The 60,948-nt window shown below is 41.2% G+C and overlaps 1 protein-coding gene across 2 annotated transcripts; it reads right to left on the reverse strand.

Moving 5' to 3' along the window:
- Positions 1-3,788: 3,788 nt before the first annotated feature.
- On the reverse strand, positions 3,789-60,432 carry plcb3 (phospholipase C, beta 3 (phosphatidylinositol-specific)). Of its 2 annotated transcripts, none has more exons than XM_080875343.1 (34): positions 59,669-60,432; positions 42,799-42,885; positions 25,892-25,960; positions 24,665-24,802; positions 24,266-24,345; positions 24,122-24,175; positions 23,835-23,907; positions 22,456-22,556; positions 22,191-22,357; positions 21,617-21,763; positions 21,368-21,525; positions 21,079-21,161; positions 20,724-20,808; positions 18,080-18,227; positions 17,828-17,926; positions 17,672-17,745; positions 17,490-17,586; positions 17,209-17,293; positions 16,527-16,651; positions 14,082-14,236; positions 13,835-13,996; positions 13,646-13,745; positions 13,400-13,504; positions 12,439-12,533; positions 12,197-12,332; positions 11,714-11,755; positions 11,457-11,566; positions 11,251-11,351; positions 10,927-11,083; positions 10,128-10,204; positions 9,452-9,541; positions 9,295-9,352; positions 9,054-9,140; positions 3,789-8,679 (listed from the first exon to the last, which is right to left on the reverse strand). In XM_080875343.1, the coding sequence occupies exons 1-34, from the start codon at positions 59,765-59,767 to the stop codon at positions 8,368-8,370; spliced, it is 3,756 nt and encodes a 1,251-aa protein (XP_080731469.1). In that variant the 5' UTR covers positions 59,768-60,432; the 3' UTR covers positions 3,789-8,367. The 2 variants fall into 2 exon arrangements, with proteins under 2 accessions (XP_080731469.1, XP_080731468.1); XM_080875342.1 differs by having other exon boundaries at positions 3,793-8,679; positions 12,430-12,533.
- Positions 60,433-60,948: the final 516 nt, after the last annotated feature.

The raw sequence follows: 60,948 nt of genomic DNA on the forward strand, positions 1-60,948 counted from the left end.
ACCCACTAGAGGGCGTCGGGTTCTCAGGCCACCCTCAGTATGTCCATTTCTGATTGCTTGGTGAGAGACTTTCACACCAGTGGCCTGCTGGAGGTCATTTTGTAGCTCTGGCAGTTTAGGAGGAGCAGATACACTTCCTGATGATGGGTTAAGGACCTTCCCAAGCAGGGATGGGCAACTCCAGGCCTCGAGGGCCAGTGTCCTGCAGGTTTTAGATGTTTCCTTGATCCAACACATGATTCAAATGGTTAAATGACCTCCTCAACATGTCCTGAAGTTCTCCAGAGGCCTGGTAACGAATTAATCATGTGATTCAGGTGTGTTGACCCAGGGTAATATCTAAAACCCGCAGGACACCGGCCCTCGAGGCCTGGAGTTGCCCACCCCTGTTCTACATCCATGTCCACCTGTGCAACCTCTGGAGTGACTACCAGCAACGACACTGACCCTAGCCAAATGCAAAACGAGAGAAAAACAGTCAGAAAAGATGAGGACAGAAAAATGTCAGTGGCCTCCACGTGCATCGTGCTGTTGCCCCTCTAGTGAGCCTGTCGTTGATTTCATTCACACCAAAGTAGCTGAAACTGATTAACAAATCCCTCTGCTACTTATCTGACCAGATCAATATCCAACAAGGATAACTGCTTTGGTGCTATACTCTGATTAAAAAGTGTTCCTTTCATTTTTTGACTGTGACACAGTCAAAGAGGGTTACACACACACGCACACACACAAATACAGTACAAGTCAGCAGAAAAAGTACAACAACAGAGTACAACACGTGCACAGCACCCAGTGCCTGTAACAGTCCTTTGTTGCCATGTGCTCTATCAGATATAAAACGACTACTTTTAAGAGGGGAGGCTGAAGGCTGCTCTCTCTTAATAATGCATCAGGGCAATAACATGTGTGCATTATACTGAGTGAACCAGGCAGGCTCAGAGAGAGTAATGACTGACATTTTTGTTACTTCAAGACCACAAGGTTAGTCGCATTAATCTTGAGCTATTTCTAAAGCAAGACAGGCCACCTCCCCCACATGGGATGTGTTTTTACTTTTCATTCAAGCACTCGGTGACTTTAGGATAGACTCTTGCGCCTGTCTGCTCTGATCATGTCTTTATGATGTTAATATTGTTATTGATGTCCTTGGGCAGATTGTTTCCTAAAGAGAGGTCAGAGGTGAGGCACAGCTGCGGAACGGCACCGATTATGATGAAGATTAAGGAAATGACGTTGTCCGTTTCAATCATTCTTTTCCTGTTTAGATTCACCTAATTAGATGATACCATTCTTGGGTATTTCCAATTTACAGTATCCTATACTTTGACTTTTCTACTATTCAGAGGCAAATACAGTAAATTCACCAAGTTTAGTGTTCTTTCACTTCGTGTAGTGTCTTATGGATTCACTCAAACCCAAGTACAGACTGAACAACAGCTGTTCCTCTGTTGTCTGTTCTTATCAGATCATTGCCATCGTTGCTTTGACATTTCCTACCCTAATAAACACTGCTGTAGACTAAGTACCAACTTGGGGAGGCAACAGCACTCCTCAGCAGCAGCAATCTCTCTCAGCAGGTCAATGCACCCTGCCAGAGTTCAAAACTGATCAGAAAAGACTTGAGAAAGTGGCTCGAATATCAGCGGCCCACCTTACAACCCACTGGATCCAAAAGACACCAAAGGATACCCACAGATTTACAAAGTGTACCTGCACTATAGCAGTTAGACTGGCAGAATATTTTAATCCACAATGAACAAAAACATATTAGTGTATTAGTAAAGTGAAAACTGTTGGACCCGTGATGGAGTGTCATCCTTTCCAGGTTACCTTGCCTTAGCCTTGCTAACATTAGAAGGTAAGTTCCAGCCACACTGTGATCCTGGTTGGATGGGTGGTTAAAAAGACTGTTGAATAGATGGATAGATTATATTAAAATCAAGCACAACAGTTTATTGTTTAGTACTACAGCACTTGAGGAAGTTTCTCTTGGCAATTCAGTATCTCTACTTGCTGTAAATAGTCTGAATTCAAGAGGATGTGAAGGCAATGCTCTGCCTCAGTCATATTCAATTAACTCAAAACCCATTACACAACTAAAGGTGTTAAATAATAGACACTTTTCATTACAAATGAATGGAAGGCACTGTATGTGCCTCAAAATCCTGGGGGAAAAAACTACATTAATGTCAAATTAACCAGCAGCAGAAAGGAAGATGTTGCAGACTTGTTGGTGATGGTGAACAATTACCATCCATCGCAAAAACCAACCAAATGAATCAGGAAAGGTTACAGCCCATCAATGGAGGTTAGACATTTATTATTCAATGCTCAGTCTTATATCAGTTATGAACGAACAATGTAGCATTACATCCAGATCATTGTATAGTATTCCCTTTATATCTCACAGTCATACACTACATACACAGTGTGAACAAGACTGGCTACACATCTTGTCTAATATATCACATGCTGTCTGTCACTAACTGATGTGTACAAACACAGCTGCAGTTTTTGATTAAACTGGTTCAAAAGTGAAAGATGGTCTCATTACTGGGTGAAACTGGAGGCAAGGAAATGGGGCACTGAGGCAAAAGGAATTGAAGAGGGAGGGAGGACAGAACAGCCAAAAGCTGTAGGGCTGGCCTGAGGGAGCAGAGTCACACCAAATGTCTGCGAAGAACAAAGTTGAGCAGTGTTTGTGCATGATGCTAAAGTGAACAGTGTCCAGCGTTATGCTAATGTGTTTGTGTCAGAACACAGTAGTGTCCAGGTCTGTTTGAATGGGATTTTTTAAGGTAAGTGGGACAAAAACAAAAGGTTACAGCTCAAAGCTGACATGAAAAAAACAACAACCCAGGGGCTCTATGCCTTTGGGAAGGAAACTAGCTAACGGCATTAGCACACAGACTGGCCTTCTCTTCCCTGACTGTGTGCCAAAGCAGCATAATGATGCACTCGACTAAAACAGTGTCACGGTAAAGAATTAAAGATCCTGATTGAGGAAATAGTTATAATTTAAAAGACTTCTTTAGAGTTTTATCAACTGTGTAAAAAATCTGACCACCGTATTAACTCTAATAGCCCGTTGACTAGCAAAGATGGGCTTCGCCAGGGCTGCCCTTTGTCTCCGGTTCTGTTCATAATTTTTATGGACAGGATTTCTAGGCGCAGCCAAGTGGCGGAGGGCTTTCGCTTTGGTGGCCTCAGAATCTCATCTCTGATTTTTGCAGGTGATGTGGTTCTGTTGGCTTCATCGGGTGAGGGCCTCCAGCTCGCACTGGAACGGTTCGCAGCCGAGTGTGAAGCAGCGGGAATGAGGATCAGCACCTCCAAATCTGAGGCCATGGTTCTCAGCCGGAAAAGGGTGGAGTGCCCACTCCGGGTCGGGGATGAGTTCCTGCCACAAGTGGAGGAGTTCAAGTATCTCGGGGTCTTGTTCGCGAGTGATGGGAGAAGGGAGCCGGAGATCGACAGACGGATTGGGGCTGCAGCTGCAGTAATGCGGACGCTGCACCGGTCCGTCGTGGTGAAGAGGGAGCTGAGTGTAAAAGCGAAGCTCTCAATTTACCGGTCGATCTACGTCCCTACCCTCACCTATGGCCACGAGCTGTGGGTAGTGACCGAAAGAACGAGATCGCGGATACAAGCGGCGGAAATGAGCTTCCTCCGAAGGGTGGCTGGCCTCTCCCTTAGAGATAGGGTGAGAAGTTCGGCCATCCGGGAGGGGCTCAGAGTAGAGCAGCTGCTGCTCCATATCGAAAGGAGCCAGCTGAGGTGGTTCGGGCATCTGACAAGGATGCCCCCCGGGCGCCTCCTGGGTGAGGTGTTCCAGGCATGTCCCACCGGGAGGAGGCCCCGGGGCAGACCCAGGACACGCTGGAGAGATTATATCTCTCGGCTGGCCTGGGAACGCCTTGGTATTCCCCCGGACAAGCTGGAGGAGGTGGCTGGGGAGAGGGAGGTCTGGGCCTCTTTGCTTAGGCTGCTGCCCCTGCGACCCGGCCCCGGATAAAGCGGATGAAGATGGATGGATGGACTAGCAAAGATGCTAATTCTTTAGCATTCAAATTTAGTATTAAACCAATATAATTTAAAGTCGGATCAAAATAAAATGTCAAATCTTGACGTCAGACTAATCAGCAGAGCAATACTTTGGGCTAAATGCAAATATTAGCATGCTAACAGCGGATTTCATCATAGAAATTCTATATGATCAGCAACATTTGTGAACCTGCTATAAACACAAGGTTCAACTGGGCCATATACTGGGTCATATATTCCCATTTAGGCATCTACTCAAACTTGAAGAACTGGAAAAATGTTAGCTGTTGGACCTAGACACCGTTAAGAAAATTATAAAATTAACACAGATTTTTATAATTTCTTGATTAACTATTGTACGGATCTGATTTTTTATTTATTTTTTTAAATAGACTATGCAAATACATTTCTTTTTCACTTGCTACCCTTTACATGCCAAACTATCAAAATATAATTATTTCACTGCCTTACTGGTGGTTGTTGCCAGGCCGGTGATGTTTTTTCAAATTCTTCATTCCATATTTAGGGGTGAATCAAATAAAATTTCACGAACGATACAAATTTTTCAAAGTTACATATGGGCGACATATGTTGACACCTAAACACACATGGACAATTTAACATTGCACTTGCAGGGGATGAAAAATGTGGAAATCACAAGAATTGGGATTTATAATAAAATGTTAATAATCTCAGTGTGTGACGATGCTCGTGCAAACACTGGCCCACTCATGAAGGAGGAGATACATACATCCTATAATCGTTATATTAAGAAGACTGGAGGACTCCTCTTTTCCCCCTAGCCTCAGAAGGTGATCCCACCCATATACTTAAAATAAATTAATATTAAGCTGACATCTGTAAACGGTTTTAAAATCTTTGTCTTAGCTCATCTATAAAGACACTGTACATCATCTGTAAAGCCATTGACAACATGAATTTCTACAGTAGAGTAAGAGTCCACATATCAAAAGCTTTGCACAAAAAGAAAAAACAAATTTGAAATACTGTAGCCTACTTATTCACTTGCATACACAGATACATTTCCTGCAAACAGCAGAGAAAAGAGTTGCATTATTAAATTGGAGTTCCACATGGAAATCTCAGATCTGCTTAGAAATGTCACTTCTGGCAAGCGGTGCATGACTTGTGTTTGATTTCTCACTAAAATTTTAAAATCTAAAAACTCATTTAGGATGCGATGACATTTTCCATCCAAAACCCAAAAGAACAGTACAAAATAAATCCAAGCTCAAAGTGCAAAGAGGAAAACCTTTCTTGTACACAAAATAAACAACGGCTGATACGTTACACAAAAAGTAAAATCCTTAGAAAGTAGTTGCATTGATGTCGGCGTCACAGGAACTAAAGGTTTTTATATACACGTAAAATAGAGTAAAAGTGCATTTAAACATAAAGAGATGAAAAATGGGATGTACGTTTCTCCTCAAAAACAGGAATGGAAAAACCTCGAGTACCCAATAGTCATGACTTTATGATGTTCAAGGACATTAGATAGTGTTAACTGGATATGGAATGTGTTTGACTTTTGTTTCTCAGTGCTTTTTTCCTCTCTTTGCTCCTCCCTCAGCCCCAATAAGCTGAGGCAGATGGGTAGCCTCAGTGGGCGTAGTCAAGCCAGAGGTCATTTTCTGTTAAAAGGGGTTTTTTCCTTGCCACTGTTGCCAAGTGCTTAACTCTTTGTTTTTTTTTCCCCTTTAAAATATTATAGAGTTTCGATCTTACTATGTAAAGTGCCCTGAGATGACTTGTGCTGTGATTTGGCACTATAAAAAGTAATGAATTAAATTGCTTGGACTAAGCTGACCTTTAAAACAGACGACCTGCGAGGAGTATGTTGATATTTTTGGCAAGTAAAATTATTTGAGACTGGTGAGTTTCACCTCTGAGACCAACGTTGGAAATAAAGGCTCAAATCTATAACACACTACACAAATAAGCATGCACATGTAGGTCTACTCTGTGGAGCATGGCACAGAAAATCATCAGAGCCTGTCGCGGCTATCCTACTGTTGACCTATATGAAAAACCAACCAAAGCAAAACTGTTATTAGTTTCAGAGATTTCCTTTTTGAGAACAAAGAACAGCGCCATTAAATCGTCAGATATATTAAAATGCCAAAAAAAATAACACACATACTGAGTCTGTGATGGGGGACTTGATATGAAGGGTTTCATTTTTCAGCAGCCTGAATAGACACAGTCTTTCATCAATAAAGACTTGAATCACAATAAAAGACAAAAGGTTGTATAAAATTCAGTTTCAAAAGATGACAGTTTACATGATGTGTGTGAAGGGGGCAATCAGACAGACAATACAGGCAGCCAGTGCTCATCGAAGGATGGACGCAGGAGAGGACAAGACAGGACTCCCAAAACGTCATCCAATAGTTATTTTCTTTGAGAAAACATTTAAATGAAACCCACGTTTCTCTTCTCAGCCGTTTTTGACCTCTCTCACCTCCATCTTTCACCAGCACTTGTGGTCAGTAGTAAAATTCACATAAAGCTAAATACCTACACGGTACCCAAAGAAAGTACCATCGTTTCCCCCTTCGATGAGGACGAGAAAAGAAAACAAAGACCGCTGCTGTTAAACTGACAAAAAAGTAAAGAGGAAAAAATCAAAAGCAAAAATCAAAATATATACAGCCAAACAGGGAGCTCTGCTAGAGACAGAAACTGATATTTAACTTAAATGTACCATTCAGTTTGTACATCACAATGCCACACACCATTTTTGGCTATCCAGTACAGTGAAGGAACCGTGTGGGAAGGGCATATTTAAGCTAACATAAAATGTACATGTACTTTATGTCCATTTAAAAAAAAAAAAAATGGAAACATGCAAGTGGTATTTTTGAGGCTTTAGTGAAGTTCAAGCAGCATTAAATAATTAATACCACGCTAATAGAAAGCCTTAATTTAAAAAAAAGAAGAAAAATGAGTGCATTTTTACATTAAGATGTCATAGTGCCGCTCTGTGTCATCATCAGACTGTCGTCTACAGTAATGACACTACTTTAGCTTTTGATGTCTTTCTCCAGTCAAACTAACTGCACCAACAGAAGTGCATACACACCAACTCTCCCCATTTAGTAGGAAGTATTACTGTCCCCACAAGCAGATGCCTCATCAACAGATTAAGTTCTGGCCACACACACATACACACTCGAATTCCCTTGAGTGTCGTAATCTCTGATATTTGGAAAAAATTATTTTGATTTGTCCCTATTGTGCGTTAAATACGCATCTATGTGGAGCAGATTGGATGGGATGAGGATTTTAGAGACTTTGGGTTTCTGAACTAATAAACTGTGTATATGTGTCGAGAGAGATGCCCACATGTTTTAGAAAGCGAGTGTTGCGTCACCAAAACCCCTCATAATTTGTAGCCAGATGGATGTGCGCTCATGCCCCCTCCCTCCTCTGCTCCTTCCTCATTGGCTGCAATTTCATGGAGGGTTAAAGGGCAGAGGCTTCATCCCCACCGATGACGCGGCAAATCCAGGTGTGCATGTGCAGGCGTGTGTGTTGGGGTACAGTCTAATAGGATTATCAGGCTGCATGCACAGACAGCTCAAATCACCAATTTAAAAAAAATAAAATGGATAAGGCTGTAGCACCACCTGCTGGTCAGCCACTGTCATTACAGCTAAAAGTTCAGCTGTAATGTAATTTTAAAATCACCCTTTTCCCGTTTTATCCGTCCTGATACTCACATGCTCACATCTGGGATGCATTTTTCTAACCTCATAACAACTGGGAAAAATAAAAATCTCCTTTGGTTGTTTCCTTTTCCCCGTCTTTCTCAAGGAGATAAAGCTGTGAAGAAATAAAGCTGATCAAATTTGTAATGAGAAGTACCCCTTTACCATTACTCTCAGCAGCTGGGAGCTACTTATGTGGTTTATAATTATGTTCCCCCCTCTGCACAGGTTAAAGCTTTCCAGAAACGTCCACAAAAGAGGTTAAAGCCATTATAAGCCTGGGAAAAAGATGACTGACCACACAAAACAATAGGAATGACGGGGGGGCGACATTAAAAGCAAGACAAGAAAAGAACAATGAAACAAAACAGCTCTGGTTACGATTCTTATGAATTATTCCAACATAATCCACAATGAGTTTTCTGACAAAAACGGCCAAAATAAAAAATAATATAGCTCTGTAGACAAGACCAAAAAAGGTCAGGATTAAAAAGAAAGAATAAAATTAGTAAATATTCTACATCATTACTATCCCACATTACAATCACTATAGACCCCTGTTGTATATTCCTTTGAACGAGTAAAAGTTTTAATTGAACGACATTTCTGCGTCTGACAAGACGGGCGTGGTGGACGACGAAGTGGAATCGGCCAGAGAGACGGTGCTATTGTCCCGGCTCCTGTGCAAAGTGCTCCGACTGGGCGTTGACGAGTTAGAGGGCGTGGAGCAGTTGGAGGGCGGGCCCGAGCCTGTACTGGGACTGCTATGATTGGACAAGGCGGAGAACAGCGCGTTCTTTTGGAGATTTTTGTTTTGCAGCTCGAGCTGTAGGTGCTGGCAGATCTCCTCGGGAAGGCGGTGATACTCCTCTTCCAGTTTCCGATCCAACTGAGACTTAAGCTGCAGACGACACGGAGGCAAAATGTTAACACATTTTCATTTCAGCTACAACAGGAAATGACTGGAATAAAGAAACTGACTGTATATAAAAGATAGCTGTAACCATCAGTAAACAGCCGATCTCCTATTTGCAACCAGTGGTGCTGCCCCCTACTGGTCACTAGAAACAATGCAGGTTTAAAGAACTTCCGCACTGGTTTCATTTTTGTGATCCTAAAGTGAGAGTTTAAAAATAAACCCCTGGGCTTATCTTTGTCATTTTTTTATTTCTATTTATAGAGATGCCAGCATTGTTGCTACATGTATTTCTAACTTTGGACAAGTTGGAGATTTTTTGCAGATCCAACTTTTTTAGTCTCGCTTCTTTTGCTCACCTGTGGAAGCTCCTCGTCTATGTGTTGTAGGACGTCCCGATGCCTCTGCAGCAGCTTGTCGTCTCTCCTGGTCTGCGCTTCCTCCAGCTGGGATACAGAAAGGAATAAAAAAAAAAAAAAAACAAAGACAGAGGAAGTGCTTTGAAGTTGATATCAATAATAGAAATATGAGCTATAAACAAGAAAAATGGACTGCTGGTGATAAAAGATGAAGTGTGTGTGCGCTAGGGCGAGTACTTACCCCACGGATTAGAGAGACAGAATCTTGAATGTGTTTCCTGTTGATCTCATTCAGTTCCCTAAAGAGAAAAATATAAGGATGAAAAGAAGAGTGAGGAATTCAATTCTTTAAGATAAGGCTGACTTTTTCTTTACTAATGCTTAAAAAAAATTATTACGATTCAGCTTTGTCTTTTTCACGGTTCTTGGCTTCACTGATGCTGTTTAGTCGTTTCCTGTCCAGGATCTTCTGGAGTTCTTTCTTCTCCCTGCAGACACAGTGACACACAGATAGTAGGTCCAAACAAGGACTATCAAATCAATCTTGCAGATAAAGCAAAAATGAAATATACCATAGTAGCTAAAAGGAGATTGTCATCCCCCAAACATCTGATACAAATTCCTTCTGACTCAGCTTTTTCCATTTGATCATTCATGTTAAATTATAATAACATAATAAAAACAAAACAAAAACTAGAAATACATCTAAAAAAGGAGTGTTCTCTTTTTTTGGTTTCAGTAAGACGTCTGGCTGCTGCATTTTACACTTTGTTGACTCAAACAAGTGTATTATAAAAAATTGGTGCAGAGGTTTTTACAATATTGGTGCTCAGATGTGGTGTTTTCAGTTCGGTAGACACATATGACCCATAAGTCACATTTAGCTGCTGTGGCATCCAGCATTTAATATCCATTTAATAGTCCTTTAATGTACTGATTTCAGGAACGTTGGTGGGATTTTAAAACATTTAAAAAGACATACATCTTCGTCCGTCTAGCAGTGAACATTCACACTATGCCTGCATGATTGACACACGCAACATCCCCCCCAGTGGTAGAAATGGACTGACTTACTTCTCGCATAGTTCCTTGACCTTTTTCACCTGAGCTGCTTGGCATTCACTGGCAATCTCCTTCAACTTCTGGTGGGCCTAGAAACACAGCCCAGAAAAGACGACCTGTTAGCAAATCACTGCACTTTTTACAACATTGCTTCAAATCACTGACATTTGTTTATGCACAGCTCTATTAAGGTAACACCACAGCATTTCAACCAGGTTGAGGTCTGGACTTTGATTGGAGCATTGTGACACAACTACTCAGGCACTCTGTTGTAGGTTGTCTGCTGTGCTTGAGCTCAATGACCTGTTTCGTGACCCAGTTTCAGCCAAGCTTTAGCTTTTGGACAGATGTCCTCACTTTTGTCTCTAGAATACTTTGGTGTACAAAGGAGTTCATGGTTAGCTCAGTGACTGCAAGGTACCCAGGTCCTATTGCTGCAAAGCAAACCCAAATCATCCCACCTCCACCACCATGCTGGGTGTGAGTCATAAACTTTAACATTTAACACGCTAACTGAGGTCTGCAGAGCCTGAGATGAAGTTTTGGCAGTTTCTCTGAGCATTCCACGGTTTGAAGATCGTGGCATTGTGTTAACACACACGAGAATGCTCCAGCACAGAAAACTGACAAAACATTCGCTTTTCTGGAGGTTTTCACAGTACCTGATGATAAATAATCAAGTGCGCTTGATTAGCAGCCTGGCATGTGCTTACCAATTACAATTACCCTTTTAAATCTTATGGAAGTACTAGTAGTTCACAGCACTGTACATGCAAGAGCTGTGCGTGTGCGTTTATGAGAGAGAGATTACCTCTTGCAGGTGTGTTTTTTGCTTCTCTCTTTCGATTGCAAAAAGCTCTTCACGTAGTTTTAGGAGTTGCTGCATGTGAATCTCTTTCAGCTGATTCTTCTGCTTCTCCAGATCATCCAAGGCAGCCAACTCGCTCTGCACCAGTTCCTGGGACTCACTGAGGTACAATTTCAGGTAAGCAATTTCAGTATCTCCTTAACACATTTCATTAGCATTCTTTTGAAAAACTATTTTCCATCACTGGTTCCTTTTTTCATATTTTAGGATTTTTCCCCCCAACATCAGGGGAAAAATTGCCCAGTTACCCCCCATGTCCATCCTTACCTTTTCTTGAAACTGCGTTTGAGTTGTTTCTCAATCTGGCTGCGTTTCCTTTGGGTGTCAGACTGAAGCTGGGTTTTCTGGTCCTTACTTAGATTAGACACCTACACAAACCACAAAAACCAATTTATTTTTGCAGCACAAAGGCAACAAGCAACAAACTGATACTTCAATTACTAGTTTCGATAATTAAATCCGTCTGTGCGTACCTTCTTCAGATGTTTCTTGCGCAGCTCTTTGAGTTCTTTTCTTTGTTTTTTAAGGAGCTTTTCATAATGTTTATTCTGCTGCAGCTCCTCTACAGACTGAACCTTGACATCTGACAAACACACAAACCAGCGTAAATATTGCTGTAAACTTGTCATTTCCATCTTGGCCAGCCTGACCACAAAATAATTTTTGCACACTTAGCTGTGTGTGAGATTTCTGTGAAATGAGTGAAATGAATAAGCTGGGATGACCTTACCTGTTAGGACAGTACCTATGAGGTCCTCCTTCTGAGATTGTACTACGCACAAAGAGAAATAAACACAAGAGGAGACACACACACAGGGCGCATGAAATGGATGATGGACAAATGACTCAGATGCAAATACACAGAACTTGATGCCCCTGCTAGAAAAAAAAAAGGACTGTAAAAGTCTTATTTTGAAAAGCCTGACGCTTTAACTTGTGAAAAACTGACATAGCGGACATGGATGAATTACACACACAGTGAAAGTAGGTCATTTCACAGCTTTATCAAAGACACATATGTGAATATATTTCGTTAGGTAATTTCAACATATAATAGAGTCTTGGACCAAGACTGCACAGTGCTAATACACAGCAATACAGTTTCAAGATATCACAATTTCTATTACGCTATAGATGCAACTATAACAAGCAAACACATGTGCAGGCCTGTAGAATCTATATACTTAATCATTTAGACAAGGTTTGTGACTACCTGGTGCAGGTAACTTGATGACATCAGGGGGATCTTCCTTTGGGGGGAGGTGGGGTGTTGGGGAAGGGGAGGGGATTCCAAATCCTGGACTGAGTTCTCTCTTGTTCTCTCCTTCTTTGGGCTGGTTGGTGAGAGGCTGGGTGAAAATGGCATGTAATGAATTAAAACCTACAATAAAAGTGTACAGGCGAAAGCAAAAGTAGAGTGTGGGGGAACTAATGTGATCAACATACCTGTCTCACCTCACTGTTGTCTTCTAAGAGACTAGCTAGCTGTGTCTCTCTCTTGTGCTTCTCACTGATATGCTTAATAGGGTTGGTGAGAGCTTCTGCATACTCTGAAGACACACACAGATATCCATGAAACAATATACAGGTTAGTGTAACTTATTGTGCTGTAAACATGGCTGACAAAATAATAATAATATGAGAATAGTTTTCATTTTTAGGGTAGATTCATTTTTTAAATCTGTTTGTGGGAGTCATGCTACCCTTTGCCCTCCATTTTGCCATGCTAAGCTAGGCTAGCTGGTTGCTAACTTTGATACCGCTCATGTCTGTAGAGTAAACAGTTTAATTTCAGGAAAACAGTAAATAAGTGAATTTCAAAACTAACCTTAAACTATTAAAATTGTTCCTTTAAAGCCACATGTTGCCATGTATATCATATCATAACAACTAGCCAACAAACAGAGAAGACAAACATGTTAGCTAAAAGTTAGCTAAAGGTAACAATTTCAATTTCTACTTCTGTTTTTTTAGCTAAAAAGGTATGAGACTTAGATAAGTAAGTATTTCCACAAAAAGTTATTGCTCAACAGATACAATACATATAAAGAAAATGAAAGTAATTAAAAAATAATAATTAAAAAATCCAGATCCAAACACTGAAGCATGGCTTGACCAAATAATAAAACACCTTCATATGCAAGTGGGCTAGAGACAAAACTATACACAAACATGTGCTGGCTAGTGTCATCTTCAGGGTGGTCAGGTGACCACACAGCTAAATCTGCTACTAATTATTGTTTAAAAGTTGCTTCTTTAAAAGTGTTATCTATAAGCTAGGTCGAGGATATATTTGGCAAACGTTGCTGAATGCAAGAAGAAAAGAGAAATGCCTCAAAGGTTTGTGGATGTAGTTTATTTTTAGCCTGTTTGTGTGACATATTAATCCAGAGTGATGCTTGCATGGTGTCATTACCCTGGTGTTCATTAGGGATGTAGTCCTGAGCTTCAGTATAAACCAGAAGTGACGGCAGCATAAGCGGCTGGTTTAGCTCATTCTTCAGGTTGATGTAATGGTAGCCTAGAAGGAGGAAGAAATAAATAACTGACGTTAGTACAGATGGTAAAAGACCATGTACGATGTTCCCACTGAGTGCAAATAAAGTATCAGTGATGGCCTCTGATAGTGACTGTTTGATGCCAAGAGTGTTTATTTCCTTACCCGGCCTAATAGCCGAAACAGGGAGAATCCGGTGTCCAATGAACTTGCCATTTTCCTCAAACACAGCTATTCTCAGAGAGGCCAGTGTAGGGAGGACCACCTGGAGAGTGTTGACACCACGAGAGAAGTTTAGAGAGCAAGAGATAAAGGTTTAAAAGATATGCGAACCCTGCTCTGTTCGTCTGTTACCTTGTTAAAGACAAACATTTCATCATCCCACACAGGGTCCAGCGAGTTCCCATTAGATGTTTTGGTTCTGTACTTCCTTTTTGTGTCAGCTGGAAGTCCAAAAATGTCCACTTCCACATACACACCAACCTTCTTATCTGTCAGGAACTGGCCTGAGATCACCTGGTAGATGTTGGGTTACAAATTTGTCATTTTTTCACTCACGGGAGCAACGAAATTGCAAATACTGAACTCAGATATGTCTTACTTTAATTTTGACCGTGTTAGCGACTATGCCGTCTACTATGTTTTCTGTGAAAGGGTCAAAGTGTTTGTCTGTCCTTCTCATGAACTCTGGCTTCAACAGGTAACCGCTCAGGCCATTATACTCAAACACACCCATGTTCAGCTGCATAGGAAGGTCTAAGAGTAAGGAAGAACAAAACAGAGCAGATATTGGTATCAACCAGCATCAGAATTCCAACCTTTAATTGACTAAAGACTTTGAAAGACAACCAAATTAAAACAACTTTACAAATACATAAACCACAGTAATGATAAATGCATATTATTCATAGCTATTAATAATTGTTAGAGCGTTTAGATGGTGCCACCAGGTGTTTGCAGGGTTTATTTAGCATCTTTTCACTCAAAGCTTAATTTTAGGCCGGTTGAATTTGTCACCATTAAGGCCAGTAAAAAATGGGTTGCCCATACTCAGGTGCCAGTTCAATCCAAGCAAACACTACGATGGAGTGGCTTCAGCCTGTGCTGGGGGACAATGTTTGTGTGGCATGAAGATTTGTTGTCCACTCTGAGTCCCATTGCATGTAAAGCATGTAAAAGGGTGGACCATTTACATGGATACACCGTAATAAAATGGGAATGGTTGGTGATATTAAAGTCCTGTTTGTGGCACATTAGTATATGTGAGGGGGCAAACTCCTCAAGATGGGTGGTGACCATGGTGGCCATTTAGAAGTCGGCCATCTTGGATAGAACTTTTGTTTTTTCAATAGGAAGAGGACCATGTGACACATCAAACTTATTGGTAATGTCACAAGAAAAACAATGGTGTGCTTGGTTTCAATGTAACTTTATTCTTTCATGAGTTATTTACAAGTTTCCCTTTGTTCATAGCCATTGACATGTAGAAGAGGTTAACACGTGAGGAGCGGATCGAAATTGTGTCGATATCTGGTGAATGCAGTAACCGGGTCATTGCAGCAGATTTCAATGCAAGACACCCTACGAGACCTCCCATGCTACAGTCAGCAAACTGCTTGCCAAGTTTCGTGAAACTGGTTCAGTGTTGGATTTGCCAAAATGTGGACGCAAGAAAACTGTCACTAATGAAGAAACATCAGTGGCTGTCCTAGCTTCATTCAGCAAGAGCCCACAGCGTAGCACTCGCCGCATGTCACTGGAGAGCGGCATTAGTCGAACATCCCTTCGGCAGATATTAGCTACTCACAAATGGCACCCTTACAAACTCCAGCTACTGCAGCATCTCAACAAGGATGACCCAGATCGGTGCACAGAATTTGCAGAATGGGCAAAACAAAAATTGAAACAGGACCCTCAGTTCACGCAGATTTTTTTCAGTGATGAGGCAAACTTTTATGTGAATGGTGAAGTTAACAAACAAAATCACCGCTATTGGTCTGACACTAACCCACATTGGATGGATCCCTCCAAGACTGTTGGACCAACAAAAGTGATGGTTTGGTGTGGTATATTGGGTACAACGATAGTGGGTCCATTCTTCATCAATGGAAACCTCAAGGCCACTGGATATTTGAAATTGCTACATGATGATGCGTTTCCCTCTTCATGCACTGAAGCTGGCACGTTCCCCGAGTTTTCCACAATGATGGTGCACCACCACATTATGGGTGCCAGGTCCGAGCATTCCTAGATGAACAGTTTCCTGGAAAGTGGATTGATCATTGTGGGCCAGTTGAATGGCCCCCAAGGTCTCCCGATCTGACCCCCTTAGATTTTTATCTTTGGGGTCATCTGAAGGCAATTGTCTATGGTGTGAAGATACGAGATGTGCAGCACCTGAAACTACGGATACTGGATGCCTGTGCTGGCATTTCTCCTGCAGTGTTGCTATCAGTGTGTGAAGAGTGGGAGAAGAGGGTTGCATTGACAATCCAACACAATGGGCAGCACATTGAACACATTTTATAAGTGGTCAGAAACTTGTAAATAACTCATGAAAGAATAAAGTTACGTTGAAACCAAGCACACCATTGTTTTTCTTGTGACATTACCAATAAGTTTGATGTGTCACATGGCCCTCTTCCTATTGAAAAAAAAAACAAAAGTTGTATCCAAGATGGCCGACTTCTAAATGGCCACCATGGTCATCAACCATCTTGAGGAGTTTGCCCCCTCACATATACTAATGCGCCACAAACAGGACTTTAATATCACCAACCATTCCCATTTTATTACGGTGTATCCATATAAATGGCCCACCCTGTATAAAAGTAGCTCCATGTAGAATGAGGGTAGTTTGAAGTTATAGGACATCATCACTATTTTTTGGGTTAGGGTTTGAATACTTGAGTCTTTTTGGTGTTCCAAGTTAGTCCCAATTTGTTCCATGATGTGAATGCAAAGGGTTTGCTGTCTTACAGTTTAGGCTTAACTTTTAAACACATCCAGTTTCTTTATGTCCAAGACTAAAAGTAGCACATCTTACCAAGTGTCTGGAAGTTTAGCGCCACCATCTGGCATCCGACGTTCCAGAAAAGCTGAGGCATGTAGTTGGAGCTGTCTACTCTTGTTCCTTTAGGATAGATTCGGCTCAGCTGGTTCTTATTGTACCTGGAGGAGTCCTGCTAAGGATTAACACTGTATACAGAGGTAGAGTGTTGCACATGTGCAGAAACTATTTATTTATTACACACTGTAAACTGCACCAGAAAAAAAGAGTCACTGGTGTTTGGTCTAAGGTCGAGATCAAAACCAGATGAGACATTTTCCTCCATCAATAATGTCAAAAACTGTTGAGAAGGACTGACAGCGCAGCTGATATTTAGAGAAACACAGTTGTTTGGTTGATTTTCTACAGTCAGATGAGAAAACTGATACTACTTTCAATGTCCGCTAAAACTGAGGCTACAGTCTGATGGGCGGTTAACTTGAAGCACGAACATTAGAAATGAGGGAGAAAAGCTAGCCCGCCTAACTACACAGACAGGAAAGTATGCCTACCAGCAGTTTTTGTGCGTTTAATCTTTATTCCTAAGATTTGAGAAAGTCAGTACACCCAGTAAATAATAATTCAGCAAGTAAATTCTCATGAAACCATAAATTGTACTTTTTAAACCTTGCCCAAATACTTCTTTTTACCACTTTTAAACTTAAGCTTGCAAGGATACTCAACAAACTCTATAGGGAAGCTCTTCAGGGCATCCATGCCTTTGGTTTCAACAAACGATGACATCTCAAAGAACCTCTTCCTCTCTGTTGAAAGAAATGAGAAGCAAAGGGGGAAAAAAACAAGTCAGAATAACCTGTGACAAGATGATGCTACCTGCGAGTGAGTCTGTTTGGCTAATGAGCTACACCATAAACACGGCTGCTCCTCTCACTCGCAGTTTTTGCCTGATAAAGTGAATGCATCCTTCCTTTTCCGTTAAGCACTCACACACACACTTACTAGCTGCCCATTCAAAGGTCTTAAATTTGACGGGTTCAATGTAGTTGACGAGATTTGACATCTCCTCCGTGGCGTTCGCCTCGCTGCTGGCGGTACCCTGCGGGAGGCAGATACCACTAATCCATAAAGCAGCCTAATACCAGCCAGTCAAACAATCCATCAGTCCTCTTGCTGGCACCTACCTCGTCGGAGTTTGGCTTTTTCAGCTCTGCCACCGACTCGTCCTCCTCCTCCTCCTCGCTCTCTCCTTCACCTCCTGGTAGGGTGTGATTAGAAAAAGTAACTTTACATAAGACAACTTCTACAATGTGCTGGGATCCTTTGTTTCTTCAACCCACCAATGGACTTCCGAGGCTCGGAGTCTTTCACCATCCTTTCAGCCAGCTTTTCCTCTCCATTGGACAGGAGTTGGCTTCCCTCTTCTGTCAGAGGGCAGTCTACACACGCAACAGCAAACTATCAGCTTAACAGGAATTCTTTTGATCGTCTACATCAACTTCGTTTTCAGTTACAATCATTTACCACATTACAAAGGCTAAGTTGATGTTATTATCCCAGCAGGGGAGAACGGGTGATTGCCTGCACTTTACCGTTGTGAGGCGAAGACTGCTCCCCTGGCTCTTTGCGCCTTATGCTGCCACTCTCAGAGGGTCGGTGATGGTGATGTTTCTTCTTGTTTTTGATAAGAATCTTCCCCATCAATTCCTGCGGCGAAGGCAGCAGCTGACCTTCGCTCAGCTAAAATCACAAGGATAACACCATGCTGTCAGAGGGAGGAGAATAATGTAGTCGCATTGACGAGCTTCTTGATATTTAAATATGAGAAGAGGTATTTTAGAGCTACACATATTTGACTAGAAAATACGATTTTTGTGCTCCTTCTTTTCTGCAAGTTTTGCCCTTTTTCTTTATCATATTATATCGTTTTGGTTTTTGCTTTTCTTTCAAGCTATTCTACTTTACTTCGAGCTGTTCTACGGTTAACGTTATAGGTGATGTAACACAGTAATTTTCTAGCTTTGGGGATAAATAAAGCATCTTTTCTTATCTTTACTTGACTGAATGAGCTGAGCAATAAGAAGAAGCACATGTGCCTTTATCTGAGATGAATAATGAGTCTGCGCTAAAAGAAGCAAAGCAAACAAGGTCACAGTTTTCAACAGTTTGGTAATGTTAAACTGGCCTCTATGACTCTTGAAACTAGAAATGCATAGGCTAAAATAAGTGTTGAAACTCCTCCAATTTTCTAAGTAAATATATCTCTAAAGGTGCTATTGACGTGAAATTCTCACCAGATGTCAGCAAGTGATGCAAGTGTTGAACGCGCTTACTGAAATGTATTTAATACTGAGCAAAAGCCTCCTGTATGGAGAAACTAGTCGCATGCTTTGCTAAGGTGTGATTTTGGCCCATTCATCCACACAAACACTCTTCAAATCCTGATTTTTTAAATTGGATCCGGGTCAGGTGATTGTAGCAGCTTTATTTTCTTTCTCTAAAACAAATTAAGTTTCTTTGGCTGTGTGTTTGGGATCATTGTCTTGCTGCAACATCAATCCTCATTTCATCATCATCATCATCCTAGCAGATGGCAGCAGATTCTTAATCAAGAATGTCTTGGTACATTTTCCATTCACCCATCCTTCCTTGTTAGCTTCCTTTTATCTGAAGCTTGCCAGTGCTGCTTGCTAGAACAGCCACACCACACCGTGATGTTCACATCTCCAAACTTCACTCTTGGTGTGGTGTTTTCGGGGTGAAATGCAGTCCCTTTGACCTTCAGACATGGTGTGACTTATTGCATCCAAATGGTTCAATTTTGGTCTCATCTGACAAGACTATAGACTCCCAGTATTTCACAGGCTTGTCTAAATGTTGTTCAGCAAACTTTAAACATGCTTCTTCAGCCTTGTATGATGAGCGTGCATACAGGGCATGGCGGTTGACTGCATGATTTATGGTTTTCTTTGAAACAATGGTGCCTGCTGACTGCAGGTCTTTCTGTAGATCTTGTGGGGACCACCTGGTCGTTGCTGGTTTATGGTGAAATGATGTCATTTCCACTTCTGGATTATGGCCTCAACAGTGTTTGCTTGAACCTTCAATAGTTTAGAAATTGTTCTGTAACCAGTGCCATTAGTATGTTTTGCAACAATAAGGTTGTGAGAGAGCTCATTGGCTTTACCCATGATGAGATGTTTCTACCTTGGTAATTACATTTTTTTATAGGCCATCGGTTGGGACTGAACCAGCTGATACTTCTTGTTCGTTTGTTTGTGCGTTGTGAAACCAAAAGCCAAGACGGGTCAGGTCACAAGCTGATCGGCATAAGGAGTGCAATCGTATTTGATGGTTTGTAAGTTGAGTAACACCGTGACAGACGAGTAAAAAGATATTAGTGTCTTAATAATTTGCCTTGAGGAACAGCAAATGTAATCATCAAAACTAAAAAAAAACAAAACTTCAAAGTTGTTATATAAATAAAAAGGGACAAATTGTATATTTTTAGAGAAACAGAGAGACTCAGAAAGAGAGAGAAAGAGTGATCATCTAAAACTAGACTGAAAAAACAAACACATGACCTAAACCCCCCACGCATTCACACCACTGAATGTGGAACTACATGAGGGTGCTGCTAATTATCATTTAAAAACTCATTGTAGCCGTGGAAAAACATCAAAAGCCAACTTCTAGCCTATAGCACCATCAAGTGCAGTATATACCAAGATGATGCTCTATCCTTTTTGCTGATTTGCTTTTATCTGAACCCCCTCGCTGAGCTGATTATAAAACAAGTACATGGCTAAAGATTCAAATCTAGGCTGATCATTGGCTACCTGGTATAAATGGAGGTCTTCAAGTCATGCACTAGAGCTATGTTCAGGCTCGTGGGATGTTACCTTTCATTATAAACCCCATTAAAAAGGCTGAGTACACATGAAACAGCTAGAAGCTTGTTATCTGTCTTTGCTAATACACTGTTCACTGAGTGCAGGGTTTAGAAACTTTGGGTTCTATCTGGGTGAACGGGGGGGAAAAAGCTTCAAGTTTTTCAGCCCAGCAGTGACCCGATCTGTTCAGACATCTGGAGTCATTTGGACTTTTACACTTTTAAGATAAGATAAAACTTTATTAATCCCTCGGGTGGGTTCCTCTGGGAAATTCGGTACTTTTACAAGTGTGGCAGCAGCAAATTGAGGGAAAAGTTCAGCATCCACATCAGAGATGACTTACTGGATATTTCTCCAATGGCTCGATGAGCAGCGCATCTCCAAAGATTGTCCTGCAGTACTCTGCCATCTTAGCCTGCTGCTTTGCTCTGAAAGGACAGAGGAAATGGTTGGTTGGTTGGTTTAGTGTCCTAAAAATCATTAACCCAATAAACCCTTCATTGGTTTAGGAATGTTTTGCACTCTGAACACTGCACATGTTACAGAGCGAGCATTTCCTTCAAAGGATTGGATTTGCATCTGGTCTGGTATTAAATAACCTGAACTCAAGCGTGCTGTGCTTATCCCTAATGCAAAGAGTCTGCAGAAGACCAAATCATCTGAATACTCCTGACAAAACACACAGATGTGCAACTTACGAATCCACGTGGTTTTCAAAGGACAGGATGACGGGGTATGGCGAGGTCTTGAAAGCACTCTCTGCTATGGCTTCAATCACTTCCTGCAGTCAAGACAAGAATGATAAAAACTCAAAACTGGACACAATCCCTCAGCACAGGTTTTGTTTGTTGAAAATTACTCCACATTAAATTTTTTACAAGAGTAAAAAATGACACAAAACTGCAACTGATCAAGCTGATGAAGAGGAAACCAAAAACGTCAAAGAGAGCAGAATTGTGCCTGTGACATTTCTGCAGCAGCTCCCACCTTAAAGGGGATCTCAGTGGTCATGGTGAACCCGTGGGTGATGTAGGGTTCTTCATCTTGTGGTCGGCCCTTCCAGCAGTCCAGCTCAATACAGCGACAACCGGTGAGCAGCACCTGCCTATACATCTCCACCGAAGAATTCCCGGTCAGCTGGCCCACTAAGATACGAGAAGAGCTATGGGTTCAGAACCAAAAGGCGCCCAGCAAATGAACCATCACGCTTGCATGCATGCCGTTTACATGTCACACCTGTGAGGTACGTGTTGTGTGACGAGTTGATAAAGTAGTGAGAGAGCGGTTGGTTCATGTCGTCGATGATGTCCAGCCTCTCTGGAGGTACGATGGTGTTTTCCTCTCCCCCCAGATACCGACTGAATGCCTGCAAACTGATTTGGTCTGCAAGAAAGAACGCGATGACAGCGTTTCAAAACAGCCGGAAACATCCCAACAGATCAAAGACTGCTGTTCTTAGGAGAGGCATCAACAGGCGCAGAGGGCAGCCAGATGTGATCGCTGCAGCAGGACAGCCAATCATCTCGCAGATCGCGGACTAACATAGTTATGGCTGTGCTGCTAATTTGTTCACAGGTTTATTAATATAATAACACAGATAAAGAACAGCCTTAGTACTTTACCAACGTTTTTTGGCCTGCTATCGCTTCATCAGGGTCATCAAGAACTATAGTGCATACAGCACTTTAAATAACATGCGTGTTTGAGGAGAAAGACATGAAATTGTAATAGGTCAGTTTTAAAAACAACCAATCATATCCACTGATTCAGCTCTGAATAAAAGCCTGATGCCACACAGAGAGTTACAGACCTCTCTCCAGCTGACTGGTGTTGGTCTCGTATTTCTCCATGATCTGTCGGACTTGGTCTCTTTTCAGTGGGGGGTAGAGCACCTCGTTTAGTCTGGAGTCTCTCTGCCTGCGGTTGATGAAGTCCATTAGCTGGTCCAAAGAGATGAACGGCTTCCTCTTGGAGCCACTGGAGCAGAGACAAAATAAGAGTCCGAGTGTATAACATGTACGCAAGAGTTTTACTAGAAATCCTAAGACTATAGCTAGAGCATCCTTAAAGCGCACCTTTCCTCAAAGATGCTCTGGATCTCAGGTCGAAGACATAAGTTGTCCAGAAGCTTCTGGAAGGCATCCCAGGTGATATCATCTGGCTTTATTCCCTCTGACTGAAGCAAAAAGAAAGATTTGATTTTATAAACAGGCTCTGCCTCAAGCACACACATTGATAAGTTAATAAACAACAGACAGCATTACATTACACTGCTATGTGCTGTTGTCTAGAGAGAATATTAACAGGCTTTTATAAGCTGCATTGCTCTGAGTACCCAGCAGGAGGCTCCAGAGTACAGCAATCTACAGAGAAATGCTGACAGCACATTTTGCACAATCTGGTATCTCTTCAAGAAAAAAAAAAGTCTTGTGACTTCAAACTGATTTTAGGAAAGATTGCACTGACTCATCAAAAAATTTTTTTAAAAATAAATAAATAAAAAACTAATTTTACCTCAAACCCACAGGGCTGAGGTACTGTACACAGCAGATACAAGCAAAGATTAGCAGAAAGTTGTTTTAGAAAGAGTCTTAGTAGAAAGCATGTTACCATGATTAACATTTTAACCGCAGGCACACTGTCGAGAAAACAAGATTCATGGCAATCTTTAGTTTGCTGTGTAAATTGGTTTATTTCCATTGTTGCTAAAATGAACTTCAAGAGGTTTTTATTGGGTGTGAAAGAAAGTACTGTAAGAGAAAGAGTTGCACTTTGTGTAATAATTAAAAAGTTTAGCAAAACACTACGAGCAAGTTGCAGTAATCAAAGCTAGTCAGTTAGCTAGCTATACTATGTTTAGCTAGCTATATGTAGTAGCTGAAGCAGCCAGTTTACCTGTTCATTTATTAGTTCACCTGTATTTTCAGTGCTTTCACCGCATTATTAAACCGTTTCATCAATTTGTATTTTAGTATGCAGTTATTTTATGTACAACAAAGGATTTACATTTGTATGTTAGCTTGCTAGGTGGTTTTTAACTCAGGGTAACATGTGGCTACAGATAAAAGCTAGAAATGTTAGAAGCTGTGTTTAAAAACTGTGAGGCCAATATTATTTGAATACAAACATGCCTCTAAGAGCAGCATGTTAACTGTTGTGTAAGAGTACAGGCAGCAGCTAGCCTCTCTCTGTAACAAAATCCACAAACAAGCATTTCACGTGTTATGTCTTGTCCTGCAACCCACTGAAATCTTACTATTTTCTGTTATTGCTACTCTTCCACAGGCCTGCCAACTTTTGTTGCCTTCCTTGCACTGCAAAGACACACCAAGAACACAACTATATGCAACGCCTCCGCAGTTCAGTTCATTTCAGCCATTCTCGATGCATACACCAGTTCACCAAACCCATATGTCGACTATCCATGTGATCAGTGATTTTATTGAGTGATTACCTTGTTATTAATGAGGCCACACTGCTCCAGAGCTGTCTCCACTCTCTTTTTATCAGAAAACATCTTGATGACACTAAAAGACAAAGTACAAAATCACATTCAGATCAAATGTTTACAGTGACGCGTGCAAGCAAAAAGAGTCAGAAACCTAAGAAGTGATTGTAAACATAAAAAAATCAGAGTCACTATAAAAGAGCTGAGAGAGAAAGTGGAAGAGAGACAAAGAAGAGGAAAAGAAAGAAGAAGTGAGGAGCAGTTTAAAAGTGGTTGGCGAGGGTGGTACTCACTTCTTCACTGGAATCTTCCCTTCCTGGTTCACTTGAAGCTTTAACTTCGTGTACCTGACAAAGACAAAGAACAGTCAAGTATGAGTATTTTTTAATCATCGAAAATTCGCAGTATTGTAGGACGGCACGCACACAAACTCTTACGCTTTGTAAAGAAAGGTGTTCCGCGATACATTCTGGGAAAGTATGTTTGTGGACAAAGCGAACAGCTCATCTGTCCAAATCTGGAAACACACAGACATGAAAGGGATAAAAGACGGTTGTTTGACTGTTCACCTCATGTTAAACCTTGGTGAAACAGTTACTATATACAGTGTAGCAGACACACACAGGAATTAATCTCTGTTTTTAGCTACTTAACATACGCACGCCTTTATGTCAAAGTAAAGTAAGCAATCAGCTCAAGGCTTGAGGGAATAAAGTCAGCTGTACAGGTAGGAGTGCAGTGGGGGACATGAGGATGGAAAAGAGGAAAAGAAAAGGAGGAAATACATTAAACTATAAATTATTTGGACAGTTAAGCTAGTTAAGAATTGTGGTTACCTTCGCTACATCCTCTTGCATGGCCTGGAAGTTGAGGAAAGAAACGTTGACCAGGTCATTGCCATAGACGACGGTTAACAGCTTCCCTTCTCCGTTCACCTCCTTAGTAAGGCCCAGCACTTCTTTCACCTTTGCGTCCTGGCACACAAAGATATTTATGCTTTTTCAGGATGTTTCATTACACGGACACGATCTAGCAAATTCAACAACGATCTGAACACTGAGCGGACAGATAAAACTCGTCCGTGTCTCCATCTCCTGAGGATATTAAATGTGATGCATGCGGTGTAGCGCCCTGATCTAATTAACCAAACGACTCTTTCCTCCTTTTTAGCCCACCCCTGTGTTCCCTCCACCAACTCTCTCTAACACTCAATGGCTTTCTGTCAATTATAGATCACTCTTGTGACATCATGTCTCTCTTTCATTTCAGTTAAATACATTAGCCAGGAGCACTCTTTATAGACTGTTTATAGGGAATATAGTGCTAAAGAAACACGCAAAATGCTCAAAGACGGCGTCCATACTACCAATGTTCACATATCAACATATGAAAATACAGAATCTGTAGGTAAGGGGCACAAATTCGAGCAGGATTTGGTTGGAAGCAGGTAAATACTTCACATGGAGACCAAATCAGGAAGTCTCACCCCAGATTGTAAATCTCAAAGGTGTCGTACAGTCGCTGACGGTTTCCTAGATTCACAGATGCTAACATGAGAGAGGAAGTGCAACCATGAATTATGAGAAGGCTCTTTAATAACAGAGATATCATCCACTGATTATAGCAGGTTTAGTCAATATTTCTAATGCACTTTTCATACTATAACCACGGTATGACATAAAAAATAAGACTTTATCTTACCATTTCAAGAACCATTTGTAATAAACACTTTAACGTGCAGAATGAACTCGCCACACATCTGTGTTTGAATTGTTTACCACTAATACGCGCCCATATTTCACACTCTGCCTTGGTCAGATCTAGGCTCTTACACAATGACTTCCTCACTAACAGTCGCTGGTTATATCACTTCCTGTCTGATAGTCCATCTGTCATCAGCCTCATTAGCACTCCGTCACCTTTGCACCATCAGCTGAGAGAGGAAACGCACATGAATCGTTTGGCGACAGTCACATTTGAGCATCACGTTTGTGGTCAGGGGACAAAGTAACAGCTTCTCCCCCCTCTTTTCTCCCACACAGGCATAAACAAATATTACCAACCTTTGGCTGTTTGGCATACTTTCCCGTTCTGGTGTCCCTGATGTAACTGATGTCCAAAATCTCGACATCCTACAGGAGAGGAATATCAAAAGATTTGTGTTATCACAAACACTCAGTGAAAGCGTGTGAGAGCAGGACAACTAATCTTTATCAGTCAGCCTATTAAACGGGTGGGGAAAGAGGAAATTGTGAGATGTAAGTTCATCTGTTTCTACACAGTGTCATGCACACATATATTGTTTCCCTGACTCTGAGGGCTTCTGATGTGATACATGATTATAAATCAAGAAATACTTGATGGACTCATAGAAATAAATAGAGGAAAAACAGATCTAATACACAGGATCCATGCAGCACAAATAAAAGCCCTTACACTCTCTGTGCAGAGAGCTGGACTGATTAAAATAAAGTGCATCCATTCATCAAAGAGAAATTTGGGTGAAATGATCACATGTGTTTCTGGTGGTTCTGAATCTATTTTTATTAGTTATTAGGAGGTTTTGGGGTTTTTTGGATTATCAAAATCTCGATTAGAAAACGTGCTTTAACCAATAACGGTGGCCGAGCCTCCTTACGCACCACCGCTCTCGTGTCACATACGGGTTTTAAACATATTATTTACTGCTGTTAGCAGTTTATGTAAGACGCAGCGAACAGAAATGCTGATAGAGCAAAAGTCTGCTGCTCTTGCATGGAGCAGTGTGGGAGAAAGAGAAAAAACTTGAATAAAAGCCTGTGCAAGAAATTAATTCCTCAGGCAAAAAGCTCATGCGCCGTCTACCTCGTTCCATTAAAACCTCTTTTATTTATCTTTCATCAGACTCCACCGCTTCTCTAGACACAAGACACAAGCAGTGACATATGAATTGTGCGGGTGACGGAAGACAGAAAATGGCAAGGGACTCTGCACACACACAGGGAGGACAGATCTTTGGAGAACATTTGCATGTTTGATGCTGCGGCACAAATATATACACACATGAACGCATGCACGCACATGCAAACGAGTGAAAAACGGAGACAGAAACGAGTGAAAAAGAGGTACTCTGTAATAGCGACTGGCAACAATTACACCCTTAGCCTCGAGGTGACGAGGGGAGACAAAAATGGAAGGGTCGGACAGGAGGAGGGGAGCGTGGTCGTAAATCCAGCCATAAACACACGTGAGGATGCATGCATCGCCTTGTGTAAATATTTGTTTAGTCCAACACTCGTTCCCCAAAGCTGTTTTTACTTCATCCATGTCACCAAGTCACTTCTTTTTATCCTCGCTTGCCCTTCTGGGTCTGAGCGGCTTTGCTTTAAAAACCTTATGACTCTGCTTTATGATTTCATCAGTGAAAAATATAAAGCATTTGTGTTTTTTTGCACGAGTCTGCACTCGTTTATGTTGTCAAACATGCCATTTTCATTCCTTTTCCGTGTTCTGCTCACACTGTATGCTCTGTCCAACATAACAGCAAAAACATTTCACAGTATTTAAACTCGTCCCTTCCTGATTCCTATGTCATTATTACACTCGGGTTGTGATTTTACCGCCCTGCAGACTGTCTCCTCCCCCGGGATTGGTTGCGAGTATTAAAGGTCAGAAGTGTTGGACCAATTGGATTAAACTCTGTCTCAAACCTTGTCCTCTGATTGGCCTGTGGAGAATAACTTGCTTCCTGGGGGAATAAACCACTTCTGGGTCTGTAGGACACACATTTATGTGCGCACGCACATGTCTTCTCTCCCACAGGCCATGGTTTCATTCTGCCTTTGCCATGGTGACTCCTTGGAGACCACAGAAATGAGTCTACAAGTTGGTCTGCGGACTGTGTGTGCGCGCGTCCTTAACAGTTAACATTTTTGCACTCTAACACACACGCACTCAACACCAGTGATAATGCACGCAGACATATCCTTGATGTGCAGGTTGCAACTTGTGAAACATCCTGACCTGTTGAGCAAGACAGGGTGTGTATGTGTGAGTGTGCAAGCGCATGTGTGTCTGTGTGTGGAAGAGCCTTGCAAGTCAGTGCACATTGGATACACAGAACGCGAGAAAACCTTCACGCAGGATGAGTACGAATGTGTCAGCATGTGATCGGCAGAATGTGCCAAATGAAATCTGTGTTTTGCCACTAGGTCGTGTTTCCAAGTGCATGACGTGGTGTGTGAGTCTGTGTGAAGGTCGATCTTCTCTGAAAGCACATTCCTGACATATTCCATCCTTCTGCCCATTTGGCGTGTGTGTGCATCCGTGTGCTTCAGTGTGTAATATTTAAGCTAGTAACGGCAGCTGTAGCGCTCCATTCATCTTTTCTGTGCAAAGACCAAACACAGCTCCCTCTATTTATCACTTCAGACTCAGCTGCGGGCTCATTACTGCTCTGAATGACTCGGGTTATGAGTTTTCCAGGAGCCATGTTGTGATAAAGTGCTATAAATTACTTTAATTTACTGTTTTTGCTGGACCCGAGAAATTTTCCTGCCGTGTGCACTTCTGCTTCAGTTAGCGATTTCCTACATTTCCCAGAATGCACACCCGCTCCTTTTACAGCGATTACTGTGAACTTGTTGCACTCTGCTGTGGATTACATAGGCAGGTGGCTGACAGTGTTCCCACCAAAGAAAAGCTGAGGCGCACCCTTCAGAACAATTCATGTTTTATGTATGTTTCCGCGCTGACGCCAAGGAAGTGATACTAAACTGTCGCTCTTTCAATAAGTGAATTATTTTAATAAACCACAAAAGCACTAATGTAACATACTGCTGCGTAATAGTGGGCTATTATCCGCATTTGTTGCGAGCCATTATGTAAACTAGTGTAAAGACTGCACTAAACATGCAGTACGTTAATGTGACACCGCTTCCTCCGCTGTGTGGGTTTGTTTTTGTGTTGTTTTTACAAGCTCAACAATGAACTGTGAAGTTCAAATTTCAGGCCAACATCAACAACACATCATAAACTTAAAGAAATGACATCTTAGAAATCTACAGGCACCTGCAAATAAGAATCAAACGATATGATCCAGATCTCAATGTTAAATATTAAACGGACCATTATTACGCCAGTTGTTGTTTAAATAATAAACTTTTAGATAATGCTCAGTGTGCCAGGGAAGCAAGAAGAAGGCTTACCCGGCATCTTGAATCTCACACTCCACCCTAGGGCTGGCTAGAGTCCCGCTCACAGCCACACAACTGATGTTTGAAATGATTCATTACATCACAGGAATACAGTCTGATTTTCGCATCTGGGCCCTCCTGAGCTGCGGAGCTGACATGCCAGAGGGTGAGATGGGAAGCTCTGCAGCTTAAATAGATCAACAAAACTGGGAGGCTGTGTTTGGTGTATGACATGATGACAGCGAGGCATGTCAAGAGTGTATAAAGTAGCGTCGCCGAAAGGATTAAATACAAAACTGTGCAAAGCGACCACCCTCCTGATGCAACGCTCCCCATTTAGCCGGACAGTTGGAGTACACAGACTTGTGACAGCTTCCCCCCTCCCCAGCACATTTCTTTCCCCTCATAATCCAAACCATCATGCCACTCCAGTTCAACAATAAAAGACTTATTATATGGCAACAAGAAAAACAATATACTACAAACAAAAAGTGGGCAAGAAAGAAGAAGCACACAAGCTGAACTCGGTCCATCCAGTGTCTCGGATCTCGCAGGTAGAGTCAGGCCTGTTTTTGGAAGAACAACTCTTCCCATTCTTACCTACAGTAAGAGGAGATGAGTAGTTGTCTGTTTTGTCCACGCAATACAATACAAGCAACGCCCAGGAGCCAATCTGACTGGCACAAACACGGGGAGCAACATAACCTGTCTTGTTTAATCAACAGAAAACATGTAAATCTAAAAGCTGATGTTTCTTTCTTAACTAAAAATTAACCAAAAACTCTTAGGCTTCTCACTTTTTTATGTGGATATCGGTATGCGAAATATAACTTTAAAAGGTGGACGTCGGTTGACTTTCCACACAGAGCTGGGTTAATCATCATTCATAGCTATGGGGGGTGGGGGCTGTAGCTCAGGCTGTGTCTTAATGTTTTATTGTTTGCGTGCAGAGGTGAGTTTGATCCAGCAATAACTAGTAGGTCAGTTTATATTTAGTCACTGAAGTGAGTACAGTAAAACGCTGCCGCGTTGCGATTAGGGCCTTGCTCACTTTCACTCCTTTCCTTCATTTCTTTGATTGACTTCCCGCTTCCCCTAGTCTCTCCTGCCTCGCCGCCGTCCCCCATTCATTTTCTCAAGATTAGAATAATATGAAAGGGCAACTAAACAATCAGGGGAGCGCCACTCCTTTCCTGTGACGCGCCCAAGTGTGTGTTTGAAAGATCACCGCTGCTAAATACGTCTCAAATGACCAATCACAGCTCCTATCAAATGGCACACAATGACGGCATAAAAGGAAACTGATACCTCCTGAGCGCTCATACATGCACACTAGCAGGGACAGTTAGGCCAGGACGGCGTGCGTATCCACCCTAGACTTTTCTGGCTGGGACCCAACGGGCCAATCAGTGCACAGCAGTGGAGAGGTAACAGACAGAAGAGGACTTTAAAGGACACAGAAACAGCAGAGACGTAAAACAAAGAGAGCTTTAAACTGTTTTATGGCTCTGATGGGAGACTTGGCAAGGTGTTTATAGAAGGAGGAGGGGGGAACACTTAATACCCCTGTGAAGCATGGGACAGCTCTATAACTCTGTCATTTTGTTATATTTTTTCTGTCTATACCAGTTTGATCCCACTCTTCCACTCTGCCCGTAATCCTCTATTAACTTGCTTTCTTCCTCACTCAGCTGTTTCATATTTCTGTCGTCTTCAGAGTGAAAATGAAAAGCCGGCAAACATTAGAGCGAGAACGCGAACGTTCACATTTCAGCCACTTAGCAGGAGATCTGATCCAGAGTGATTTATAATGCGTGTTACTGTAAAATCACCAGAGACGGAGAAAAGATGCTGAATAAATGGAAAAATTAAGACTGAGACAAACAATAAAACATGAAAGAGAGCCGAGGTCCGTCCAAATGGAAAACATCATCGTTTATGGAGACGAAAAACAAGACTGAGAGGGGACTTGAACAAAATGAGCACCGCACAGTGTCTCAAAGTGCAAATAAAAACAGGGTGAACCGGGCTGAACACGCACATGAAAACTCGTAAAACACAAGAACAGTTGGACTAATCATGATTGGTCATGAAACACAAACACGCATGGATCAGTGCCGGGTTGAACAAGGCCCTCGTGTGCAGCCACCCGCAGCCCACGACACACACAAACACACACACTTAAAACTGAGTTTGATACTGAAACTGACATTACAGTCACACTCGTATCCTCAGCTGAACCTGAAACTGTAATCAGCATAAATCATTTTCCTGGGTTTGTCTACTTCACAAAATTTATTGTTTGCGTTGTTTCACAATGAAACCAGAACATCAGTGACATAGAAGCGCGTGCAGTTCACAACCCATCACACTTCACAGGCCTGTAAAACAAGAAATTTGAACTGGACGTTTAGCTCAGTTTGGGTGAAGTGACCATCGTGTGCAAATTTGCAACTAAATTCTCAATGCTGTAAAATCTCAAATAAAAATCTCAAGTAGCCTATAAGCGAGACGGCCGGGTTTAACACTGTTAAGCATTGTTCAGGTGTGTGCTGTGACCAATGTCTGAGATATTTTATATTGCAATTTGAAAGTTCTGTATATTAGCTGCCAGGCATGACTACTGAACAAGAAATTGAGGAAGAGGAACTGCTTTCACTTTGGTCCCTTTCATCATTATAATCCTAGCCAAACCGGTTGTTGGCATGCCATCACATTCAGGCAGATACCTTGGTTTCCAAGTAACTGGTTGGGGAGAAATAGGTCTGAGTAGGGGCAATGACAGACTACGATAGAAACGAAGTCAGGCAAGAACTTTGTCGGGCTAAAGTAGCTTAGCTTAGCCTAACTTAAAGCAGCAACTGTTGAATATATATTTAATGTGTTGATTAATAACCTTGCAGGTATATTCAGACAACAAGTATAAACATGCAGGCAAGTAGACACAAACACCTGTATGTCTTCTACCAACTTCGAGCCAGTAGTCTGTATGTCGACAAAAGAAGCAAGTCTTTACAGATACTATGCTAATCAAAATGCATATTTGAGTGGTGTCTCTAAAGAAAGAGAAAATTAAGTACATCTTACAGGCTGTAAATGAGCCAGCAGTTTAACCACATTACCAAATCTGTACCTGCAAGTAAAACAGTGACAGATATACCCTGAGTACCCACAACTACAATTAACAAAGAATGAACTAATTGTTTGGGTTGTGAGTCGTGTTTCTATTTGCATGTGTTTAATGTGACATAACTGATTTTTCCTCAAAATTGACATTTTCTTAGTTTTTATTGTTATTAGAACAGTATTAATAAAATTTTGAGCTTGTTTAAAAAAAAGAAAAAAAAGAAATTGTACTTGGACAAATCAAATCAAATCACTTTTATTGTCACATCACATGTGCAGGTACATTGGTACAGCACATGTGAGTGAAATTCTTGTGTGCGAGCTTCACAAGCAACAGAGTTGTGCAAAATACAGGGTTAAAGGGTAGGTAGTGGTAGGCTGCTGGGGAAAAAAATAGCAGACGTATATATAGAAGACGGGTTGTTTCAGCTTTCATGAAGCAATAGGTGTTAATTTGACCTTGAAGGTTTATGCAATAAAATTCTGCAGGTGTGCAAACATTTGATTACTTACAAATCCCATTTCTGTACAAAGGCTGTGTTGAAACAATCTGGGTTACTATACCCTCTAAATCTTTACTGGGAAAATGCTGTAGTGCAGAAAAAGGTGCTGTGTTTCACTATCAAATGGTGAGAAAGGAGGAGAGATTGGTCGGTTGGCGGTTCATTATACAGCAAGATAATGATCTAAAACTTCAGAATAAAAGAACCCGACAGTCGGCATCAAATGACCTCGAAACCCCACTAAAGAGTTTTAGGAGGAACTGGACAGAAGAGTGAAAGCTAAGTACAAGTGAAACACATTTATACAAATGTGTTTGCTCAGCTGTTGAGCGGCTCAAAAGTTTATTTTCTATTTAATATTCATTTTCACTTCAGAGTCTGAAACATTACGCTGCACAATTCAGGAAACTGCAAAAGACTTGAGCAGTAAAGCCACACATACTGATAGACGCAAACACACAGAGACAGGGTGGCAGTCTCATTAGCTACGCCGAGAGAACGACACGTCTGTCAAACAGAAACGCACACATGCACAAGCATCTGCTCACACAATGGATTCGATACCGTGCAGCGTCTCAGTTCTTCTCGCAGAGAAGAACTGAATTTTGACACTGTGCGTGATTTTTGTCTGTGCGTGCGTGTCTGTGTGTGTGCATTAGTGTCACTATGTTTCCGTCTATACAGGAGTTAATGGGAAGACTCGGTCTGCCATGTGCTCGAGCAGATAATGTCAACAGAAAATAAAACACGGGGAGGAAGCTGTCAAAGTATCGGCCGACACGCTCAACTTCCCCTGTGAACCACTGTGTGCGCGCATATGTGTGTGTAAAGATGATCAAGAGTGTGTTATGCAAGCCCCCCGCTCCGAGTTAATTCCTCTGGGGATGTCCGACTTGAGCAAGGGAGATAATCTCTATTAGATCTCTACTTATACCTGCCAACAGTCATTTTACTGACAATTCAGTTGGTTCATTTACAGACACACACAGAGCTGTGTAGCTGCAAGAGGCTGTTACTATACTTCCTAGCCTGGCATATCCACACGCATGCATGCACTCACTATTACCCGTTCAGTATACGGTTCTGGTTCATTAACGGCAACGTTATTACCAAATGACCTCTTTAAAGAGATACACACTTATTTAAAATCCCATCTCAGCCTCATCCACTGCCTAATGCTTTTTGTCATGTTGGATTTGCATGGTTCGTATCACTTTCACGCCTCCTGGGTGTTTTTTAAAACTCACACCACACACACACACACAATACCTGACATATCGTTGCAGGTTTTTGTTTGTGGTTTGTGTCCTACACGTCAGTCTGGTGAAGGCGTGCAAAATCACCGACCAAACCGGAAGTCTGAGACACAGGTTACATCCCTCAGGGGGCAAATGTTTATAAGCCCAGGTGGTATCGATATGACACCTTAAAGGAAAGAAGGAAGAAATGACAAGTGGAAGGAGGAAGGACAGAACAAGGGGAATTCAAGAAGAGTAGAAGAAGGGAGGAGGGATGAGGGAAGAGGGGGCAAAAAAAAATTCCCCAGAACCCCCATGCCGCGTCTGAACTACTTCCTGCCCACTTTCCCACGCCAAGAGAGAGAGAGAGTGAGAGATTAGAAGTGCTGTTCCCCCAAAAAAACAAAACAAAAAAGACCAAACACTGGTGAGAACATGTATTCATTGATTAAAATCTAGAGGAAGAACAAGGACAGAAAACCTAGACAGCGAGGTGGAATGCTAAAAGAAATGGAGATCAGAGAGGGAGGAAATGTCATCCTTCAGTTTATATTAGAGGAACATCTTTTGCCTTATCCCTCTGATAGCTACCAGCTGCCCCAAGAGGGAGAGCAACATGGGGAAGGGAAACGGCAGGGAGAGAAGGACAAATTGAAGAAGGATTAGAAGTGTAGACAGAGCTGAAGCCAAACGTGTGAAAGAAAGGACAGGCAGTGTAAAACCGAGCAAACGGGAAGATTAGTCATTGGGCGAGGTGCATTTCACCTCAAACCAGGTGACAGCTGAGGCTGCTCTCCACCAGGATCGAAAGTACAGAACTGAATTGAGGTCAGTTTTATTCATTGGAAATGATCATCCGTGCTAGCACTGTCAGGACTGTTACCAAGCGAAAAACACTAAAGATGTGCGTTGCTGGCGTTGGTCTTTAAAACCATATGACTCATCACATCCCGCCATATTCGTTTCCCGTTTCTATTCTGTTTAACCCAGACATTTACTCTGCAGTGAAACAAATGGTAGATGGAAGTTGGATTGACAAGAAGAAATGGGAAAATCTCAGCCACGCTCAGTGGTTGATAAATAAATTAAATTAATATAAATAAATAAATGCTAATAAATCAAGTGCTGATTTATTAGCAGGCTAATCCATCACAGCATTTAAATAACCACAGGACATGCAAGGTGCATGGGTCACAAGCAACATATCAGCAGTATCGGTACATCGGCGCTGGCATCTATAGCAGCCTTTATCAGCTGGGCGCTCGTCCCGAGTTAAACTTTTCTCAGCTTTGCAGAAAGAGATGAATGCAAATACCAGCCAAGGACGCCACTGATAGAATATGGAAGGATGGTAAATACATTACAGTGACTGGAACCTTGAATGTCTACTAGTGACTAGCCAGTAGTCACAAAGCGATGTGCAGTGGTTGAACATACTGGCAGATTTACACAGATTTTGGCTGTCAGTTTAGTATAAAAATAGCAATAGAGGGCGACTATAAGAAAAAGGCGAAAACAGGAGTTTAAGGGGAAACTGGCACCCAGCTTCAATAGGCCTCAGTAGGACTGCAATATAAGATTGCAGGTTCAATGTTTTTTTGTCAGCCGTGTGAGTCGGGCTATAAATGTCCCTTGCTCCCTCTCATAGGATGATTTCTTACAGCAAAAAATAAAAAATGCATAGAAACTAAAATGGCAAACAATAAACTTTTGACATTTTTATGTACTTATGGCTGTAGTTTAACATCCATCCAAATATGCTCCATTCGCCTCAACCTTACTGTTCTTTTAACCCCAGTAGCATCTGCATGATACCTAATTTAACCTCCTAAGACCCGAACTCTTTCATAGCATTTTCAATTTCTCTTTGCTATTTGGGCTGATTGGGACCTGATGAATGTAAAAACAAAGAATTACCTGATTTTCTTTTCTTTTTTTTTACTGATTTTTGCTTCTGAGAAAAATGAGATCCAGATATGAGGACATTCGTTTTAAATTTCGATAGAACAGCGGCAGCATAATGTCCTCGTAAGTGGATATCAGGCCCTTTTAGAGCAAAATTTTGTATTTTGGTCTTGACACCTCAAAATGTGATGTCCACATATGTGGACGACAGGTCCTAGGAGGTTAAGACACAAATATAAAGAGGAGGAAAGTTTGGCCAGAGGACAGCAGAAGGACACGCTGCAGAATTAGCAGGAAGTTGCAAGCATATGTTGTAACAGATGTGTGGGTATGGGATGTGCATGTGGATCTTGTGTAACCCGCGACCACTGGCATGCACTCTGCGTTCAGCATTTAGCCACAGCTATTTACTCAAGTGGGGTCTTTGGGAGTTAAGAATTATGGCAGGTCACAAGCCTTTACTGTTACAGATCTGAAGACGAAACGATGACCGAAAGGGTTTTTTTTTTTTTTTTCCTCGACAGTGCCAAAGTGCTAAGTTTTTGCTTAAGGGTTGGAGGGCTGCAATGCCTCCTAGAAAGCTCCTCCATACTGGGTTCCTATTGGACCATAGCGGTCTGCTACAACATGCCTTAGGTTAGTTAAGTAAGGTCAAAGAAAACTTGTATTTAGGACGGTTACATTTGCAGTGTGTGCTGAGGCATCTCATCCAACAACATGTTACTCATCATAATGTCATGGGAAAACATTTAATGCCTCCATAAATCCTCAGAAATGACAGGCTGATTACCAAAAAAAAGAGCTTATTTGAACCCAAGCCAGGTTTTTTTAAATAACCATAAAAAAATAAACAAATTTAAAGTTTAAATTAGAAACTTTGCTGAGCTGTTATTTGCTCAAAGCAAATCAAGTAATTTGTTTTGAGGCCAAAATAACAAATGAACATGCAAATGATGTATAAATGCAATACCAAAAGAGTGTAAAGAGCGGTTGAAGTGAAGTTGTTCTTTGACTAGACAGAGAAAACTCTTGTTACTGGTCATGTTCCTTTATCTCAGAGGCAAAGAAAGGAGCACAGTGAAGTGAAAGACAGGGGGAAAAACAGTGCAGACCAGTGCACGGTGGGGTGTGTCTGCCCACAACCACTGTGTACAGCGCGTGTGTGTTTGTGTTTCTGTCAGCAACAGTTGGTCGTTATCGGCACTAGCAGAGTTGAGAATGGATAAACCCGCACACCAAACACCTCTCGCAGAAGGATTTATTTAATGTGTGATGTTTCCCAGGACAAAGCTCTTCCACAGAACAACGGAAGACTTATGGGACGTTCTGGGCTCTGAGTATACACTCATACGTCAGAGGTCTCATAAGCCGAACCTCTGGACGTTACACAAAGATGGAGAGAGGGCGATAACAAAGACAAGGAAGGGGGAGGTGCAGAGGAAGAGATGTGAAAGATTGCTGTAGAAGGATGGAGAAAGAAATTATCAGCAGGAAGAAAATCGCCGTGAAGAAAAAGTGTCAGCAAAGAGACGGAGATAAATGAGACCCTGGAAAAAAAGAAGAGAAAAGTAGAGATATATTTAAAGGGAAATGTTAAACAAAGCGAAGATTGAGACAAAGGTGACACAACGCAGATGGAGATAAGACAGGATGAGGAGAGAATTACCTGGTGAAAAAGGTGAAAAGGCTCAAAGCGACTGAGATAAACCAGATTTCATGAGGAAAAGTTATGTGAAAAGGTGAGAAAAAGGAGGCAGGTAATCCAAATAAAGTCAGCGCGGAATAAAAGGAGGGTAATAGAAGGGTGACGGATGAAGGAAGAGGAAAAGGGATGGAAACATGCTTCCCCTGGGCTGCACGTAGGCCAATATTTAAGTGGTTTGTTAGGGATGCTCTTCTCAACACAAGTTTACTTCTTTTCTTTCTTTCTTTTTTCAAATCAATGGCCCCACTGCATCCTGGGTGGTCAGCTCCTCTTCAAGTTATTCACAACAACATCTTTTCATCCACAGAGTAAATTTATTTCATGTTATGACATTACTGTTGAGCTGCAGCGATTAGAAGAACTATATGCTGGGCGGGAAACGGAAGAGAAACTCCGCTCAAAATGAAATCCAGAGGAGGGGTCGAGCTTTCATGCTTGCGTGCCTGTCCTAAATAAAATGCAATGCCACCTTTGTGGTACAACACATCCTCTTAAGTTGTTAGAAAAGTGCTTTTGACATTTTTGGGTTGCGGACTTTTTCGATGTCCTTCCAGGCCTTTGCTGAGATTCTAAAAATGACTCTAGTGAGTGATCCAGTTCCACTCAGTGACCACGGGCACCCTGAATTAAATGAATCAGGTTGATGCAATAGATCTTGATCAAGTCAACTGGGAAGAATCCTCAAATTAAATCCTCATAGATGACTTTGGTGTAAATCTCTGCTCTTTATCATTTAAATGTCAGAGTGGCAAAAATATAAAAATGCACTGGAGAGCCAATATTTTGGGTGGCTCTATTCAGAGAAATGGGTTTCTTCCAGAATACCCTTGTCATCTGTGTAAAAGCGTATTAACTGTTCTCATTAATGATCGCTGGATATCTGTGTTGCAGTGTCCTCTTTCTTTTCAGCTCTGCTTGGAAATCTCCTGGGGAGTCGCAACGCTGAATTGAAGCTTCACTCTGGTATCGTTGAAATGACTACAGCCACTTTAAATTAGGACTTCTGTAAAGCCCGAGTGCATTTTTATACATTCAGGTGCGCCTATTTTCAACAACACGAGCAACAGGACGTTTGCAAGGAAGATTTCCCCGAGCCCGATTCTCATTTGCTGTTCATTCTGAGAAAAGCTGAAGAAACAAATATAACAGCACTGGCCAGTCATTTTCAACATAACATCCAACATAATGAGCAAACACTATTAGTCACTGCCAGTCTGACCCTATCCATGTCAAGGACACCAGTGTTTCCCTGTAATTAGCCTTGGTGGCCTGAAGGTTTTTAAGGATTTTTCGTGGCCGCGGTCATCAGAGAGCTGGATTCCCACTACTGAAGTAAGAATGGGGACCACAATCGGCCTTAGTCATGCCAACACTAACAAAGACAAAAGGCAGCAATGAAAGAAAAGTCAAACACTGTGGCACACGAGGCAAATGAGGCGGCACTACCAGCGCTCGCTGCTTGCATTTCCAGTAAGGCAGAGGGGAATCTTCCTCGACTTAGGCATTGGTGTAGTGGAAAGATAAAATCTGATATTATGAAAATCCATTGTTTGCATAACTGGGTTCACGCAAGCAAATGGACTGGAGTCGGCTTGACAGACAGTCCACCTAGATTTCTTTCATCACACTCACAGGGATTAAATCTAATCTGGCATTTAGTGCAACTTTATTTCAAAGGAGGCATTAAACTAATGTTCTTCTTATTTCAAAAAATAAATAAATAAAGAAACACCACAACGCAAATGATGTAATAACTAATCAGCCTTTTTCCACACATGGCTGGAGTTTCTCTGCTGTAGATCATCACGATTAGAAACACCCTGTTGGGTTTGGGTGAGGGCGCTGCCTTGATAGAGCAAGCAGGAGGGAGGGCACATCTACCCAATTACTGCCCGCTCTATTCTAAATGGGTATAAAACAAGCACAACACCAGCTTGGCACTAGAGAATTGGCCAGTAAAAGACTGGAACTGTCCCACCCACTAAACAATCTCACGTGCAGCTGCATGGTGGTGAAGTCTAGAAAAGTTTCAGGACTACGGAGCATGTGTAGAAGTGTTTAGAGTCAAGCAAATAAGGAATCAGCATGTGTGTAACAGACGGCTGTTTATCATGGAAATGTTGTTTAACTCTGTAAAGCCTGGACCACAAAATAACTGCTGGAAAATTAGATTTAAAAAAAAAACAAAAAAAAACTGAAGTGTTTTTATTGAACCTTTTGGCAACTTAGGAAGAACAAAAAGAAATGAAATATAAATTAGCCCATATGAGTTTTTATTTGTACATTTCTGGTACTTCTGGCATTTTTATGCAACTTAATGTTTAAAAATTTACTCAACTTATGCAACTTATTCAGGTTTTAAATCACACTGATGATGTAGAGGTCTCAAAAACTCTTCTAAATGAAGCTCAAGCTCGCATTAATTCAATTGATTAGTAATGTGAAACCGGTCTATTTCACTTTGTGACAGAACAACATGGACTCAATACAATCCGGTCTTCAAGCGATAACATATGAACCTTGCTTCCAGGTCCAAACTACTCTGCAATTATTAAGGCTGTTTTTTTAATGGTTTTAATGCTTTGTATCTTGTTATTTAACCTAAACAAACCCCTAAAAAACGTCAGTGGATGGATTATATCAGTGGCTCTGACTGAAGTTTGGTCCGTTTACAGGATCCTGCCATACAATTGCATTTCTCCAAAACCATCAGGAACCCTCACGTTAACTTTTATTGAGTGTAAAAAGGTTAACGTTCATCCTCCAGCGTCACTGTGCTAATGTGTTTATGTCATGCTAACCATAGCTGTGTAGCTAGCCACCACGTAGCATCATATGCCAGCTAGCCAAACGTCAGTAACCCTACAAACGTGACTGCTGTTTAGTTTTCTGTCTGTCAGTTATATATGAAGTTATAGCAGAGCTGTGAATTTTAATTTTTTCAGAAATCTCTCAGTCACAACATAGTATATTATGTTTAGGTTGAAACTAGCGAGCTAACTTCCTGCTAACTTCGACCTCCGTTAAATTTCATAAATCCTGTTTTCACAGACGCCTGTATTTTAAACTTAATTGTTACACCTGGCAGAGCAGCCAAACTGATCATTTTATTAAAGATTGAACAATTTAGACAGTTTAACTCTCAGTGATGCCGCAGTGTTCGTTTGACGTTGGGACCTGAAGCGGAGTTTGGACCCAGAAACAGCTAATGGCGTCAGACTTAAAGACCGGATGATGTTCTTTCAAAGCGCAACATCAAATCAAATCAAATCAAATCAAATCACTTTTATTGTCACATCACATGTGCAGGCACACTGGCACAGCACATGCGAGTGAAATTCTTGTGTGCGAGCCCCACAAGCAACAGAGATGTGCAAACACAACAACACAAACGAGCAAAATACAAGAATGGCCAACCTGAAACTAATAAATATATGTACAATATATAATAGTGTATGCATTTCTGGATGTGTATACTAAATATTTTCCTACGTGTGTGTGTGTGTGTGTGTGTGTGTGTGTGTGTGTGTGTGTGTGTGTGTGTGTGTATACACATTTTTACAAATTAAATAGTAAAAAAATAAATAAATAAATAAATAAATAAATAAATAAATAATAATAATAATAATAATAATAATAATAATAATAAAATATATAAAATCTACAAACATGTGATAAATCTGTGGGTAGGGAAAGAGTGTCCGGTCCACCTCTCACCTCTGCTTCAGTCTATACGGATCTCTGTCCAAACTACTGGTACAATTGTGTTGTGGGTAATTTAGGCATCAAGCTTGCAAAAAGAAAGTGCATAGAGTGTACCTATTTTGATTTTTTTTCTCTAATGACTCCGAGAAAACTAAAGATGTACACTGTTTAATCAGTGACATTGGAAACAATGTGTTGTCCCTTTCCTCTCTTTCCTCAAATGCTGTCTCAAGTCATCTTTTTGTGAAACTATCTTCAGTCACAGTGAGCAGCTTTACCACCTTGTTGAAAACATTCAATGACTGACAATCTGACTCTTTGCTAAACAGTGTCACAGTTGCACCTCAGGCGACAAATGGCCTATTATCCTAATACCACACACACACACACACACACACACACACACACACACACACACATATAAGTAAGACGTCAGGATAGAATGAGTATTTAAAGCTTGTGTCTGTTATGTGAATGCACAAACACATGCTGACACATGTGCAGGCCGACAGCGTGACGTGTGCTCTGGCCCAGTTATGCGCACACATGCAGTGCATACACATACTGCAAAACACGCAGACAGAACCCAGTGATAATATTGCCTATCAACAGGTCATTCCTTACATGCCTTTTGGATAAACAGACAGCCAGAAATAAAGAGGGAGAAGGTTTGTGCATGCAGAAGAAAGGGAAGGAGAAAAACAAAGTCACTGGGAAAGACTTTTGTTTGTGTGTAAGCGCGTGTGGGAGGGAGTTAATTGAGCTGCCCCTGTAATGTCATTTGATCCAGAAAGCCTTATAAAATGTACAGACCAGACCACCATAACCGAGATATACCGGTTATGTGAAGAGATGAGTAAAAGGATAACAGTGAGATATTGCCTATATCTCACTATATAACAGAAGGGCAGCTTTGTTCACAGGATTTGTTTATGGAAATGTTTATCCATGACAGCAGATTACCATATCCATACTCCAATATCAAAGGAATAACTCATTATGATCCCATACATCTACATACATAACCACAGTCAGAATCACCATCATGCTGCCAATTCCCAGTTTATTGCTGAATGCCTAAAATGCAAAATCCAATATTACTAAACTAATGGCTTAAACGTAACCTCTAAAGTCAAGGAGAGGAAGGACGGATGTTGGAAAGCAATAACACATGAATGGGGGGGAAAAGAGATGGAGGATTGCTGATAACCACAAAGACTACAGGGATCAGAGTGAACAGGAGAAAACAGGAGACAAACAAGGCCAGGACAAATTGATGAAACCCATTTTGGTTGAACTAATGGGCCGGTAAAACCACAATAAGTGACACAAAGAGCTGAGGAAGAAACAGCAATTTAGAAAGACAGATGAAATATGTAGGAGAAGTGGGAGCGTAGCTATGTAGTGGTGTTAAAGTAGACAAATAACAAGTGTAATATCCATATTAGCACTCATGATGGTACATTAAAAACCCATTATGGTTAGAGTGGCTCATTTGTATTTGATCGTGTCCGAGTACTTCGGAGATGTGCGACAGTCTATTTGGCCGACTTTGAAGGTAATCAGTTTGTATGTGTGTAACTCTGTGTGTGTAAGACATCGAGTACGTCTCACCTGGCCAGCACCTATGGTCCAGTAGAGGAAGAATCCTTCCGGATCAACTTTCAGGTTTATCAGCGTCGGCTGTGTACTGTTAGGCTCCTAGGCGACAACAGAAATGCAGATGTTAAAAAATTGCAAACACAAAATAAAGGTCCAAGAAGAGAAAAAACACAATGTGCAACTCAAAACAGGAGCCAGTGTTTATTACAATGTGGGTCTTACTTTTTATAGATTTGGCCTTGAATTTGATGGGGTATTATGTTGGAACATTATCACAACACACAGTGAATTAAGGTCTCAAACACTCGCTCTCTGTCATTGTTTGCTAGTAAAAAAGTTTAAATCCTTCAAAAAGCTGAACTATCCACAGGGTAAAGACCTCTAAAGTACATTTCTGAAATGAAAAAGTGAGCCACGCCAGCGATGAAAGAGGATACTGGTATTACATCATGAGGCGTCAGCAGGAAGACTGGGAAACAACTATATTCTGTAATCTAAGATAAGCATGTAGCTTGTACTATAGCAGAATATAGATCATTTCAAAAGCTATGATTAATATTAATACGCTTGCAAGTACCTTGCTAACTAACTAGACATAAGCTGATAAAATAAATAACTCAACAGCATTGTAAAATTTGGTATTTTTGGCCAACTACAGCCAGTTTGTTGGAGTTTCAGCCAGCTGTTCCATAACATAAGGCAATCAGGCCCCACCAATATAGGATTTTAATATTGATACCAATACTGATATTTGGCGATTTCTTAATTTGATAAATAAGCTGAATTATTTTTGTCTATGATAGAAAAAAACAAACAGATTTGACTAACATTTGTTAAGTCTAGTTATTTATGTTAAACCTTAAATCATCGCAGCCAAATGACTATTTTTAAATGACTTTACTTAAAAATATAAATGTAAGTAAGTGTAAAATCTGTACTTGCATAGCAGAGTGTAGTATTTAGGTCAGTCTCAAATTGCTCTGTAGTATTTTTCATTAGTTTGTTTTTGAATTTGAATTTTACTTTAGCTTTTATTAGCCTCCGTGCTATTTATAGTTGTTGTTTTTGTCATAATATGGGTGCCGTTTGTCAGTGGCACATTAAAGACGTTCTAAACGGGGATCGGAATGTGAACGCTTGAGTCAAACAGAGTCCCAGTATCAAACATGTCTACTGATGCATCCTCAGATTGACTAATCAGACTATATTGAAAAGACTGTAGTCTAAAATTAAAGGCATGTTATATATATTTAATTTTGGGGGTTTTTTTTGTTTAACAGTTTTAATATAGTTGTAGTTAATTATAAAAAAACAAAAAAAAACAAAAAAACGTAATGTGTGAAAATAGTGAGAGGTATTTACCATTGATAATTAAAAAAAACAGTGATTAGGTAAAACACCTGAACTTGGGACTGCTTTCACACTTTAATCATTTACATATTTATTTACGAGGAAAATGCTGTAGAAAAGAAAGTCATCGCACATTTCATGGACTACATAACTCATTTGCTTATTGTTGAACCGGGACAGATACGCTTTGCTAACACTTTTCAAGGAAAATCACGACCCATCTGTATAGTAGCAGAAGAAGCACGGACTCAACAGATGGGAAAATCCTAAATGCTCGCTACTGACTGAAAGTTTGTTGTTACCATCAAAATTATGGCCAACCTACAAAAATAATAAGACCCAGTTAGTATAAAACTCTACTTTGTTTAACTTTATGACATTGTAGATGGACAGAAAGACAAAGGAAAGGACACCGTGTGTTTATGTCACATGTTGCTCAACAGCTGTTTTCAAGCTGGAAACCACAAACTTTAACCAGCATGACGATCTCATTCATGTGCAGCATAATGATGGCACAGAAGCCTGAATCAACATATCATTTGCATCATCATTATGGAGTCGTACGCAAGATACGATGACCACATGCACAAACACAGGCACACAAATACACACACACAGAGCTTCTGGCTGCGTAATTACAGTCACACTCTGGTCCAACAGACAAACACATTGCCAAGACCGCCCGGGAAACAGGGATGTTGATTCAAATTGCTATTAAAGTGACAGACTCACAACACCAAAGCATCAACTTAACAATATACTTCTCATAATCGGATTATAAAGAGAGAGAAGGACCTCCTGGTAACCACATAAAACTTTCTCACTATCAACTTAACAAAGGAAAGAAGCTTATAATTTCCTTAATGTGTGGTGAAAAACATATGCAGCTATCATGTGAGTTCAACAAAGCTGAAACATTAATGACTGCAATTTTAACTCAAACACAAAAATGAAGCGAACAGGAAAAAAGCACTAGAAGGCTTCCACACAAAAACAGAGTGGGTTGATAAAATAAGTGATGGAGGCAACTGGCAAAGACAGGAAAACTTTATGGGACTCCATAAAGGACTGTAGTCCTTAAGTATACTCTTGTATACTTAAAGTACACAATTTTTCTTTACATCTATAAAACAGTTATAAAACGGCTAACAATGCTAACAGTTTTCATTTATACTTTATATCCAAAAAAAGGGAATAAATGTGCACCATATTAGTTTAGTGTTTTCATTTAAACCCATGAGCTATCCAAACAACACATATCTTGTGATATATTGTTATCTTTCACCATCTGTTACCTTTGGACAGAGCCTGGCTAGTCGTATTTCCTGTTTTAGCTTTTATGCTAAGCAACAAATTTAGCGTCTAATGCTGGGCTTCTCGTGTTACCAACCCTAAGCAAAAATATTCCCAGTGTTTCCCAAACTCTTAAAATGTTCCCTTATAGACTCCTTGCAAAACATACATTACATTTTAAGCTGAACCTACCTTCATTTTAGGCTCCAAGGTTGGCTAACAGAGAGCGCAGGTTAGCAAGAGAGGTAAATAAAGGAGAAAGACAAAGGTTTAAGAACAGGATAGAAGTAGGTGGATGGGAGCAAGAAAAAAATGTTATAATAGAAAATAAAACAAAATGTCAGGAGAGGTAGCTGAAGTTAAATCTAATGCTGTATCTTAAATCAGCCTCATTTTTCTAACTTGACCACGCATAATGTCAGCCATTTTATTGTTGCTATAGTGACTAGCAATGACTGAGTAGACAAGGGGGCGATTTTAGACCCATCATCAGGCCTTAATAAGCAGCAATATGTTCTTTTAAAAGTGAGCTGCGTTAGCTTAGTTAGCAAGAAGCAGCTATAACACAAAAACACAGTCTGAAGCTCCAGCCAGCTCTAGAGATACCAGCAGTTACTGCTTCGCTCTGAACAGAAACTCACTGACAGAATAATTTGAATGCAACTTCAAATCGTGAAGTCAAACGTGCGCTTAATCACTGAACTCGTGACCTCTGCTTACTCACTGGTGCAAATGGAATGCTATACATACCCAATTTCACGCTGTGATTACCATCTTAAGGCTGTGACCTGATGTCATGGCCTCTTTTCAGCCGGTGATTGGTCAGAGCAAATGTCTTGCAGTGAAGCTTGCAAATCTCCAGCCTAGCTTTTGTTTGTGTATCTTATGTCTGCAAGACAACAGAACTGAAAACACAAACTAAAACTTCCATTTGGAAAGTCAGATGTTCCTAGTGCTAAATGACAAGCAAATATAATAAAAACCCAAAAACATTCAAACAAAAAAGCCAGTTTTAAAAGATTATACCAATTGTTGCCTTTAAATTAAAGATTTTGCTAAACTAAGGATCTATTCAACCTCACCAGCTAAAAATGATGACGGCAATAAGTGGAACAATATGACAGACCTGACAATGTTACCTCAGCTTCATGCTCTACTGTCCCTGCAAAGCAAGACTGGATATACAGCTAATCATTGCTAGCCTATGTTGTAATAAAACTGCACACATATTGTTAGTTGAAGACAATCCGGTCGTTAAGTCTGACGTCACTAGCCGTGTCTGGGCGTAAACTCCGCTGCAGGTCCATATATCCAACGATCACTATGGCATTACTGAGAGTTGAAAAACTGTCTAAAGTCTTTTATCTTTAATAAAATGATCAGCGTTCTGCTCTACCAGGTGTAACAATTGAGTTTAACATCCAGGCATCCATGAAAACGGAATTTATGACATTTAACGGAGTTAGAAGTTAGCAGGAAGTTAGCTCGCTAGCTTCTATCTAAATACAATATAGCATGTCCTGACTGCGGGGTTTTGGAAACAAATTAAAACGTACAGCTTTGTTATCACTTCCAACATAAATGAAGACAGAAAACTAAACAGCAGTGACGTTTGTAGGGTTACTGAAGTTTGGCTAGCTGCTATATAATGATGTGCTACGTGACCGCTAGCGACACAGCTATGTTAGAATAATATGAATAAGCTAACTTTTTTTCCACTCGATAAAAGTTAACGTGAGTGTTCTCGGTGGTCAGGAACAAATGTAATCGCATGGCAGGATGCTGTAAAAGGACCAAACTTCAGCCAGGAGAACAACTGAGATAATCCATCCACAATAGTCATTCATATACTGCTGCATAGGCTGGGCTGTAGTTACATCCTAAGGTTTTAAAAACTGAGCTTAAATAAATGATTAGCGGTAATAAAAGCTGAGGGAGGTCAACAGTGATCACTGACTGTTTTAGGAGCTTTTTGAGATTAAATTGAAGTAAATACAAAACATTAAACATGTTAACAACACAAAAGCCATATTAAACGCAGACTACTTTAGGCCCGGAAGTAGGATTCGTCACGTCATCACTTAACGACCGGATAGAAAGGTTACTACTTAGTACACTGAAGTGACCCTGTTCTCAATGTATACAACTTAGTATTAACAAACTCTATAGCATGACTACTGTGCACCATGAATATAATGAGCTGAGAAAACACATAACCAATATTAAATAACAGGCAATAATCCATGAATATGGTCAGGTCAGGTCATGTTTAGCAGAGACAAACAGAGACAGAATAATCAGGTTCACACATACACTGCATCTCAACTGCAAGCACACATTTTGTCATTGTGACTACAGTCATTATCAAGTCCGTATGTTTGAGACTGATGAGTCATCTTCGAAGTCAGTAAAAGCTGCAATGTTATTATTCCTCTAATTGTTAAAAACAGTAATAAAGTAGTAATATAATAGTAGTAAAGTAGCAATAATAAAGATATTTTTAAGCCATGTAGGGGCTTATGTGGTTTAGTTCACTGCCTGCTATCTGCAAACTATTCTATGCATTATATTATAAATGTCATATGTTAGTACCTTCTGTGCAACCTTCAGGAACAACTTGAGAAATTTTTCTGGAATTGAATGAAAGACCTGCAGCTGAAAAATAAGCAGCAGCCTGAAAATTAATGCACAATCGTTTCTAGGAAAACTTGATGCTGTATGCAATTCTGACAGGATTTTCTGATTAGGCAGACCCACCCCTTTTGCACCGAGATCCAGAGAGGGTGGGGAATATTTTAAACCATGCTGGAGACACCAGTGCAACAGGATGATGGAAAGCGGATTTCTTTGTTCACACAAAGAAAAGTACAGGTGCTGCTAATTTACATGCATAAGTGAGAGATGTATAAAGAGACCATCTTTGGTTTAAGCTTGGTTCAGATTGTACTGAAATGGGACTAAATATGAGATTAACTCTAAACCTTACTCGGGTTTTCTTGTTGACACTTGACTATCTACTGACTAATATATGCGCGGTATCTGTGTAATCTAGTGGGGGCAGACACGCAAGCACATACACATGATCTTTAGATTCAGATGACCAGAATTATAACAACATCACTATCAAGCCTACATGCAATACTACAAGTACTGGCTGGAGGATGAACCCAAACACACCCACACACACACACCAGTATTGGTCAAATATATTTGCATTTTAACGTCTGCTGGATTTTACATACCTGTTAGTTGCCTTTACAACTTGAAATACACACAGTTTCTTGTTTCTTTCACGGTTCATCCACTCTGACTCCACGTGAAGTCTGAAATACTTTCACTTAATTCTTTTGTTTAGTTGTTTTTTTCCTCCCTATCACTTAAATCAAGCTCGCATGCCAAACATTCTTTGGCCGTAGCCTCAAAAATGTTCGGATTTGACGCTTGGCTTGATATTTTTTAATCAGCGTACACTGAACGTCTTTGGTTTTGGGATTGTTGGATAGATAAAGTCAGTTATTTGCAGGCTGCAGTTAGGAATTTGTAGACCAAAAGATTAACGGTAGTGACAACAATTTGTCATTTATGCCTCTATTCTTTATCTGAAGGTGTTTTTTTATTTTTACAACACAAAGGCAAAGGTATTTTCCACCTGACATTAAGTGTAAAGGTTACAAAACTAACGAGGAAATCATTAGCACACGGGCGTGAATACACAGACACCATGTTTACTGTAAACACCCTATGATGTGTTGGTGTAAGAGGGGGATGGTGGCTCTATAATTGGACCTCACCCACTCCCTAATTAACCGCCATATGTAGGATCCCTCTGAAGTCTTATTTCCCTCTTTGCATTTTCATCGTCTCCGTGTCAATCGCTGCCTCGCTTTACTCGCTAAGCAACGTTTAAAAACATCTCTTCCTCCTTAATTGATTAAAGACCGTGTCTCCTTCTCCAGACTGCCTCCATATGCCCTGACCCAGTGACAAACACCGTCATTACCTGACCATATAATGTCAAACACACACAGAGTGGAGGGACCACCCCTGGAGCCGATGTCTTACACGGACAAGCTAATGAACACCTCTTGAAAAATCACAATGTGTAACAGCTCAGATGTTGAAAGCCAAATACACGTTATACTGCCTTCACCACAAATTATTGTGTGTGTGTGTAATGCCAGTCAGGAGAAAGCCATTAGTTGGAAACTGATAAAAGTGGCTTCTCCGGCTGCACCTTTGGTCACTGCAACTCTGTGTGTGTGTTTTGTAATAGCTTACGGGAGTGGTGTGTGAAAGAGGGCCAGCGTGCACTTAGTGCGAGTGTGTTTCAGCAGCTGCTTTGGCAACATGGTAAAAGTTGATGACAGTAGGTAACCTTTGGACTCAAGACATAGGAGAGCGAGGAGGGAGAAGTGAAGCCAGAGATGTGAAAGTATGCCATAGGATTAAATATGGAAGGAATGAAATAAGCGGGTCTGTGAAGATTTATTTAGTGTAGGTGTAGATGGCGTCTGATGGGCATACACACATACTAGATCTAAACACTAGATCTTCTCTTGAAGTCTTTTTAATATTTTGGTTAGTGCTACCTTCTTGCACATGCTCAGTACTTTTACGAGCACCGTTTTTCCTGTTTGCAGGTGCTGCACCATTTCATTTCCACGGGGTTCATTTAACTCTCATCTGATTGGGCTGTATAGGCAGCAAATGAACCACTAACCCTTCCGACGACAGAGGCACATTCTGCATACTGAACAATACCCAAGTGTGCACAGGTTTCACTCAGCTAAATAAAGTGCCAAGATCCGTTTTTGTGATTTCCCCCCCTACTGGCACACACACAGGACTGGCACTCTGTAGCAGTTTAATGTTCACTAAAAGAGAAAATTGTTGTTTGAAAGGCACTTGTCTGATCAAAGTGCCCTTTGAGAGTAAAGACAAAAGTGTTTGTCGTCGTCAGGAACGACTACAGTCCAGTCTGTGGCACAAAAAAAATTCTTGTTTCTCCTGCAAATGCTCTCCGCTCGACTCGACGGACCTACCGAGCTGAACTGTTTCTCTGCAGAGAACTTGCTTTTAACGCAAGCGCAAAGAATTAAGAGCAACACGAGAAAGCCAACTCCTGCGCTGAACAGATGACAGGCGTCTACATTCAGGGAGCTGATCGGACATGTGCCACAAATACAAAAGCGGCTGAATAATCTGAATGTGGAACAATCACCAGATTTGCACATCACACTATTCAGATTAATGTGCATCAGAGCATAAACAGTTACACCCTCGGCAGTCTTCAATCAGCCAATGTCCATCTCTTTGAATCATCCCTATAACCTGATCCAATTTCAACAGTCTGCTTGTCACAGTGATTTCTAACAGCGCTACGCAGGCCAAGTGTATTTCTATTCCTCGATGAAAACAGCCAAGAAACCTTGCTGCGCAGTAAAATGGTATCACATAGTGATGCTCAACTTTCCTGAAGACTAACATTGATTGGTCAGTTCATCTACAGGAAAGATCCATAGTGGTGATACAAAGTTTTCACATTACAGTGGTTCTAGTACTTTATGTGCTTTATGAGATAAAGGCCATCTAGGACCAAAAACTAATGGTGGACGATTGGATACGGCATGACATCTGACCAGACTCAAAACTCACAAGACACAAGACAGAAAGAGGGAAATACAAGAGGAGGGCAAAGGGGAGACTCGTCTGAAAATTAAGGAAGAGCTTAGGCAAAAGACAGGAAGAAGATAGATGAATAGGAGGAGGAAGAAAGATGGCAATGACAAATGTGCAAGAGATTACATACAAGATAAGAGACGGCAGAAAATGAAGGTAAAATTCGTAACAGAGTCAAAGAGGAGAAGGAGACGAGATGCAGAGTTCAGATGGCGGTCCCAACACTTCACATGTGGCTGTGGTTGACCTTCCACCTTTCTCTCTCCCTCTCCATCCAGCCCTTGTTTCTCACCACTCTGTCAGGATGTCAGCAGCGTTTGTCGACACGGTGTCGGGCCCTTCCCGCGATTCTGCGCATCCGTTCCTCCACTTCTACTCCTTCGCTCCTGCCTTCACTCTAATCTCCCAAACATCTGTCTCATAACGGCAATTTGTGGCGCGCCGCTTCCGCGCATCAATCGAGAGCCAAACCAAGATATCCACTTTGTGAAAATACTGGCACACAGGAGCGATTGGCACAATAGTGAAGCTCATTGTGCTCTCCTATAAAAGGACAGGACGACTCTGCTCGTGAGAGAGATCGGTTTTTCTGGTCTGAAATGTGTTCATTTTAAACACGGCCTTTCACAAACATGTCATTGTGAAACCCTGGTTTGCATCTCCAGCATCGTTAGAATTCAGCGTTGAGACATGAACAGCAAAGGGTCTATTTGAAAACGGAAAGGAAGCGTGGCTCGACAATATCTGATCTTGTTTTCAGAAAGCAAAGATCACCCTAGAATGCTGTGGCAGATATTTCCTATCAGAGCTGCAGCGTGCGACTGGATACGGTCAGGCTGAAATGCAAACCTTTACAAGAAGGTTCAGCTGATAACAGTTTTACTTTCATTTAACATGCTAATAGATTTCTTGCTTAATAGATTATGAGTAATGAGCAATTCAGGATACATTAAAAACTAAACTATAAAAACTTCTCTTATCCAACGCAATGGATGCACACTGATTGGGACAATTATTTAGGAAAATGATGGTTGTGTGTTGAAAAAGGTTGACTTTCATTGGCTATAAGGTGAAATTCAAATAAGCCAAAGTGCAGACTATGTGCATTTCTCTTCATTTTTTAAGCTGAAAATACAACTCAGTACTACAAATAGACATCCCATCCCCCCAGTAAGCAACTGAATATCGTCTTGGAGGCAATACCCCCCCTCAGTCACTTCCAATATTGTCTCCATTTGGCACGATCAGCCGTACTGGCATTAGCATATACGAACTTCGCAAAAAAACTCAAACTGTTAGAGCAATTTTTCAGACATTTTTGAAAACGCTTTCATTCCTGATGTTTTGATACAACAGGTTCCAAGTATTTAAAAACTACTCATGTGACATTTCTCACAATATTGTTTTACATGGGAGTTCCGCAAGGAAACGTTTTCGGTCAACTGCCTTTTTTTTTTTTTCTAAAGTTTTTAAGTACTTAAAACCTGAGTAAGTAATTGTTTTATATGTTTTTGATGCAGTGACTTTTTTCTTCTAAAACACACCCTGTTCTTTAGACCTTTAGCAACACAAGTGTTAGAACTCTAATCCCTTGAAAATTATGAACAAAATTTTAAAAAGGAACTCAAAAAACATCTATAACAACATGTCACAACATCTCACCCAGCCTCTGTTAGTTATATAGATGCAACAAATTCCTCCTGCCTCCCATTTTGGTGTCTGACCTCAAAGGAACTCGCTAAACCACTACAGGAGTGTGATTACACCGAGCTCACCTGCCTTCCTCCTCTCTGCCTTTGCTGACTTCCTGTAACATGTCTTGGCATGCTACCACCACCTGCACTACAGCGAAATAGTTTGATGTAATAACCAAAATATGAATCAATCATGCCTGAATTAGTTTTCAGGCATGAACTCCAGGGGAGGGGTGAGACTCGGGTTTGGATGGTGTTCATAGCTGCCCATTTTTCACATGTAGAGCACAACAGAAGACATTCTCACTCCTGGAAATGATATGTAGGGTAGGGCATGCCGGGGGGCAGGACACATGATACTGTCTTGGTTGCTGTGAAATCTCTGGATGATTAGCTGCTCTATCCTCACATGTGCAACTGGACATCATCCAGACTATAGGTAGCTGGCAGCTTGAAGATCAGTCCTTCAGAATGCATCAAAAGTGTTTATTTAGACATGCAATTTCTGTTGGGCAATCTCTAAAAAAAAACCTCAGGAGGGCCACAGTGCATGGATGATTGCAGCTATATAAAAACAGCTCTATAGAGCTAATGGAGGCCAAAAACTTTAAAGTGGTTCTGTTATATTATTTTTTTATTTTGTCATGTATAGACTAATGTCTAATTAAAAAAAGACTAATGACTATGTCTTTTTTTAATCCATTTCTTTGTACATAATTTTAATCTCTTGGAAAATCCAGTTGATTGATTGGTCGGTTGATTGGTCTTAGTCAGTGGTAAGATTCATGATTTGATTATCAAATAAAAATGCACTCGACTGCACTCTCAAGCCAGTGGTGTCAGAGCACAAAAAACAGTGCGAGTGCAACACTGGCATGAGTGCCACCGTGCGTCATCCTGGATGCTGCCGCGCATGTTTGAGCTGTTGATGTTGTCTTGGACATCCATGAGCGCATCATGTCTGGTCTGATAGGCTTCTGTGAATATCTGACTGGACAGAGGCAATGTGATGAGGTGCTCCAGCATGTACACCGAACACTATGCCCGTTTCACCAGCACAATGGCCAACGATCAGGAGTTTATCCAGATGATTGCTTGGCCAGCATTTAGTCTCAGTAGGTTTTCTGTTGAACACGCCAGAACATGCTGGGTCATAACCAAGTTTTAGGCTGCACTTATCCAGGAATGGAGAGCAATGCTTCAACAACAGATCCAGACAGTTTTGCAGTCCACGTGCTATCGTCACATGCATAAGAGCCCATGCCTCACATTAAACTTATAGTGTTGGTCTATAAAATCTATTTAAAACACAAACTACAGTTTTCTTTTGACTAGCACATACTGTTGCCATGGTGGGTGCTTATATTAAGCACTTATAGGGGGAGGAAGCTACAATGGCTTGTTTCAGACAAAGGACGAGGGGGCTGCACCAAGGTTTCATAGTTTTGCACGAGTAGAAAAACTTTTATTTCGTCAACAAATAAAAATGAGATGAAAACATTCCAGAGAGACGAGATCCAATCTCTCACCAGTAAACCTTTACACTTTATATTTTAGTCAGATGAATCGACTTTAGATCAAGTCTACTATAATTTTATGATATTTAGTTGAGTAAAAATGTAAAATTTAAACAGTTAAATTATGACTGAAACACAATAACATTACAGTCAAAAGACTATGACTTAAAAAAATATAATTATAGTCGGAATTAACACAGATAAGCATTATTTTAAACAACGAATCATGCAAAGCTACTCTGAGAGGTTATTATAATCAGACCAACGCCATTTTCAGTTGATTTTCTAAACTAAGCACTAAACAGCCTGCAGATATGATGGAGGTATTGAGCTCTTGGCAAGTAAGCAAATAAGAATATTTCCAGAATTCAAACTATTGCTTTAACAACCTGAACGGGAATGGGGTATTATAACTGAGCAGACCACGGAGTCATTAAAATTAAACAGACTCACAATCATCCAAATATCATATTTGGCTTTTGATATGATGTTTAACTTTCATGACTTTATCCAAAGCACACAGAAGTGTACTTCAAACTAGATTAGAGTAATGGCAACCGCAGAAAGAAACGCCTAGATGGAATTTCTGAATTGTGAACAAGTGCTGGCTGTCAGTTTGGTTTGCCAGCACGGTCCTGATAAACACAGAGGACAACAGCAGCTTTAAGTTTCTTCAGCTGTCACCAAGATTATAGTTCTGCGCCCCTATAAGTGAACTGCTGTGCAGTATTTCAAGTCTGACAAAATAATCCCAACCAGATTGTGGGAAATGAGCCCAAAAAGCAAGCATTTTATGGTCCAGCGTGCTTCACTCAACTTACAGGGTTTTGAAATGGAGCCAAAACCTGTAATCCCAAAATGATGCCAGGTTCCCAAACCTCTGTACAATTAATGAGCAACTTGTGATTCCATGGGACTTTGTTTACAAGCCCAAGTCTGCTTGTAATTATGCAACGTGAATATAAACAAGTCCACAAATTTCGGAAAAAGTCTACTTGGCCTATTCATTTTGGCAATGACCAAAGCGAACATGGAAGCGTGTGCTCTAAAAACAAGACAGAAAAAAAAAGAAAAATCGATTGAATGAAACGTGCAAACACTCTGCATAAGAGGCAAATGTTAATGCTGTTAAAGTTATTTCTTTTTTTTCTTTTTTTAATTGACTCTTAAGATTCATATCAGCACACTGACAGCGATCCAAGCAACTCTGTGGACAAACTGTCTGTCTCTGTTTGTTTAATTGGCTGTTTAGGAGGAATTTTAACCAAATTCCAGTTGGAATTTGTCTAAATTGAATTGTGGCCAGGCTGCAGAGGGCAGAGCAGCTGCAATGGTACAGTCAACAGACGGACCAAGGGAGAGTGAAGGAAAATGGTTTGGCTCTGGAGCCTTTACAACAAGCTCAAACAGGAAGTCATTCAACACAAAACGCACACCCATGACAAAACAACCACGCGTGCACACAGAGCACGTGCGCTTGTGTGTGTGCGGACGAGCCCGATCGCAGACGAAAGAGGGTCAGTTTGGAACACATTCCTTCCTCCCCCGAGCATGAGTCAGTATTTGTGTGTGTGTGTGTGTGTGTGTGTGTGTGTCATTTGATGTGCCTACAGCAGACTTCCTAAAGGCCATTCAGAAACAGAGCTAAAGAAATCTAAAAACAATAAAAGTGGAAGAGAATACAGCAGCTGAATGGGTGACGTGTGTGAAATACAAGAGAGATGAATTAACGGAGGAAAGAAAGAGAGCGAGGCTGAAGCTTGAAGGGATGGTGAGGGAAGAACAGGATAAAAATCAGAGACATGTTGGGGAGGGACAAAGTAATGAGGAAGAGAGGAAAAGAGGGGGGTCGAATGAGGGTTTTTCATATAAACAAACTGTACCGCCCTCAGGCACTTTCTGTATATGTGTGTGTTTCCTAATGCTTATCTCAGTTTGCTAAGTACTTAAAGGAATACACCAAGTCTGTGACACAGCTGGCTTAAAACTTTGGCGAACATCACTCTGAGAAGAGAAAAATCACATTCAATATTCTTAAATATCGCAGTTAATAAATGACAAGCAACCACCAATAGTTACAAAACTACTGGCTCGCTATTATTTTGGATTCACGCTCAATTTAAAGCAGATGACGTCCAGTTTAAACACACCTCTGAGGCTTTAAATCTGGAAAGCTGCATCGTTCTGTTTCTGTGTCGGAAAAGCAAAAAAACCAACTTTTAAATCAAACACAATCAAATCAAAGCCGCACGCCTACATTTTCTTGTTTCCATTCCTAAACTTTGAAATATATTAATTATCTGACTGAAATGATTTTTATATTAGTACAATCAGGATGACTGTGTGTTGGGTGGGTCATTTTTGCCTGATTAAATGTTCAAAGACGCTGTGACAAAAGACTTTAAAGCCTTTTTGTTATTTCCCAGTAAAGATGAGGGCAGCTCTTTGTGCGAAAACAAAACATAACAAAAGAAAAAAAGAAGGGAAAATAATTCAACAAAAATACTGATATTTCAAACATTAATTGAAATATCAGTGTCGACTCATAAGCGGTGCATTTCTTCATTTTTTAAAAAGTGTAACCACAGGAAAACTTTGGGGCAACTGCGCCCCGAAGACCTTACTAATCGGAAGGTCGGTGGTTCATTTCCCGGCTCCTCCGGCGTCTGCATGTTGAAGTGTCCCGGGGCAAGTTAATGAACCTCAAATTGCCCCATTGAATCCTTCAGAGTGTGTGTTAGGAAGTACTTAAAGGCATAGAGTACAGCGCAGTGGGAATGGGCTTTGAGCGGTCGGTCAGTGCAGGATTCTGCAGACCTCAGCTGGGCTGCCATGTTCTTTTTAGAGAGAATAAGCTTTCTCCTGGCAACCCTTCCAAACAAAACACACTTCTTCAGTCTTTTTCTAATTGTACTGTAGTGAGCTTTGAACATTTGTAATGCTAACTGAGGCCTGTAGACTCTGAGATGTAACAGAGTTTCTGCATTGCACTGCACAGTCTGACCTTGGGGTGAATTTGCTGGGATGTAGTTTCCTGTGGAGACTGTGTTACCCTTAACGCACACCTAAATGCTCCAGATCACTAAACTGCCAAAGCATCTGCTTTTATTCAAATGAAAATACCACTCCACTAACCATTTTGTCATTTACTAGTCCAAATATGCAAAATGTGCTTCTTCTTGAAGAGTTTCTTGCAATGGATAAATAAAACTCATCTTATCTTGTGTCTGGGACAAATAAAGGCATCAATTTGGAGACAACTGAAAGAAAATGAATGCTGACTAACTGCTTTAAAACTGGTAACCTTCGTTTTTCCAGCTGTTTATTCTCTAAAACATTAGCGAACCGGCGTGTGTGTTATCTGTCCACTCAAGATGCCCATTTTGTCCCACTCGTACGGCAACGATGCCCAATGTACAATAACAGGCAGCTTCAAATCCTGCCATCGTAAAGCTGACACCAGATAATGTTTATATATTGATTTTGGTGAAATAACTTGCTATAAAACGGCTGTTTGCTTTAGCCCTATATTAAAACGAGAGGAAGGTGCAGCAGCGCAAAACACACACTAACTCTTCGTGTTTTGTTAGAGAACGAACGGAAATCAAAGGGAGTAAGTTCAACAGCAGTTTGTCAGCCTTGAAGTTATTGCTGAAAGAATGCGGAGCTGAAAATATGCACAAAAAATACCAAACTTTTACTTGCTTTAACGCAGCATTTATCGTGCTGTGTGGAAAGGGAGGAAACTGAGATGCTCGTTGACTCTCTGCTGGCTAATTAGAAGCATCTTTTTCACTCACAGTCTGACTGTGTGAAAGAAGCCGACCCGTGTTCCTGAATAAAAGCACCGAGTCTCTCGCTTTCTTTAAATATTAATTCAGTCTGTTTCATGTCTAAGAACCTTTCTGGACACCGACTAGCCAGAGGCTTTAATCTCCAAACTCTCAACCACAGTCTCACTTCGCGATGCCGATTTTAATCCTCAGAGCAAACGTGCAGAGCGCTCCTCTGCACGTTTTAGTAGCAACAGGCCCTCTTGCGTCGCCGTAACTCACTTGTTGACAGCGAAGGGAAAAAAAACGGAAAACAGAGAGGAGCGAGAGACAGACAAGGGCACGCACATATTTTTAAGTGTTCACACACTTAATAAGCGGTATAACCATTTCCTGGGAATTCCCTTTGAGAGACAGAGAAACAGAGAGCTAGTGTGTGAGAGAAGGGAAGGAAATCAAAGGGAGTTCAATGCGTTGCGTGACGAGACACTTTCCATGAAGGCCTGAAACATACACACACCATTTTATTGTGATGACATGTCGGGCTGTGTTGCTTATAAGTTGTCTTACTTTCAAACACTCTTGTGGTTCTTTTTCTTTTTTTTCACCCTGTTAAATTGCACTTGGCTGAAAGTTTCTCTGCGTCTTGTGTGTCAACACAACTGCACCATGTCTGCAAAGTGCTGCTATGATAACGGCTTTATTGGAGCTACACACCTGCCCGGCAGCGAGATTGTTGATGACCTGCACCGCACATGGATAAACACACTGTGGTGTACACAGTGCGAGCAGCTGTAATATAAATCCAACACACAGGGCCTGCAGACTGAGCCCTTCAGTCAGCCACTCCGTTAATCATTGATGGACGCCCAGACACATGGACACACACAGGTCAGTGACACAGGCTGGTGTGTGTTTAGGTTTCCCCGTACACACTTCAGAAACAAGCAGAAACCAGAGGGGAGAATTAATCACAGAAAGAAAGAAAAACAACATTGATTCCAAATAGATGCAAGTCCTGCAGAGACAGGTGCCTTCTTCCTTAATCCCCTGGGAAAAGGAGGGAAGGTGGTGCAGAGGTGGGAAGGAAGAAGAGGGAGGGGAGTGTGTGTGTGTGAGAGAGAGAGAGAGAGAGAGAGAGAGAGAGAGAGAAGTCTGAGCTGAACCGGAGCCCAGGGGGAAACCGGCTTGACAAGAATTCAGCACAACACTCACATTCAAGCACAGACTACATGGGGAACTTTTTTTTGGCTGGAGTATCTGATTAACGCACACATTTGCATATAAAGTGCGCTGCTGTGTTGAGCACAGACTGTGCACATACACCTGTAAATACATTATTACATCTGTGTCTACATCTCAGCCACACGCGCGCGCACGCACAGGCACGCGCGACAGTGGGCCTACTGTCAAAACTGTCATGTTGTCCCTTGTCGTGTCTTTTTAGTCAAAGCGTGCCGCATCAGGACGGCCGATCGCGCTCGTGTCGCTTCAAGGTCTTTTGCGACACGCAAACATAAATGGCACACTATTATGCGTTTGCGCTGAAGGAAACTTTCAGACATTTCATTCTCACCTCGTCCCACTTGACGAATTTGCCGCCCTTCTTCAGCTCTTCGTGGACGGCCACGGGTTTCAGCTGCAGCGCGTGGACTCCCGGCTTGGCCCCGGCCATGACAAGGGACTCCCAGCCCGGGTGTCAACGCCTAAACCCCGGCTACGGCGACTTGGAACTCCTCGGAAGGAACAGAAGGCTCTTCCTTCCTGCACTTCCAGCCCCAGAGCTTCTTTTACTGTTCTTCTTCTTCTTCTTTTTCCGGGGAGAGGGTTAATTGAAACACCGAGCGAGGAAGGCAGGGAGGGAGGTTCTTAAAAGTCAGGCACTGTCCTTAAAAGTTAGCGAGCCTCCCCGAGAGTTTGAAGAACATGAGTAAAATCCAGACTAAAGACAGGACTCGGGTTGTTTCAGTGCGCACCGCCGCCGCCGTGTCTTGTCCGCGTCCACGCAAAGCGGTGACGCGCCTATAATTCCACTTTTTAAAAATTATAAGCTTTGATTCATATATTTGTTTATTTGTGCAGAATCCTTTAATCACGCACTTGAGCCCTTGGAGAGATCCTTTCCTTCCTTCCTTCCTTCCATCTGGTCGACCCCTCTCTCCTCTCCCTCTCGTTCCACTACCAACTTTCTCTGCTTCCTCTCTCTCTCCCTTGTCGCCTCCGACGCGTTTTTTTTTCTTCTTCTCTCCTCCTCCTCTCCTCCCTGCATGTTTTCTGTAGGAAAAAAAAGAGAGGATTTTTGAGAGGAGAGAGGGACGGCGTCAGATAGCGCTGAGTGAATGAGAATGGGGTGGAGGGAGGGGGGGTGTAGTAAAATGGGTGTGTTTTAATTCAGTTCCTCTGCCTGCTTCTCTGTCTCCTCTGTACAGCATGCATGCAACAAAAGCTCAGAGAACACGGTCCAGCATATCACATATATGCACGATTGTTCCTGTTCCATGATTCAGCATCTCCAAATCTCCCCAACTCCATTCAATCCTAACTCTGCTTCCATTACACTGGGAGACCTGGAAGTGTCATATTTAAAAAATAATGACCCTTTTTTAGACAGTTTGGTCCCTTATTTGAAGTAAATCTACAAACTTCCCATCGTGCAAATTCAAACTGTCTTCCGTTAACGTTATGCTTTTCCCTACATTTACCTCTAAGTTCATATAAAACATGGCCAAGGTCACGGTAAGGTCATCTCAGGTTCTTCTTGCTTTGAGCAAAGAAGCTCCGCCCAGCTAATGTTCCAAGTTTCTTTTTGCTAGGCTAGGGTAAACCAATCAGAACCCCCAAACCAACCACAGGCAG

This window comes from Rhamphochromis sp. 'chilingali', assembly GCF_963969265.1.
Source record: "Rhamphochromis sp. 'chilingali' genome assembly, chromosome: 1".
Classification (NCBI taxonomy): Eukaryota; Metazoa; Chordata; class Actinopteri; order Cichliformes; family Cichlidae; genus Rhamphochromis; species Rhamphochromis sp. 'chilingali'.

Bases quoted from the DNA above. Each gene is read 5' to 3' on its own strand.
- plcb3 (XM_080875342.1), bottom strand. From the start codon at position 59,767: ATGGCCGGGGCCAAGCCGGGAGTCCACGCGCTGCAGCTGAAACCCGTG. The intron at 23,908-24,121 runs GTGAGTACCACC...TTTGTCTTTTAG, and splicing joins GGGAAGATTCCAGTGAAGAA to TGTCATCAAGATGTTTTCTG. The intron at 11,567-11,713 runs GTAAGGTCATCC...TGTGTTTGTCAG, and splicing joins CATAGGTACTGTCCTAACAG to ATGTCAAGGTTCAGTCTGTA.